We start from the raw sequence: 72,089 nt of genomic DNA on the forward strand, positions 1-72,089 counted from the left end.
TTGTGTAATAGTGTAATAGTGTAATAGTGTGTAATAGTGTAATAGTGTGTAATAGTGTGTAATAGTGTAATAGTGTGTAATAGTGTAATAGTGTGTAATAGTGTGTAATAGTGTAATAGTGTAATAGTGTGTAATAGTGTAATAGTGTGTAATAGTGTAATAGTGTAATAGTGTGTAATAGTGTAATAGTGTGTAATAGTGTAATAGTGTAATAGTGTAATAGTGTGTAATAGTGTAATAGTGTGTAATAGTGTAATAGTGTGTAATAGTGTGTAATAGTGTAATAGTGTAATAGTGTGTAATAGTGTAATAGTGTAATAGTGTGTAATAGTGTAATAGTGTAATAGTGTGTAATAGTGTAATAGCGTAATAGTGTGTAATAGTGTAATAGTGTAATAGTGTGTAATAGTGTAATAGTGTGTAATAGTGTAATAGTGTGTAATAGTGTGTAATAGTGTAATAGTGTAATAGCGTGTAATAGTGTAATAGTGTAATAGTGTGTAATAGTGTAATAGTGTGTAATAATGTAATAGTGTGTAATAGTGTAATAGTGTAATAGTGTGTAATAGTGTAATAGTGTGTAATAGTGTAATAGTGTAATAGTGTAATAGCGTGTAATAGTGTAATAGTGTGTAATAGTGTAATAGTGTAATAGTGTGTAATAGTGTAATAGTGTAATAGTGTGTAATAGTGTGTAATAGTGTAATAGTGTGTAATAGTGTAATAGTGTAATAGCGTGTAATAGTGTAATAGTGTAATAGTGTGTAATAGTGTGTAATAGTGTAATAGTGTAATAGCGTGTAATAGTGTAATAGTGTAATAGTGTAATAGTGTGTAATAGTGTAATAGTGTGTAATAATGTAATAGTGTGTAATAGTGTAATAGTGTAATAGTGTGTAATAGTGTAATAGTGTGTAATAGTGTAATAGTGTAATAGTGTAATAGCGTGTAATAGTGTAATAGTGTAATAGTGTAATAGTGTAATAGTGTAATAGTGTGTAATAGTGTGTAATAGTGTAATAGTGTGTAATAGTGTAATAGTGTAATAGTGTGTAATAGTGTAATAGTGTAATAGTGTGTAATAGTGTAATAGTGTGTAATAGTGTGTAATTGTGTAATATTGTGTAATAGTGTAATAGTGTAATAGTGTAATAGTGTGTAATAGTGTGTAATAGTGTAATAGTGTGTAATAGTGTGTAATAGTGTGTAATAGTGTAATAGTGTGTAATAGTGTAATAGTGTGTAATAGTGTAATAGTGTGTAATAGTGTAATAGTGTGTAATAGTGTAATAGTGTAATAGTGTGTAATAGTGTAATAGTGTGTAATAGTGTAATAGTGTGTAATAGTGTGTAATAGTGTAATAGTGTAATAGCGTGTAATAGTGTAATAGTGTAATAGTGTGTAATAGTGTGTAATAGTGTGTAATAGTGTGTAATAGTGTGTAATAGTGTAATAGTGTAATAGTGTGTAATAGTGTAATAGTGTGTAATAGTGTAATAGTGTGTAATAGTGTAATAGTGTAATAGTGTGTAATAGTTTAATAGTGTGTAATAGTGTAATAGTGTGTAATAGTGTAATAGTGTGTAATAGTGTGTAATAGTGTAATAGTGTAATAGCGTGTAATAGTGTAATAGTGTGTAATAGTGTAATAGTGTGTAATAGTGTAATAGTGTGTAATAGTGTAATAGTGTAATAGTGTGTAATAGTGTAATAGTGTAATAGTGTGTAATAGTGTAATAGTGTGTAATAGTGTAATAGTGTAATAGTGTGTAATAGTGTAATAGTGTAATAGTGTGTAATAGTGTAATAGTGTAATAGTGTGTAATAGTGTAATAGTGTAATAGTGTGTGATAGTGTAATAGTGTAATAGTGTGTAATAGTGTAATAGTGTAATAGTGTGTAATAGTGTAATAGTGTGTAATAGTGTAATAGTGCAATAGTGTGTAATAGTGTAATAGTGTTATAGTGTGTAATAGTGTAATAGTGTAATAGTGTGTAATAGTGTAATAGTGTGTAATAGTGTGTAATAGTGTAATAGTGTGTAATAGTGTAATATTGTGTAATAGTGTTGCGGGTTGTGTCATTGCACTCAGTAGGGATATCCTCTTTGATTGGTCTATGTTGACCACTCCCCCGATCCTTAGGCCGCGCCCCCTTTTTGTATCCTTTGAACCGTTTGTCATAGAGACTCGCGAGAGACCCTCTCCCCCGTTGGCCGGCGGTGCACAGGCGTCACCCACACTTTCACAATTTCCCCCGCGCGGAATTGTCTAGTTTATTCTTTATTCTTTATTCCACCGATTTTGCAAACACTTTGCAACACGTAAGCGTTCGCGCCCCATACACGTGAAAGGTATCAAAACGAGCGGCTTGCCTATGGCAACACCGGTCTCCGAACTCGTAAAGTTTCACCGCACCGTCTGGCTACGAATCGACTTTAAACGGTAAAATATCGGTCCCATTGGGAATGCATTGCATTTTAGAGTGTAGCAGCTGAAATAATCTTTTTCCCCCTACCTTGGGTGAATTGCGAGTGTGATCTCAATTTTGGACGTAGAAATAAAACAAACACATCAAAACGATGACACGGCTGTCAACCCGCTCACAAAAGAAAAATAAATGGAATTGGACATTTCTATCTCAACTGACGACCATTTGTTTGAAGGTTCTCCTCCCCATTGACCGCCATGCAATCGCCCTCTAGAAATCACATTTTTCACACTATTTTTTAGCCTTCTGTTCCGATCGCCGAAGAAGTGCCACAATATCGCACGAATGTCACAATATCGCGCACAACCCTTCGCCTACTCGTTGTAGTGCTCATGTGCGCGTCACAACGCTTCATCTCTTATAGTTTTCTTTTAATCAATGTGACAATGCAGTCATGCATCTGCCTCCATAGAAATCCATTGGATAGAAAATATGCAAGTCATAGTGATTGCTTCACCTGTGTGGCTCATGGCTCACTCATGATTGGTTCAGCTGTGTGGCTCGTGGCTGAGCTGCCAATGACATCATCCACTTAACCCATCATTGGCCATCACTGTGTTGCAGTACTGAATTGCTGACAGCGCCCTCTGTCTTGTGGGTTGTGTCATTGTACTCAGTAGGGATATCCTCTTTCATTTTTCATTGGTCCATGTTGACCACCTTTCATTGGTCGATGTTGACCACTCCCCCGATCCTTAGACCACGCCCCCTTAGGCCACACCCCCTCAGTGTATCTCTTGAACCGTTTGTCGTAGAGACTTGCGGATTGTGCCATTGGTCGATCTTGACCACCTTTCATTGGTCGATGTTGACCACTCCCCCGATCCTTAGACCACGCCCCCTTAGGCCACACCCCCTCAGTGTATCTCTTGAACCGTTTGTCGTAGAGACTTGCGGATTGTGCCATTGTACTCGGTTTAATAGTGTAATAGTGTGTAATAGTGTAATAGTGTAATAGTGTGTAATAGTGTAATAGTGTGTAATAGTGTAATAGTGTAATAGTGTGTAATAGTGTAATAGTGTAATAGTGTGTAATAGTGTAATAGTGTAATAGTGTGTAATAGTGTAATAGTGTGTAATAGTGTAATAGTGTGTAATAGTGTAATATTGTGTAATAGTGTAATAGTGTAATAGTGTGTAATAGTGTAATAGTGTAATAGTGTGTAATAGTGTAATAGTGTATAATAGTGTGTAATAGTGTAATAGTGTGTAATAGTGTAATAGTGTAAGTGTGTAATAGTGTGTAATAGTGTAATAGTGTGTAATAGTGTAATAGTGTGTAATAGTGTAATAGTGTGTAATAGTGTAATAGTGTAATAGTGTGTAATAGTGTAATAGTGTAATAGTGTAATAGTGTGTAATAGTGTAATATTGTGTAATAGTGTAATAGTGTAATAGTGTGTAATAGTGTAATAGTGTGTAATAGTGTGTAATAGTGTAATAGTGTGTAATAGTGTGTAATAGTGTAATAGTGTGTAATAGTGTAATAGTGTGTAATAGTGTAATAGTGTAATAGTGTGTAATAGTGTAATAGTGTGTAATAGTGTAATAGTGTGTAATAGTGTAATAGTGTGTAATAGTGTAATATTGTGTAATAGTGTAATAGTGTAATAGTGTGTAATAGTGTAATAGTGTGTAATAGTGTGTAATAGTGTAATAGTGTGTAATAGTGTAATAGTGTGTAATAGTGTGTAATAGTGTAATAGTGTAATAGTGTGTAATAGTGTAATAGTGTGTAATAGTGTAATAGTGTAATAGTGTGTAATAGTGTAATAGTGTGTAATAGTGTAATAGTGTAATAGTGTAATAGTGTGTAATAGTGTAATAGTGTGTAATAGTGTAATAGTGTGTAATAGTGTGTAATAGTGTAATAGTGTAATAGTGTGTAATAGTGTAATAGTGTAATAGTGTGTAATAGTGTAATAGTGTAATAGTGTGTAATAGTGTAATAGCGTAATAGTGTGTAATAGTGTAATAGTGTAATAGTGTGTAATAGTGTAATAGTGTGTAATAGTGTAATAGTGTGTAATAGTGTGTAATAGTGTAATAGTGTAATAGCGTGTAATAGTGTAATAGTGTAATAGTGTGTAATAGTGTAATAGTGTGTAATAATGTAATAGTGTGTAATAGTGTAATAGTGTAATAGTGTGTAATAGTGTAATAGTGTGTAATAGTGTAATAGTGTAATAGCGTGTAATAGTGTAATAGTGTGTAATAGTGTAATAGTGTAATAGTGTGTAATAGTGTAATAGTGTAATAGTGTGTAATAGTGTGTAATAGTGTAATAGTGTGTAATAGTGTAATAGTGTAATAGCGTGTAATAGTGTAATAGTGTAATAGTGTGTAATAGTGTGTAATAGTGTAATAGTGTAATAGCGTGTAATAGTGTAATAGTGTAATAGTGTAATAGTGTGTAATAGTGTAATAGTGTGTAATAATGTAATAGTGTGTAATAGTGTAATAGTGTAATAGTGTGTAATAGTGTAATAGTGTGTAATAGTGTAATAGTGTAATAGTGTAATAGCGTGTAATAGTGTAATAGTGTAATAGTGTAATAGTGTAATAGTGTGTAATAGTGTGTAATAGTGTAATAGTGTGTAATAGTGTAATAGTGTAATAGTGTGTAATAGTGTAATAGTGTAATAGTGTGTAATAGTGTAATAGTGTGTAATAGTGTGTAATTGTGTAATATTGTGTAATAGTGTAATAGTGTAATAGTGTAATAGTGTGTAATAGTGTGTAATAGTGTAATAGTGTGTAATAGTGTGTAATAGTGTGTAATAGTGTAATAGTGTGTAATAGTGTAATAGTGTGTAATAGTGTAATAGTGTGTAATAGTGTAATAGTGTGTAATAGTGTAATAGTGTAATAGTGTGTAATAGTGTAATAGTGTGTAATAGTGTAATAGTGTGTAATAGTGTGTAATAGTGTAATAGTGTAATAGCGTGTAATAGTGTAATAGTGTAATAGTGTGTAATAGTGTGTAATAGTGTGTAATAGTGTGTAATAGTGTGTAATAGTGTAATAGTGTAATAGTGTGTAATAGTGTAATAGTGTGTAATAGTGTAATAGTGTGTAATAGTGTAATAGTGTAATAGTGTGTAATAGTTTAATAGTGTGTAATAGTGTAATAGTGTGTAATAGTGTAATAGTGTGTAATAGTGTGTAATAGTGTAATAGTGTAATAGCGTGTAATAGTGTAATAGTGTGTAATAGTGTAATAGTGTGTAATAGTGTAATAGTGTGTAATAGTGTAATAGTGTAATAGTGTGTAATAGTGTAATAGTGTAATAGTGTGTAATAGTGTAATAGTGTGTAATAGTGTAATAGTGTAATAGTGTGTAATAGTGTAATAGTGTAATAGTGTGTAATAGTGTAATAGTGTAATAGTGTGTAATAGTGTAATAGTGTAATAGTGTGTGATAGTGTAATAGTGTAATAGTGTGTAATAGTGTAATAGTGTAATAGTGTGTAATAGTGTAATAGTGTGTAATAGTGTAATAGTGCAATAGTGTGTAATAGTGTAATAGTGTTATAGTGTGTAATAGTGTAATAGTGTAATAGTGTGTAATAGTGTAATAGTGTGTAATAGTGTGTAATAGTGTAATAGTGTGTAATAGTGTAATATTGTGTAATAGTGTTGCGGGTTGTGTCATTGCACTCAGTAGGGATATCCTCTTTGATTGGTCTATGTTGACCACTCCCCCGATCCTTAGGCCGCGCCCCCTTTTTGTATCCTTTGAACCGTTTGTCATAGAGACTCGCGAGAGACCCTCTCCCCCGTTGGCCGGCGGTGCACAGGCGTCACCCACACTTTCACAATTTCCCCCGCGCGGAATTGTCTAGTTTATTCTTTATTCTTTATTCCACCGATTTTGCAAACACTTTGCAACACGTAAGCGTTCGCGCCCCATACACGTGAAAGGTATCAAAACGAGCGGCTTGCCTATGGCAACACCGGTCTCGAACCCGTAAAAGTTTCACCGCACCGTCTGGCTACGAATCGACTTTAAACGGTAAAATTTCGGTCCCATTGGGAATGCATTGCATTTTAGAGTGTAGCAGCTGAAATAATCTTTTTCCCCCTACCTTGGGTGAATTGCGAGTGTGATCTCAATTTTGGACGTAGAAATAAAACAAACACATCAAAACGATGACACGGCTGTCAACCCGCTCACAAAAGAAAAATAAATGGAATTGGACATTTCTATCTCAACTGACGACCATTTGTTTGAAGGTTCTCCTCCCCATTGACCGCCATGCAATCGCACTCTAGAAATCACATTTTTCACACTATTTTTTAGCCTTCTGTTCCGATCGCCGAAGGAGTGCCACAATATCGCACGAATGTCACAATATCGCGCACAACCCTTCGCCTACTCGTTGTAGTGCTCATGTGCGCGTCACAACGCTTCATCTCTTATAGTTTTCTTTTAATCAATGTGACAATGCAGTCATGCATCTGCCTCCATAGAAATGCATTAGATAGAAAATATGCAAGTCATAGTGATTGCTTCACCTGTGTGGCTCATGGCTCACTCATGATTGGTTCAGCTGTGTGGCTCGTGGCTGAGCTGCCAATGACATCATCCACTTAACCCATCATTGGCCATCACTGTGTTGCACTACTGAATTGCTGACAGCGCCCTCTGTCTTGTGGGTTGTGTCATTGTACTCAGTAGGGATATCCTCTTTCATTTTTCATTGGTCCATGTTGACCCCCTTTCATTGGTCGATGTTGACCACTCCCCCGATCCTTAGACCACGCCCCCTTAGGCCACACCCCCTCAGTGTATCTCTTGAACCGTTTGTCGTAGAGACTTGCGGATTGTGCCATTAGTCGATGTTGACCACCTTTCATTGGTCGATGTTGACCACTCCCCCTGTTGACCACCTTTCATTGGTCGATGTTGACCACTCCCCCGATCCTTAGACCACGCCCCCTTAGGCCACACCCCCTCAGTGTATCTCTTGAACCGTTTGTCGTAGAGACTTGGGGATTGTGCCATTGGTCGATGTTGACCACCTTTCATTGGTCGATGTTGACCACTCCCCCGATCCTTAGACCACGCCCCCTTAGGCCACACCCCCTCAGTGTATCTCTTGAACCGTTTGTCGTAGAGACTTGCGGATTGTGCCATTGTACTCGGTGTAATAGTGTAATAGTGTGTAATAGTGTAATAGTGTGTAATAGTGTAATAGTGTAATAGTGTGTAATAGTGTAATAGTGTGTGATAGTGTAATAGTGTAATAGTGTGTAATAGTGTGTAATAGTGTAATAGTGTGTAATAGTGTAATATTGTGTAATAGTGTAATAGTGTGTAATAGTGTAATAGTGTGTAATAGTGTAATAGTGTAATAGTGTGTAATAGTGTAATAGTGTGTAATAGTGTAATAGTGTAATAGTGTGTAATAGTGTAATAGTGTCTAATAGTGTAATAGTGTGTAATAGTGTAATAGTGTAATAGTGTGTAATAGTGTAATAGTGTAATAGTGTGTAATAGTGTAATAGTGTAATAGTGTGTAATAGTGTAATAGTGTGTAATAGTGTAATAGTGTAATAGTGTGTAATAGTGTAATAGTGTGTAATAGTGTAATAGTGTGTAATAGTGTAATAGTGTAATAGTGTAATAGTGTGTAATAGTGTAATAGTGTAATAGTGTAATAGTGTAATAGTGTAATAGTGTAATAGTGTGTAATAGTGTAATAGTGTGTAATAGTGTGTAATAGTGTAATAGTGTGTAATAGTGTAATAGTGTGCAATAGTGTAATAGTGTGTAATAGTGTAATAGTGTAATAGTGTGTAATAGTGTGTAATAGTGTAATAGTGTGTAATAGTGTAATAGTGTAATAGTGTGTAATAGTGTAATAGTGTGTAATAGTGTAATAGTGTAATAGTGTGTAATAGTGTACTAGTGTGTAATAGTGTAATAGTGTTATAGTGTGTAATAGTGTAATAGTGTAATAGTGTAATAGTGTGTAATAGTGTAATAGTGTAATAGTGTGTAATAGTGTAATAGTGTGTAATAGTGTGTAATAGTGTAATGTGTGTAATAGTGTGTAATAGTGTAATAGTGTAATAGTGTGTAATAGTGTAATAGTGTGCAATAGTGTAATAGTGTAATAGTGTGTAATAGTGTAATAGTGTAATAGTGTGTAATAGTGTAATAGTGTAATAGTGTGTAATAGTGTAATAGTGTGTAATAGTGTGTAATAGTGTAATAGTGTGTAATAGTGTGTAATAGTGTGTAATAGTGTAATAGTGTGTAATAGTGTAATAGTGTTATAGTGTGTAATAGTGTAATAGTGTAATAGTGTGTAATAGTGTAATAGTGTGTAATAGTGTAATAGTGTAATAGTGTGTAATAGTGTAATAGTGTGTAATAGTGTAATAGTGTGTAATAGTGTGTAATAGTGTAATAGTGTGTAATAGTGTAATAGTGTAATAGTGTGTAATAGTGTGTAATAGTGTGTAATAGTGTAATAGTGTAATAGTGTGTAATAGTGTAATAGTGCGTAATAGTGTAATAGTTTGTAATAGTGTGTAATAGTGTAATAGTGTAATAGTGTGTAATAGTGTAATAGTGTGTAATAGTGTGTAATAGTGTAATAGTGTGTAATAGTGTAATAGTGTGTAATAGTGTGTAATAGTGTAATAGTGTGTAATAGTGTGTAATAGTGTAATAGTGTAATAATGTGTAATAGTGTGTAATAGTGTAATAGTGTAATAGTGTGTAATAGTGTAATAGTGTGTAATAGTGTAATAGTGTAATAGTGTGTAATAGTGTAATAGTGTAATAGTGTGTAATAGTGTAATAGTGTAATAGTGTGTAATAGTGTAATAGTGTGTAATAGTGTAATAGTGTAATAGTGTGTAATAGTGTGTAATAGTGTAATCGTGTAATAGTGTGTAATAGTGTAATCGTGTAATAGTGTGTAATAGTGTAATAGTGTGTAATAGTGTAATAGTGTAATAGTGTGTAATAGTGTAATAGTGTGTAATAGTGTAATAGTGTGTAATAGTGTGTAATAGTGTAATAGTGTGTAATAGTGTAATAGTGTGTAATAGTGTAATAGTGTAATAGTGTGTAATAGTGTGTAATAGTGTGTAATAGTGTAATAGTGTAATAGTGTGTAATAGTGTAATAGTGTAATAGTGTGTAATAGTGTAATAGTGTGTAATAGTGTGTAATAGTGTAATAGTGTAATAGTGTGTAATAGTGTAATAGTGTGTAATAGTGTAATAGTGTGTAATAGTGTGTAATAGTGTGTAATAGTGTGTAATAGTGTAATAGTGTGTAATAGTGTGTAATAGTGTAATAGTGTGTAATAGTGTGTAATAGTGTAATAGTGTAATAATGTGTAATAGTGTGTAATAGTGTGTAATAGTGTTATAGTGTGTAATAGTGTAATAGTGTAATAGTGTGTAATAGTGTGTAATAGTGTAATAGTGTGTAATAGTGTAATAGTGTGTAATAGTGTGTAATAGTGTGTAATAGTGTAATAGTGTGTAATAGTGTAATAGTGTGTAATAGTGTAATAGTGTGTAATAGTGTGTAATAGTGTGTAATAGTGTGTAATAGTGTAATATTGTGTAATAGTGTAATAGTGTTGCGGGTTGTGTCATTGCACTCAGTAGGGATATCCTCTTTGATTGGTCTATGTTGACCACTCCCCCGATCCTTAGGCCGCGCCCCCTTTTTGTATCCTTTGAACCGTTTGTCATAGAGACTCGCGAGAGACCCTCTCCCCCGTTGGCCGGCGGTGCACAGGCGTCACCCACACTTTCACAATTTCCCCCGCGCGGAATTGTCTAGTTATTCTTTATTCTTTATTCCACCGATTTTGCAAACACTTTGCAACACGTAAGCGTTCGCGCCCCATACACGTGAAAGGTATCAAAACGAGCGGCTTGCCTATGGCAACACCGGTCTCCGAACTCGTAAAGTTTCACCGCACCGTCTGGCTACGAATCGACTTTAAACGGTAAAATATCGGTCCCATTGGGAATGCATTGCATTTTAGAGTGTAGCAGCTGAAATAATCTTTTTCCCCCTACCTTGGGTGAATTGCGAGTGTGATCTCAATTTTGGACGTAGAAATAAAACAAACACATCAAAACGATGACACGGCTGTCATCCCGCTCACAAAAGAAAAATAAATGGAATTGGACATTTCTATCTCAACTGACGACCATTTGTTTGAAGGTTCTCCTCCCCATTGACCGCCATGCAATCGCACTCTAGAAATCACATTTTTCACACTATTTTTTAGCCTTCTGTTCCGATCGCCGAAGGAGTGCCACAATATTGCACGAATGTCACAATATCGCGCACAACCCTTCGCCTACTCGTTGTCGCACAACCCTTCGCCTACTCGTTGTAGTGCTCATGTGCGCGTCACAACGCTTCATCTCTTATAGTTTTCTTTTAATCAATGTGACAATGCAGTCATGCATCTGCCTCCATACAAATGCATTGGATAGAAAATATGCAAGTCATAGTGATTGCTTCACCTGTGTGGCTCATGGCTCACTCATGATTGGTTCAGCTGTGTGGCTCGTGGCTGAGCTGCCAATGACATCATCCACTTAACCCATCATTGGCCATCACTGTGTTGCACTACTGAATCGCTGGACAGCGCCCTCTGTCTTGTGGGTTGTGTCATTGTACTCAGTAGGGATATCCTCTTTCATTATAGTGTAATAGTGTGTAATAGTGTAATAGTGTAATAGTGTGTAATAGTGTAATAGTGTGTAATAGTGTAATAGTGTAATAGTGTGTAATAGTGTAATAGTGTGTAATAGTGTAATATTGTGTAATAGTGTGTAATAGTGTAATAGTGTGTAATAGTGTAATAGTGTGTAATAGTGTAATAGTGTGTAATAGTGTGTAATAGTGTAATAGTGTAATAGTGTGTAATAGTGTCTAATAGTGTAATAGTGTGTAATAGTGTAATAGTGTGTAATAGTGTAATAGTGTAATAGTGTGTAATAGTGTAATAGTGTAATAGTGTGTAATAGTGTGTAATAGTGTAATAGTGTAATAGTGTGTAATAGTGTAATAGTGTGTAATAGTGTAATAGTGTGTAATAGAGTGTAATAGTGTAATAGTGTAAAAGTGTGTAATAGTGTAATAGTGTAATAGTGTGTAATAGTGTAATAGTGTGTAATAGTGTAATAGTGTAATAGTGTGTAATAGTGTGTAATAGTGTAATAGCGTGTAATAGTGTAATAGTGTAATAGTGTGTAATAGTGTAATAGTGTGTAATAGTGTAATAGTGTGTAATAGTGTAATAGTGTGTAATAGTGTAATAGTGTAATAGTGTGTAATAGTGTAATATTGTGTAATCGTGTAATAGTGTAATAGTGTAATAGTGTGTAATAGTGTAATAGTGTGTAATAGTGTAATAGTGTGTAATAGTGTGTAATAGTGTAATAGTGTGTAATAGTGTGTAATAGTGTAATAGTGTGTAATAGTGTAATAGTGTGTAATAGTGTAATAGTGTGTAATAGTGTAATAGTGTAATAGTGTAATAGTGTAATAGTGTGTAATGGTGTAATAGTGTAATAGTGTGTAATAGTGTAATAGTGTAATAGTGTGTAATAGTGTAATAGTGTGTAATAGTGTAATAGTGTAATAGTGTGTAATAGTGTAATAGTGTGTAATAGTGTAATAGTGTGTAATAGTGTAATAGTGTGTAATAGTGTAATAGTGTGTAATAGTGTAATAGTGTAATAGTGTGTAATAGTGTGTAATAGTGTAATAGTGTAATAGTGTGTAATAGTGTAATAGTGTAATAGTGTGTAATAGTGTAATAGTGTAATAGTGTGTAATAGTGTAATAGTGTGTAATAGTGTGTAATAGTGTAATAGTGTGTAATAGTGTAATAGTGTGTAATAGTGTAATAGTGTGTAATAGTGTAATAGTGTAATAGTGTGTAATAGTGTAATAGTGTGTAATAGTGTGTAATAGTGTGTAATAGTGTAATAGTGTGTAATAGTGTAATAGTGTAATAGTGTGTAATAGTGTAATAGTGTAATAGTGTGTAATAGTGTGTAATAGTGTAATAGTGTAATAGTGTGTAATAGTGTGTAATAGTGTAATAGTGTGTAATAGTGTAATAGTGTGTAATAGTGTAATAGTGTAATAGTGTGTAATAGTGTGTAATAGTGTAATAGTGTGTAATAGTGTAATAGTGTGTAATAGTGTGTAATAGTGTGTAATAGTGTAATAGTGTGTAATAGTGTGTAATAGTGTAATAGTGTGTAATAGTGTGTAATAGTGTAATAGTGTGTAATAGTGTAATAGTGTGTAATAGTGTAATAGTGTAATAGTGTAATAGTGTGTAATAGTGTAATAGTGTAATAGTGTGTAATGGTGTAATAGTGTAATAGTGTAATAGTGTAATAGTGTGTAATAGTGTAATAGTGTGTAATAGTGTAATAGTGTAATAGTGTGTAATAGTGTAATAGTGTGTAATAGTGTAATAGTGTGTAATAGTGTAATAGTGTGTAATAGTGTAATAGTGTGTAATAGTGTAATAGTGTAATAGTGTGTAATAGTGTGTAATAGTGTAATAGTGTAATAGTGTGTAATAGTGTAATAGTGTAATAGTGTGTAATAGTGTAATAGTGTAATAGTGTAATAGTGTGTAATAGTGTGTAATAGTGTGTAATAGTGTAATAGTGTGTAATAGTGTAATAGTGTGTAATAGTGTAATAGTGTGTAATAGTGTAATAGTGTGTAATAGTGTAATAGTGTAATAGTGTGTAATAGTGTAATAGTGTGTAATAGTGTGTAATAGTGTAATAGTGTGTAATAGTGTGTAATAGTGTAATAGTGTGTAATAGTGTAATAGTGTGTAATAGTGTAATAGTGTAATAGTGTAATAGTGTGTAATAGTGTAATAGTGTAATAGTGTGTAATGGTGTAATAGTGTAATAGTGTAATAGTGTAATAGTGTGTAATAGTGTAATAGTGTGTAATAGTGTAATAGTGTAATAGTGTGTAATAGTGTAATAGTGTGTAATAGTGTAATAGTGTGTAATAGTGTAATAGTGTGTAATAGTGTAATAGTGTGTAATAGTGTAATAGTGTGTAATAGTGTAATAGTGTAATAGTGTGTAATAGTGTGTAATAGTGTAATAGTGTGTAATAGTGTGTAATAGTGTGTAATAGTGTAATAGTGTGTAATAGTGTAATAGTGTTATAGTGTGTAATAGTGTAATAGTGTAATAGTGTGTAATAGTGTAATAGTGTGTAATAGTGTAATAGTGTAATAGTGTGTAATAGTGTAATAGTGTGTAATAGTGTAATAGTGTGTAATAGTGTGTAATAGTGTAATAGTGTGTAATAGTGTAATAGTGTAATAGTGTGTAATAGTGTGTAATAGTGTGTAATAGTGTAATAGTGTAATAGTGTGTAATAGTGTAATAGTGCGTAATAGTGTAATAGTTTGTAATAGTGTGTAATAGTGTAATAGTGTAATAGTGTGTAATAGTGTAATAGTGTGTAATAGTGTGTAATAGTGTAATAGTGTGTAATAGTGTAATAGTGTGTAATAGTGTGTAATAGTGTAATAGTGTGTAATAGTGTGTAATAGTGTAATAGTGTAATAATGTGTAATAGTGTGTAATAGTGTAATAGTGTAATAGTGTGTAATAGTGTAATAGTGTGTAATAGTGTAATAGTGTAATAGTGTGTAATAGTGTAATAGTGTAATAGTGTGTAATAGTGTAATAGTGTAATAGTGTGTAATAGTGTAATAGTGTGTAATAGTGTAATAGTGTAATAGTGTGTAATAGTGTGTAATAGTGTAATCGTGTAATAGTGTGTAATAGTGTAATCGTGTAATAGTGTGTAATAGTGTAATAGTGTGTAATAGTGTAATAGTGTAATAGTGTGTAATAGTGTAATAGTGTGTAATAGTGTAATAGTGTGTAATAGTGTGTAATAGTGTAATAGTGTGTAATAGTGTAATAGTGTGTAATAGTGTAATAGTGTAATAGTGTGTAATAGTGTGTAATAGTGTGTAATAGTGTAATAGTGTAATAGTGTGTAATAGTGTAATAGTGTAATAGTGTGTAATAGTGTAATAGTGTGTAATAGTGTGTAATAGTGTAATAGTGTAATAGTGTGTAATAGTGTAATAGTGTGTAATAGTGTAATAGTGTGTAATAGTGTGTAATAGTGTGTAATAGTGTGTAATAGTGTAATAGTGTGTAATAGTGTGTAATAGTGTAATAGTGTGTAATAGTGTGTAATAGTGTAATAGTGTAATAGTGTGTAATAGTGTGTAATAGTGTTATAGTGTGTAATAGTGTAATAGTGTAATAGTGTGTAATAGTGTGTAATAGTGTAATAGTGTGTAATAGTGTAATAGTGTGTAATAGTGTGTAATAGTGTGTAATAGTGTAATAGTGTGTAATAGTGTAATAGTGTGTAATAGTGTAATAGTGTGTAATAGTGTGTAATAGTGTGTAATAGTGTGTAATAGTGTAATATTGTGTAATAGTGTAATAGTGTTGCGGGTTGTGTCATTGCACTCAGTAGGGATATCCTCTTTGATTGGTCTATGTTGACCACTCCCCCGATCCTTAGGCCGCGCCCCCTTTTTGTATCCTTTGAACCGTTTGTCATAGAGACTCGCGAGAGACCCTCTCCCCCGTTGGCCGGCGGTGCACAGGCGTCACCCACACTTTCACAATTTCCCCCGCGCGGAATTGTCTAGTTATTCTTTATTCTTTATTCCACCGATTTTGCAAACACTTTGCAACACGTAAGCGTTCGCGCCCCATACACGTGAAAGGTATCAAAACGAGCGGCTTGCCTATGGCAACACCGGTCTCCGAACTCGTAAAGTTTCACCGCACCGTCTGGCTACGAATCGACTTTAAACGGTAAAATATCGGTCCCATTGGGAATGCATTGCATTTTAGAGTGTAGCAGCTGAAATAATCTTTTTCCCCCTACCTTGGGTGAATTGCGAGTGTGATCTCAATTTTGGACGTAGAAATAAAACAAACACATCAAAACGATGACACGGCTGTCATCCCGCTCACAAAAGAAAAATAAATGGAATTGGACATTTCTATCTCAACTGACGACCATTTGTTTGAAGGTTCTCCTCCCCATTGACCGCCATGCAATCGCACTCTAGAAATCACATTTTTCACACTATTTTTTAGCCTTCTGTTCCGATCGCCGAAGGAGTGCCACAATATTGCACGAATGTCACAATATCGCGCACAACCCTTCGCCTACTCGTTGTAGTGCTCATGTGCGCGTCACAACGCTTCATCTCTTATAGTTTTCTTTTAATCAATGTGACAATGCAGTCATGCATCTGCCTCCATACAAATGCATTGGATAGAAAATATGCAAGTCATAGTGATTGCTTCACCTGTGTGGCTCATGGCTCACTCATGATTGGTTCAGCTGTGTGGCTCGTGGCTGAGCTGCCAATGACATCATCCACTTAACCCATCATTGGCCATCACTGTGTTGCACTACTGAATCGCTGGACAGCGCCCTCTGTCTTGTGGGTTGTGTCATTGTACTCAGTAGGGATATCCTCTTTCATTATAGTGTAATAGTGTGTAATAGTGTAATAGTGTAATAGTGTGTAATAGTGTAATAGTGTGTAATAGTGTAATAGTGTAATAGTGTGTAATAGTGTAATAGTGTGTAATAGTGTAATATTGTGTAATAGTGTGTAATAGTGTAATAGTGTGTAATAGTGTAATAGTGTGTAATAGTGTAATAGTGTGTAATAGTGTGTAATAGTGTAATAGTGTAATAGTGTGTAATAGTGTCTAATAGTGTAATAGTGTGTAATAGTGTAATAGTGTGTAATAGTGTAATAGTGTAATAGTGTGTAATAGTGTAATAGTGTAATAGTGTGTAATAGTGTGTAATAGTGTAATAGTGTAATAGTGTGTAATAGTGTAATAGTGTGTAATAGTGTAATAGTGTGTAATAGAGTGTAATAGTGTAATAGTGTAAAAGTGTGTAATAGTGTAATAGTGTAATAGTGTGTAATAGTGTAATAGTGTGTAATAGTGTAATAGTGTAATAGTGTGTAATAGTGTGTAATAGTGTAATAGCGTGTAATAGTGTAATAGTGTAATAGTGTGTAATAGTGTAATAGTGTGTAATAGTGTAATAGTGTGTAATAGTGTAATAGTGTGTAATAGTGTAATAGTGTAATAGTGTGTAATAGTGTAATATTGTGTAATCGTGTAATAGTGTAATAGTGTAATAGTGTGTAATAGTGTAATAGTGTGTAATAGTGTAATAGTGTGTAATAGTGTGTAATAGTGTAATAGTGTGTAATAGTGTGTAATAGTGTAATAGTGTGTAATAGTGTAATAGTGTGTAATAGTGTAATAGTGTGTAATAGTGTAATAGTGTAATAGTGTAATAGTGTAATAGTGTGTAATGGTGTAATAGTGTAATAGTGTGTAATAGTGTAATAGTGTAATAGTGTGTAATAGTGTAATAGTGTGTAATAGTGTAATAGTGTAATAGTGTGTAATAGTGTAATAGTGTGTAATAGTGTAATAGTGTGTAATAGTGTAATAGTGTGTAATAGTGTAATAGTGTGTAATAGTGTAATAGTGTAATAGTGTGTAATAGTGTGTAATAGTGTAATAGTGTAATAGTGTGTAATAGTGTAATAGTGTAATAGTGTGTAATAGTGTAATAGTGTAATAGTGTGTAATAGTGTAATAGTGTGTAATAGTGTGTAATAGTGTAATAGTGTGTAATAGTGTAATAGTGTGTAATAGTGTAATAGTGTGTAATAGTGTAATAGTGTAATAGTGTGTAATAGTGTAATAGTGTGTAATAGTGTGTAATAGTGTGTAATAGTGTAATAGTGTGTAATAGTGTAATAGTGTAATAGTGTGTAATAGTGTAATAGTGTAATAGTGTGTAATAGTGTGTAATAGTGTAATAGTGTAATAGTGTGTAATAGTGTGTAATAGTGTAATAGTGTGTAATAGTGTAATAGTGTGTAATAGTGTAATAGTGTAATAGTGTGTAATAGTGTGTAATAGTGTAATAGTGTGTAATAGTGTAATAGTGTGTAATAGTGTGTAATAGTGTGTAATAGTGTAATAGTGTGTAATAGTGTGTAATAGTGTAATAGTGTGTAATAGTGTGTAATAGTGTAATAGTGTGTAATAGTGTAATAGTGTGTAATAGTGTAATAGTGTAATAGTGTAATAGTGTGTAATAGTGTAATAGTGTAATAGTGTGTAATGGTGTAATAGTGTAATAGTGTAATAGTGTAATAGTGTGTAATAGTGTAATAGTGTGTAATAGTGTAATAGTGTAATAGTGTGTAATAGTGTAATAGTGTGTAATAGTGTAATAGTGTGTAATAGTGTAATAGTGTGTAATAGTGTAATAGTGTGTAATAGTGTAATAGTGTAATAGTGTGTAATAGTGTGTAATAGTGTAATAGTGTAATAGTGTGTAATAGTGTAATAGTGTAATAGTGTGTAATAGTGTAATAGTGTAATAGTGTAATAGTGTGTAATAGTGTGTAATAGTGTGTAATAGTGTAATAGTGTGTAATAGTGTAATAGTGTGTAATAGTGTAATAGTGTGTAATAGTGTAATAGTGTGTAATAGTGTAATAGTGTAATAGTGTGTAATAGTGTAATAGTGTGTAATAGTGTGTAATAGTGTAATAGTGTGTAATAGTGTGTAATAGTGTAATAGTGTGTAATAGTGTAATAGTGTGTAATAGTGTAATAGTGTAATAGTGTAATAGTGTGTAATAGTGTAATAGTGTAATAGTGTGTAATGGTGTAATAGTGTAATAGTGTAATAGTGTAATAGTGTGTAATAGTGTAATAGTGTGTAATAGTGTAATAGTGTAATAGTGTGTAATAGTGTAATAGTGTGTAATAGTGTAATAGTGTGTAATAGTGTAATAGTGTGTAATAGTGTAATAGTGTGTAATAGTGTAATAGTGTGTAATAGTGTAATAGTGTAATAGTGTGTAATAGTGTGTAATAGTGTAATAGTGTAATAGTGTGTAATAGTGTAATAGTGTAATAGTGTGTAATAGTGTAATAGTGTAATAGTGTAATAGTGTGTAATAGTGTGTAATAGTGTGTAATAGTGTAATAGTGTGTAATAGTGTAATAGTGTGTAATAGTGTAATAGTGTGTAATAGTGTAATAGTGTGTAATAGTGTAATAGTGTAATAGTGTGTAATAGTGTAATAGTGTGTAATAGTGTGTAATAGTGTGTAATAGTGTAATAGTGTAATAGTGTGTAATAGTGTAATAGTGTAATAGTGTGTAATAGTGTAATAGTGTAATAGTGTGTAATAGTGTGTAATAGTGTAATAGTGTAATAGTGTGTAATAGTGTAATAGTGTGTAATAGTGTAATAGTGTGTAATAGTGTAATAGTGTGTAATAGTGTAATAGTCTAATAGTGTAATAGTGTGTAATAGTGTGTAATAGTGTAATAGTGTGTAATAGTGTGTAATAGTGTGTAATAGTGTAATAGTGTGTAATAGTGTAATAGTGTTGCGGGTTGTGTCGTTGCACTCAGTAGGGATATCCTCTTTGATTGGTCTATGTTGACCACTCCCCCGATCCTTAGGCCGCGCCCCCTTTTTGTATCCTTTGAACCGTTTGTCATAGAGACTCGCGAGAGACCCTCTCCCCCGTTGGCCGGCGGTGCACAGGCGACACCCACACTTTCACAATTTCCCCCGCGCGGAATTGTCTAGTTATTATTATTATTATTATTATTATTATTATTATTATTATTTATCGCTTTTTTCTACTGGGCAGTCCAGTAGAGAGAGAGAGCAGGAACGGGAGACAGAGTGGGGGGAAGACATTCGGCAAATAACGACGGGTTTGGGAATCGAACCCGGGTCGGTCACGCCGCGACTCAGCGCGTTATGTGGTTCGCCACTGGGGCGCCCCCCGAACACATAACTTACAACATTGGAGTAATACAAAAAAAAACAATAAAAACACAAGAAACACTTTAGCTTAAGTCCATTCTCAATATCTTCAAAATCTCAACAAAAAAGGTTCCAACCACAAATACAATACTAACTAAATAAATCAATAACTCAACTGTATTTCATTATTCATAACAGCGTTTTTCCAACTTTTTCTTAAAAGTTAATTTGTTGCTGATAATCATTATCTTCACACACAGGTATACAATTCCGCTATGCAGCAGATATATACATTACAGTTTGCTTAAGTGCATTTGTTCTTGTTATGATTCATAATTCCATACATTTGGTCCTATCCATCTTCCACTTATACTCATATTTTACAGATAGCTCTTATAAAGCATTACAAACCTGCATAATGGCATTATCCACTGTGTAATATATCTTGCTAAGCCTAACAATTATGCACATCACATTACTTGCTGTGTAGTATATCGTCAGTGGCCATTTATCCATTTCTACACGTCTGCTTAAAACACTAACCGATGTGTTGCCTCCTCAGGTAACGTGACGGCCTGCACGGCCCCCCAGGCGTTGTTTCAGCCCCCCCGCATCTGATGGATTGAAGCACATTTGGCAGATTATCCGCTGTGTGTAATATATCAACAGTTGCATTTGATCCATTTATTCATCCTAAGTCTTGTCCTGATGTACATGTCTCTGCTTAAAACCCCCCGGAAAATACAGCCCCAAGAAAAACAGAATTAAATGCATCAGTGTTTATGTGTGTGTGTGTGCGTGCGTGCGTGCGTGCGTGCGTGCGTGCGTGCGTGCGTGCGTGCGTGCGTGCGTGCGTGCGTGCGTGCGTGTGTGTGTGGCAAATGATTTCAGGCAATGCACGGCCTAAACTACTGGTTTAGTGCACATACAGTCACTCAAAGAAGTACTCACCCCCTCGACTTATGTCCACATTCAATTAAAGTTTGTAAAAGGGTTTGTCCTGGTTCTTTTTGCAACAGGGGTCAGGGGTCATGGGTCATGAATGAATGAACTGCGATGGCTGAAGAAGTCTGCTGCAGGCATGATGATCTCGAGGTTCCTCTCATCCCACAGACACTGCAGAACGTAAACATCTCTCCCCCCCCCTCCATGTTCTCCTTACTCCCTGCTCCTATATATATGTCATGGCTAGATGTACTGAACCCAAATGCAGAACAGACAAGCAGACAGGTCTTGGTATATAACCCAAATAACGGGTGAGTTTATTTTAAGAAATGGTCGAGTATACAGGCAGCAGGTGTAGGTCCTCAGAGGGGGTCCTCAGACAGTCCAGGGCTCACGTGGCGCAGGGTAGTCAGACAAGCGAGGGGTCGTAGAGGGAACCAGGTCCTCAGACAGTCCAGGGCTCACGTGGCGCAGGGTAGTCAGACAAGCGAGGGGTCGTAGAGGGAACCAGGTCCTCAGAAAGTCCAGGAAGTAGGCGAGGAGGAGAAGAGGCGTGATTTTTTTCGTAGCCTCTGTTTGCGACGACGCTCTCTGATTGGCTAGGCCGCGTACAGCGAAGAAGAAAAGACCCTCTCTGATTGGTTTAGCTCCGAAGGGTCTCTTCCGCCTTGTACATATATTATCTGCTTCGCAGTGGTTATGCTTAGGCATTCTTTCGAAGTGGTTATGCTTAGAGTTAGGGTTAGGGTTGGCCAATCGGAGAGCGTCTTTTTCTTCTTCGCTGCAATCAAAGAGCGTCTTCGCTCACAGAGGCTACGTTTAAAAATCACGAGTAATCAGGCAGGCGGAGGTCAAACACAGAATCCAGGGCACGAGGACGGGGAGATGAGTCAGGTACGTAGAAGACAGTGGGTACGGAGGACAAGACGAGGTTAAACACGGCTAGACGGGTAAGCAGGGATAACAAGGACGAGCGCTAATAACTATGATGACTGAAAGCTGAACGCTTTTATCCAAAGCGACTTACAAGTTTAGTATGACAAGTCATCAGGGCACAACTCTATCAGCTGAGTAACAATGTTCATCAAAGTGTTGAGTGCTACAGTGTAGGTTAGTTTATTAGGACAAGTGCATGACAGTAAGGTTAGTTAGGATGATTATTTTTATTTATTTATTATTATAAATTTTTTCAGATATTCAGCATAATCAATTCTATATGAATTGAAAATGGGGGACCCTGATGGAAACAAGACAAACGTCTTTCTCAGGTCTGCATCCCCTTAACAATTGTATGTATTGAGCCGTACTGTATTGTACCCATTCTGCAATCTGTTAAATAAAGTTTTCATTCATTCATCAAAATAAGCTGTATAATCCTAGTACGCCTCATAAACAACCCAGGGGGGGGGGTTACATTTTTTAAGGACATACAGTAGGATAAGAAACGAAGAAATAAATAGACAAATTAATTTAGCAAAAGGAAAGAAAATTATTTAACAAAATAAAAAAAATATCAGATATTGATTGAAGAAGTGTGTCTTTAGTCAACGGCGAAAGATTGGTCGGGTTTCGGCTGTCCTAACTGGGGTGGGAAGTTCGTTCCACCATTGTGGGACAAGGACCGAGAATAGGCGGCTTCTCTTTGATGAGCCTCCCGGAGCTCGGATAGGGGTGGGTCTGAGGCGGCCAGAAGATGCAGCGCGTAGGGGTCTTGAGGGTGTGTAGTTAGAGACCATTGACCGGAGGTAGGCGGGAGCCGGTCCCTTTGCCACATGATATGCCAGGTCGAGGGCCTTGAAGCGGATTCGTACGGCAATGGGGAGTTGAAGAGGCTTGGTGGCAGTGGTCGGAAGGCCAGCAAGCAGTGCATTGCAGTAGTCGAGGCGGGAGGCATCTGAGCCAGGTCTATATAGGTGAAGTAATCAGCAAGCAGATGAACATTGCTGAGATAATGAAATGGCAAGTTAGGTAGCTAACTATTTTAACAAAGATTCTGTCCAATTATATTCATTGATTTTCCATCGTAGAAGATGTTAGCAACGATCACACTGGCTAGCATAATGTTAGCATCTAGCTAACAGCTTGAACAGAGTGAAGAGCGTCTCAGTCAACCTAATGCTACCACAATCGGCTGAAGCTAGCTAACGTTAGCTTACAACTGGACACTAGGCCACGTTCACAGAGCAACATCAAAGGCCTCTGTAGTTTGGGGCGTAAACACAATATTACATGTTTGATTGAATGAATAACAAGCCACAAATGTCTTACCTCAATGTGGAAACAAAGGAATCCCACCCTGAGCATTACATAAGAAAGGGTGTAGTTACAGTATATAGCCTAGACAAGCTGAATACCCTCCAGTTAGCTTAGCTGGCCAATGCTACCACAATCAGCTAGCAAACGTTAGCTTCTGTGATACAAGAACGCTAGGCCACGTTAGCGTTCCCATGCCACAATGCAAGCAGGCGTTTTACCACGCTGTAATGTTAGTTTGACTGAATAACAAGCCACAATCATTTTACCTTGGTGTGCAAATCTGGAGAGGATAATTTCCAAACAAACAATTGAGACTGAGAGTAATATTTCCTAAATATCTGAGTCAAATTGCCAATGTAACCAAGTGGATTTGAACAAGAGACCATATGATCCACAGGTGGCCGCATTAACCAGCTGAGCTAATTAGTCAGACCCATCAGCAGGTGCTGGTTGACTGCGAACGACTCATCTGTAGTTTACAGACTGGCAGCATTTTAAGTCATTGTTGTCGCCCTCTTGTGTTAAAAAGGTGAACCGTCCATAAACACTATATGAGGCCAATAGACAAGCTGGAAATGAATTCCAAAGAAATACTTTCCATAGTTTAGATTAGATTAAAATGTATTGTCATCATACAGCACAAGTACAGTACATTGAAAATAAGTTGGCATCCAACCAGAGTGCAAATGTAACAGTAAAGTGCAACAGTAATATACAATATACATGTGATTAAACTGGGTATAAAATATAGATTAGTACTACTGAGTAATAGTGCTAATCAGATGTATGTTGTACAGAGTTGTAGTATTAATATGTACAGTGATATAGGGATATGTATAGATATAGTATCTACAGATATGTAAAAAGGATTATATACAGGTATGCACAGACAGATGTGGATATATATATATAATTATATATGGTATAAATATATACGGTATATACAGAATTATTGTACATGCTAGCATAGCATACAGAGTTATAGGTGTTATATACAGGTGTATAAGTAGGTATATAGAAGGATTATATGCATATGTATATTCAGACAGATAAAGATACAGCCTCATAGTATGCAAGATATTGTGATTAATAATTCAGTGTCAGGCAGAAATGAACCATAACTAATGGTTACCGGCAGCCATGATGGAAGAAGAACAGAGTTTCATAGACGTGAAGTGCATTTGGTAAATGATAAATGGTGCATTCATATAGTGCATTTATCCAAAGTGCTTTACAACTTGTTCCTCACATTCACCCATTCACTCACACATTCACACACCGACGGCAGAGGCGACCATGCAAGTGTAGCCGGTACTACTCTGAACATGCCATGAGTGGGAGTCGAACCCCGGGCGTCCGCACCGCGGGCGACATCACAGACCTCTGTACCAAGAGGTGAATTCACTTCTAAGCACTCAGTCTGGATGCCTCAGGGGAGTGAGTTTTACTTCCTGGTACCGCTACCGTGCCACAGTCACTTCACAACGTCCGAAGTTCATCGTGACTGGGCTTCGCGGTACCATCCGTTACACAAGGTGCCAACCTGCTCATCGGGAGCAATTAGGGGTTAAAGGCCAACCTTCACGTTGTATTTTTGTTCAATAAACAATGTGGACTAGGCCAACGGTGACTTTCATGAAGAAGGAAAAAAAAGTATTGAAATTGACCCCGTTTTAGCGTTTTTATCAAACATTTTGTCTGCCCAACACAATCACCACGCACGTGGATATTTTAATCAATGGTTCATAACGTGCGTGTGTAATCGAAATGATCTCGTCACAACAGGTGCAGGGCACCAGGGGGCTCACCAGGGGGCGCTGAGAGTCACACACAGCTAGTGGCAGGCACTGCAGGCAGAGAGCCTTGCTACCATAGATATATGCTTGCTACTACTAGCCGAATGAAAATGTATCTGTTTCACCTAACACTATTGCTCCGTGATTATAGCCATCCATCTCTAAAGCTAACCACTATTTGTAAAAGCCACAACCACGTTACCAATGATGTAAATCATTGTGTCGTTGTACATATTGTGTTTATAACGTTAGTAGCTAACATAGCTTAGCTTGGTAGCTATTGTGCTAACAACATATCCCGACATCCGGCTCGCTGGCCGGCATGAACGGCCGACCCAAAATGGTTCTCTCCTCTCTGTACACCCCGTCCCCACGGGTACCCTGCCGGGGGGCCCATGGACGCGACAACGGCGGCAGCCGTAGGGTGCTCGAGCCCGTAAAGGCTAGTGGTACACGATAGCTATGAGCTAACTAACGCTACAGGCTCAAACACCCTACGGCCGCCGCTGTTGTCGCGTCCACAAGCTCCTCCGCAGGACACCCGCGAGGACGGGGGCACACAAAGAGGAGAGAACCACCCGCAGGGACGGCGGAGCTATAGGCTAACGTCAGTGTAGTGGTCCCGACTGTAGCAGGGACGGCGGAGCTATAGGCTAACGTCAGTGTAGTGGTCCCGACTGTAGCAGGGACGGCGGAGCTATAGGCTAACTGTGATGCACCGAGTGGGCCACCATTGATCTACATGCCCCGATCTCAAATGGTTCACGACAGTAGACATAATGCTAACGTTAGCCAGCGCCATATATCGAGTAGTACTATGACCCGGACGGGCAAGGCATACGTTTCCTGAAGTGACGTCACGGCCGTGCTAGCGTCTGATAAGCTTTTAGATTCAGCTCATTAATATGCACCTGTAGAGTGACGTCGGCGTTTGATAAGCTTTTTTGATTGGCGCGTGCATGTTATTCGTGCGTGGACCTTTTTAACTCTTTCGGAGTGGCATTTCCGGCGTCAAATGGAAAAAAATAAATAATGAAATTATATACCAATGATGTAAACTACCCATAATTGATCAGTAGGGTTTAACCTGGAGGTTGGGCTTTAAGTGCCTTGCTCAGGGACACTTCGACATGCTGCCCCGGGAGGAGCCGGAATCGAACCGGGAACCTTCTAATTACCAGGCGACTAAATGGTAAAATGGTAAATGGTGCATATAACAGCTTTTACCCAAAGTGCTTTACAATATCGTTCCTCACATTCACCCGTTCACTCACACATTCACACACCGACGGCAGAGGCCACCTGCAAGGTGCCAACCTGCTCATCGGGAGCAATTAGGGGGTTAAGTGTCTCGCTCAAGGCAGGAGCCGTATTCGAACCGGGTACCTTCCGATTACCAGACCTATATTATCGAGGCGACTGTGGCCTGGGAGGTGGTAGAGCAATCGTCTGGTAATCCGGAGGTTCCCCGTTCGATTCCTGCTCCTCCCGGCACCTTGCATGGTCGCCTCCGCCTTCTGTGTGTGAATGTGTGTGAGCGAATGGGTCAAATGTGAGGAACAAATGATAAAGCGCTTTGTATAAAATTGTAAAAGCGCTGCACCATTTACCATTTACCAGGCGACTACCCATACCTCCTGAGCCATTGTCGCCCCGCAATTCCAGCGAGTCGCCACTAGGAGCAGAGCCGCTATAATCTTTAACGAGTGAGCGAGCGAGCGAGTGACGCTGCCAACCGCAGGGATGCGTTCCGCATCTAAAAAGGAAAACTACACAAACTATTCCGCGCGCAGGGCCTCTATTGGCCGCCTCCATCTTTCCTCTCATTATATAATTGCTCCTCTGTGGAATCATTGTGTTAGTGATCCCTAGTCTCGGTCCGACCGGGGAGCAGCTGGGCCGCGCGGTGCCGTGTACCTTGGCACTAGTGTCCGCAGCGTCTTGGTATAATACTGTATTACACATGGCAGAGGATCTGGGGCCCTTCCTGGAACCAACAGCAGCTGGAGATGAACGCTGACTCCGCAGTCACTTCGAAAAATGGGACCGCCACCCTCCTCCTCCTCCTCCTCCTCCTCCTCCTCCTCCTCCTGCCTTTTGCTTAACATGCACTCTTCACCGCTCCACTCGACCCTGTCCAGAGTCGTGCTTTTTTAAAACATTTTATTGTGTTTTATTGAAACAACGGCGGCCGAAAGCAAGTGTTCCATTACTCGCAGTGTCTCGAGCTCTCAGATAAATCACACCCGCCCGCCGAATAATGATATCCTAAACGCTGTGCGAGAGGAACAGCCGAGGGCGCGCTTTCCGCTCTCAAATTATACACCTTCGAAGGCGATACACACATCTGTCATCGCGATCGGAGAGGCGCGGTGCGTAACGCTCGTAAAAAAAAAAGACAAACAGATCATCAACAAACAACACATCAGAGCTACAGTGATAAAGGCGTCAGACGTGTCCTAAGTGTTCAGGGGTGATGTTCAACACGCAGCAGAAGGGGCGGGCAGATCAAATATTGTTCTTAGTGATTCATTTCTGTCACCGGAGGCAATTTCCTGTGAGAGAGAGAGAGAGAGAGAGAGAGAGAGAGAGAGAGAGAGAGAGAGAGAGAGAGAGAGAGAGGGGGGGGGGGCTGTGTTGTGTGTGTAGAGTGAGAGAGAGAAAGTGTCAGAGAGGGTGTGTCTGTGTAAGAGTGAGAGCGAGAAAGTGAGTGAGAGAGAGAGAGAGGGGGCTGTGTTGTGTGTGTAAGAGTGAGAGCGAAAGTGAGAGAGAGAGAGACAGAGAGAGAGAGTGAGAGAGAGGGGGGGGGCTGTGTTGTGTGTGTAAGAGTGAGAGAGAGAAAGTGAGAGAGAGGGTGTGTCTGTGTAAGAGTGAGAGAGAGAAAGTGAGAGAGAGAGAGAAAGTGAGAGAGAATGTGTGTGTGTGTGTGTGTGTGTGTGTGTGTGTGTGTGTGTGTGTGTGTGTGTGTGTGTGTGTGTGTGTAAGAGTGAGAGAGAAAGTGAGAGAGATATAGATATTGGGAGAGAGAAAGAGTGGGAGAGAGAGACAGAGAGAGATAGAGACAGAGAAAGTGAGAGAGAGAGAGAGATGGGGGGGGCTGTGAGAGAGAGAATTTGTGTGTGTGTGTGTGTAAGAGTGAGAGTGAGAAAGAGAGAGTGTGGGAGAGAGAGTGATCAGTTTACATAATGCCTGTACTGAGAAAGTTAAATCACCTTAGTGCTGCTATGATGCTGCTCACCAATCACCCTACTCCACCATCTCAACCCCCCCCCCCCCCCCCCCCCTGGGTGCACGGTTTCCTTGGTAGCTGTAACCAAGCTACTACATCACCACTACATCACCTAGTATCATCACCGGAGTCCCCCAGGGGCTGTGTTCTGAGCCCCTTCCTGTGTACACCCTCTACAGTCTATGACGCCAATGACTGCCTCTGCCCCTCCTCCACCACACAGTACTTGACACAGCCATACTTGCACTCCCCCAATCCGGCCAATCAGCATCTCCATCTCCCAGGTCACAGAGAACCGCCCACTCCTGAATGTCACTAAGGAACCCCCCTCACTCTACTCACTGTAGCACATGACCCCATCCACCCCCTGACCTCATGCTTCACTCTACTCCCTGTAGCACATGACCCCAGTCACCCCCTGACCTCATGCTTCACTCTACTCACTGTAGCACATGACCCCAGCCACCCCCTGACCTCATGCTTCACTCTACTCCCTGTAGCACACGACCCCAGCCACCCCCTGACCTCATGCTTCACTCTACTCCCTGTAGCACACGACCCCAGCCACCCCCTGACCTCATGCTTCACTCTACTCCCTGTAGCACACGACCCCAGCCACCCCCTGACCTCATGCTTCACTCTACTCACCGTAGCACACGACCCCAGCCACCCCCTGACCTCATGCTTCACTCTACTCCCCGTAGCACATGACCCCAGTCACCCCCTGACCTCATGCTTCACTCTACTCCCCGTAGCACATGACCCCAGCCACCCCCTGACCTCATGCTTCACTCTACTCCCCGTAGCACACGACCCCAGCCACCCCCTGACCTCATGCTTCACTCTACTCCCTGTAGCACACGACCCCAGTCACCCCCTGACCTCATGCTTTACTCTACTCCCCGTAGCACATGACCCCAGCCACCCCCTGACCTCATGCTTCACTCTACTCCCCGTAGCACACGACCCCAGTCACCCCCTGACCTCATGCTTCACTCTACTCCCCGTAGCACACGACCCCAGTCACCCCCTGACCTCATGCTTCACTCTACTCCCTGTAGCACACGACCCCAGTCACCCCCTGACCTCATGCTTCACTCTACTCCCCGTAGCACACGACCCCAGTCACCCCCTGACCTCATGCTTCACTCTACTCCCTGTAGCACACGACCCCAGTCACCCCCTGACCTCATGCTTCACTCTACTCCCCGTAGCACACGACCCCAGCCACCCCCTGACCTCATGCTTCACTCTACTCACCGTAGCACACGACCCCAGCCACCCCCTGACCTCATGCTTCACTCTACTCACCGTAGCACACGACCCCAGCCACCCCCTGACCTCATGCTTCACTCTACTCCCTGTAGCACACGACCCCAGTCACCCCCTGACCTCATGCTTCACTCTACTCCCCGTAGCACACGACCCCAGCCACCCCCTGACCTCATGCTTCACTCTACTCCCTGTAGCACATGACCCCAGCCACCCCCTGACCTCATGCTTCACTCTACTCCCTGTAGCACATGACCCCAGCCACCCCCTGACCTCATGCTTCACTCTACTCCCTGTAGCACATGACCCCAGCCACCCCCTGACCTCATGCTTCACTCTACTCCCTGTAGCACATGACCCCAGCCACCCCCTGACCTCATGCTTCACTCTACTCCCTGTAGCACATGACCCCAGCCACCCCCTGACCTCATGCTTCACTCTACTCCCTGTAGCACATGACCCCAGCCACCCCCTGACCTCATGCTTCACTCTACTCCCTGTAGCACATGACCCCAGCCACCCCCTGACCTCATGCTTCACTCTACGCCCTGTAGCACATGACCCCAGCCACCCCCTGACCTCATGCTTCACTCTACTCCCTGTAGCACATGACCCCAGCCACCCCCTGACCTCATGCTTCACTCTACTCCCTGTAGCACATGACCCCAGCCACCCCCTGACCTCATGCTTCACTCTACTCCCTGTAGCACATGACCCCAGCCACCCCCTGACCTCATGCTTCACTCTACTCCCTGTAGCACACGACCCCAGCCACCCCCTGACCTCATGCTTCACTCTACTCCCTGTAGCACATGACCCCAGCCACCCCCTGACCTCATGCTTCACTCTACTCCCTGTAGCACACGACCCCAGTCACCCCCTGACCTCATGCTTCACTCTACTCACCGTAGCACATGACCCCAGTCACCCCCTGACCTCATGCTTCACTCTACTCACCGTAGCACATGACCCCAGTCACCCCAAATATCACACTACAGTAATAGCCGTGTTCCATCACTGCCTCAACAAACAGCAGCAATAACATGTAATGTTCCTGTGTATCATGTTCCTTGTGGTTTATGTTCTCATGTTGGTCTGATTGACCGATGTTCCTTACTTCCTTGTGCGTGTGTGTGTGTGTGTGTGTGTGTGTGTGTGTGTGTGTGTGTGTGTGTGTGTAGGTGTGTGTGTAGGTGTGTGTGTGTGTGTGTGTGTGTGTGTGTGTGTAGGTGTGTGTGTGTGTGTGTGTGTGTGGTGTGTGTGTGTAGGTGTGTGTGTGTGTGTGTGTGTGTGTGTGTGGTGTGTGTGTGTAGGTGTGTGTGTGTGTGTACAGGCTGAGGATGATAATCCATCTCTCTCTCTCTCTCTCTCTCTCTCTCTCTCTCTCTCTCTCTCTCTCTCTCTCTCTCTCTCTCTCTCTCTCTCTCTCTGTGGACATCCCTGTAGGAGGAAGCAGAGGGAGAAGCCGAGGAGGGAGAGGACAGCAGGGCTCGTACGTCAGATGCCCTCGCAGGGGCTCGACTTGGCCCCGTTAACTTTCCCCCCCGCCCGCCACATATGTCAAGCGGGCTTGTTTGCAAAAGGCTAGTGTTTAAGTGTGGATCTGCTCAGCTTGTCCTGCCCTGGCTGCTCCCCGCTCACTGCCTGGAAGGATCCCCTGATGAAGGTATTTCCCTCTGCCTTCACTCCCGCAGGTCTCCCTGCTCTGCACGCTGCTCACGTTCTTACATTCGGCTTTATTAACCACCACTATATGCACCTGGTTCTGTGTTAAAGATGTGCAATTTTAGATTGTAATTTTATATTGCAATTTCTTCTTCTTCTTCTTTTTTTTTACTTAACACTGTGCAATAGTGCTCACTATTTATTTATTTATTTATTCATTGGAACTTTTTTAAACTTCAGCGCTGACTTTCATTGTTTGTTTGTTGTATTGGTTGTCCTTTTTATCGCTTTTTATCTATCTATCTATCTATCTATCTATCTATCTATCTATCTATCTATCTATCTATCTATCTATCTATCTATCTATCTATCTATCTATCTATCTATCTATCTATCTATCTATCTATCTATCTATCTATCTATATATATATTGATATTGTATTGCCTGTGGTGCACTGCTGATTGCAGGGACTGATAATCGAACACACCGAACAATGGTTTTGAGGAAAGAAAAGGAACTGAATGAACGTGTGACTGAATGGATTAAGTTGTGTTTGGGGTTAAAGGGCCTCTCTCTCTTCTCTCTTCTTCAACAAAGAGCCTCTTTACTAGTTCAGCCTTCAGACTATGTCAACGAACTACATTGCTCTTGACTTTTTGTTTATCATTTCTTTTTTCATTCTGATGATTCTGTTTTGACAAAGCTTGATATTATGATTTATTTAGAGAAATGTAAAGAATACATGTTCAAAAATAAACTTTTCATTCATTCATTCATACTAGTTCAGCCTTTTGTCTCACATGTGTTCTGTTTCATTGTAATGACTGTAATAGTTATGGTTGAAAGCCATATATATTTCCTTATTGCATTTTATGGTGGTTTTCAACGGTCAATATGACCCTGCAGGCTGTGTGATTACATTTACATTTACATTTAGTCATTTAGCTGAACGCTTTTATCCAAAGCGACTTACAAGTTCTGTACGACAAGCCATCAGGAAGAGCACAACTCTATCAGCTGAGTAACAATGTTCATCAAAGTGTTGAGTGCTACAGTGTAGGTTAGTTTATTAGGACAAGTGCATGACAGTATGGTTAGTTAGGGTTAGATTTTTTTTATTTTTTTTTATTAAAAACAGCGGCCCGTGAGGCGATTCAAAACAGGGCAGCGGCACATCCTCAGTCACAATGTTTGGCAACAGAAGATGGGCCGATAGTTTACTAGAATGATGAACATGAACATGACTAATACAAGTGGTGCGCTGAGGTGTTGGAAGAACGCTGTGACTAAAGGGAAACGGGTCTAAATAGAGAAGGGTTTGTGATATGGGTAAGCTGTCCCTGTGCCTTTAAACTATAGGGTTGGAGGATGAGAGGAAGGGAGCCTTTTGGCTCTATACTCTCACTTGTGTGTGGATCCTGTTAACAGCTATGCCTTACTAAACAAACAGCCACAGGAGAACATGCCTCTCTCTCTCTTATCTTATCTTGGTTTAAAGATTCAGATTTGAGCATTACCAGCATTTATTTTACCATCATGCTAGTCGAAAGAGAGGATGCAGATATGTCTGTAAAACTTAAATGACACCCCCACCCCCTACTTAATCAACTCATTAACATGTAATTGATTGACTCGTCGAATGCCAGTAGATCAAGCGTGAATCATCTATATAATTTACACACACGTTTACACATTTGAAGATTTTATTTGCCTCCTTTTGTATCACGAATTACATTGTGAACACATCACAATCCATGTAAGTCATAAATAATGATTGCAATTATATGTCATTATAATAATTGTCTACAGGCTCAACCTGTTACATTTGACCTACTTACTTGCACCGAGGCAATCGATTACATGGTAATTAACTAATTAAATTACATTTTATTTATAAAACTAGCTCAGTTAGCCACCTCGATGCCAAAATAAATGCAATTATTCCTGCTTGATTATTCTCACTGTATTATCATTTACTTTGATGTTGTCAAGTTATAATGGTTAAAAACCACAGGATTGAACACAGACATGTTCAAATGCATCTCTATTCCTCTGACTGACACATGAGTTTTTTTCCCCCTCTCTCTGAATGCCTTCCAAATTCCAACTCTCTCATTCCTCCCAGAAGTTTGGCAGTCCCTGGTGCAGCACCAACCAATTGGGTGCTGCGTGTGTCCAGCTGCTCCTCACTGCCATCTTGTGGACGACACCCTACATGACCACGGCCGCCGTGCTGTCCAGCCACACAGACCTGCTCCACCACGCCGAGGCTGCTGGCCTGGAGACGGACGCGGACTTCAGGAACGTCACCGGCGGCGGCGGCGGTGGTGGAGGAGTCCATGCGCCTCGCAGCAGCAGGCGGAGGAGAGCCATCTCGTCCAGGGAGATGAACGCCTTGCTGGATTATCACAACAGAGTCCGCTCCCAGGTCTTACCCCCCGCGGCCAACATGGAGTACATGGTGAGCTGAGCCCCCCCCCCCCCCGCCCCTACTCTAAACACTGTACTCTCTATCAACTCTGGGAAGAGAAGCCTTCAAAGTCAAAGTCAAAGTCAACTTTATTGTCAATGTTCTATTGTGCAAGACACGTTTCCCAAGACACGTTTACGTTTCCCTCATTTCCATGGTTGTATGTAAAAAAAAAAAACATAGACAATATAAACAACAAAGGTAAAAATGTAAGACACAATACACAAACACACAATATACAGGACTGCAAGATATGTACAATATATACAATATTCACTCTTACACTAACGTCTTGAACTCACAAATGTTTACAGTATCTGCTGCATGCATCCAACCAAATGTGGGAATAACTCTCTTTTAGATTAGATTAGATTAAAATGTATTGTCATCATACAGCACAAGTATACAGTACAACGGACATTTGTTTGGCATCCAACCAGAGTGCAATTGTAACAGTAAAGTGCAATAGTAATATACAATGTACAGGTGATTAAACTGGGTATAAAATATATAAATGAGTACTACTGAGTAATAGGGCTAATCAGATGTATTTACAGAGTTGTAGTATTAATATGTACAGTGATACAGGTATAAAGACACTATGGTAGTCAGTCATACTGGCAATATATATATATATTCTTTTTTATATACTAGACTTCGTATTATTGATACTCTCATTGATACTATGTTTGTTTCTGACTCAAAGTGTGTGTGTGTGTGTGTTTGTGTGTGAGAGAGGGAGTAAGAGAGAGAGAGGGGGGGGTGAGAGAGATGAGGAAGGGGCAAGAGAGAAAGAGAGCTGGGAGTGTGTGTGTGTGTGTGTGTGTGCATGTGTGTGTGTGTGTGTGTGTGTGTGACGTTGTTTTTGTTGACACCAGCCACAGGGAGGTGCTGGTCATAGAAGTAGGCTGTACCTTTGATCTGTACATGGACCAGGCCTTCCGGGACAAGTATATCAAATAGCAACCACTGCTCAGTGTGATGGCTGACCTTGGGTATAGGTGTAGATATAGTGTACTTGTATTCGGAAGTATTATTATTATTTCATGCACACTTTATTCATTGTTTTAAATTATTCTTTTCTTTTAACCGTTTAACCTGCAATGGGTTACCCTAGCCATTTTAGTTTTTGAGGACTGCATACTTTTTTTGCAAACCAAAACAACATACTTTATACTTATAGCACATGCATGAGCCTGGTCTCTTTTGAAAGACGACATTCTGAAGTTTCTGATTCCATAAAGAACATTTTATTTTAGTGCTAACGTAATAGAGTAACATAGGTCTGAACTTGAGTTGTAGAAAAAACTTGTTACTCAAGTGTTTCTGTAGTAGTTAGTAGTCCAGAGGTAGTATTTCCCCAGAAGGTGGTATGGCTTACAAATCCATACGGACCCATAGCCTGAAGCCTTATGTAGTACATGTCCAAATTTCATAAAGATCCATTCAGAAATGAGTGATTAGGAGTGATTTTGGTAAACTGTGTACAAAAGAAAAACTGAGTTTTCTCATAGACTTCAATTCATTCGGCTGTTTTTCTCTTCCTGTTTTCGCTCATTAGTTTTTCACCAGCTCCCTGATTCATACATCCCCTGGTGGGGTATCATTGGAAAGCCACACTCATTGGCTACAACCCTCCACAATAATTTTCGAGATCGGATCTAGATTGACGGAACTAGAGCCCCAAGAGTCGGGAGTGGTATTTTGCGCAATACCGTGTACTTTGCACAAGCCTCAAATACCGGCATGTAACTCGAGAACCGCTGAACGGATTTTGTCGGATTTTGTTGCTATCGACAGGCAACAAATAAGCCTTCAATTCGATATATATAGTGTCTTACAAAATATGCACATCCGAGCCACTAGGGGTCGCCAAAGTGCCGGTGGGCAAATCGTCCTAAAAAGGGCCCACATGTGGGTCGTTGCATGTTAAGAGTAAGTTATTTTGTGCATCACTCTGTTTTGAATTTGATGCAAATTTGCAATGCATGAGGGTCATCCTTTTGTGTTAAATGGCTGCATAAAGCAAGCATTTGTTGACTCTCATGTTGATAAGAGTATTAAAATTTGAAAAATATCCATTTAAGGTAGATTTAGAACAGATACAACATATGCGATTAATCACGATTAACTATGGACAATCATGCGATTAATCAGATTCAATATTTTAATAGATTGACAGCCTTAATATATATATATATATATATATACACGGTATATACAGCATTATTGCACATCATACAGAGTTACATTTACATTTAGCTGATGCTTTTATCCAAAGTGACTTACACGTCATCAGGAAGGGTACAACTCTATCAGCTGAGTAACATCGTTCATCAGAGTGCTACAGTGTAGGTTAGTATATTAGGACAAGTGCATGACAGTAAGGTTAGTTGTATGGTTATATGGCTTATATGCAGATGTATAAGTATGTGGATATATATAAATGCGGTAAATATACATTATATATATATATCTAAATGTATATATATATGGTATATATTAGGGGTGGGACGATACATCGATCCAGATCGATACATCGATGTAATTATCAACAATCGAATCGGATCGATGCGATGTAATAAGATCGATTCATATCGATACTCTTATTTTGAAAATCCTGTGGCGAGTCTCATATCCGCCCAAGAACAACAGCAGTAGCTCCGTGTGTGTAGACGTTACAGCATAGCATTCTCCCTTTCTGTGTGTGTGTGTGTGCGCGCGTCTTTGGAAAGACCAGATGAGGTCAGAGGAGTTTGATGTTTAAATGTTATTTAAACATAAACAATATAATACATAATAAATGTAGGCCTATACATGATCATGCAACATCAACAAATTGTTGTAGGAACGGTTTGGGAGAGGGAGGTTGTGAGTTTTGAGTTCCAAAAAATGTAGCTTAAAGTTTAAAGCTCAATATATAAAAACGTGGCACTTTACAGTGAACAGGAGGTCTATTTGTATTAAAAACAATAGATTGATTTTCCTTTAAATGTCTGGAAGAGCTCAAAAATACAAATGTCAAATGATATTTTCATTACCTTTTTTTTGTTGATCTAAATGTTACTGATTGTGTTAAATGGGCATATGATATCATCTCATATCGATCGCAGGCACCTGAATCTAATCGTATCGTATTGTATCGTGAGAGACTTTGTGATATCGGCAAATATCGTATCGTTGTCCAAAGAATCGATATCGTATCGTATCATGATGAAACTGGTGATTCCCACCCCTAGTATATATACAGCACTATTGTACACGCTATCATACAGAGTTATATGGGTTATATATATATGCAGTAAATATATATATAATTATATATGTATGTATATGCGGTAAATATAAATATATATATGCTGTAAATATAAATATATACAGAATATGCAGCACTATTATACATGCTATCATGCAGAGAGATGTATGGGTTATATGCAGGTGTATAAGTAGGTATATAGAAGTATTTTGCATACCATTTTAACAATAAATAATGTTGCTGAAACCCTGTATGAAGGTGTGTGTGTGTGTGTGTGTGTGTGAGGTTCCTCTGGCCTGGGTCTCTCTCCCATACATGCAGAGAGGGAGGGAGGAAGGTTTATGGTTTTCCCCCTCACTGACAGAACAGCTCCTCTGGCTCTCTCTCTCCTCTAGGTATGGGACGAGAGTATAGCCAGATCAGCAGAAGCCTGGGCGTCACGCTGCATATGGGACCACGGACCAACGCAGACAATGAGATACATGGGGCAAAACCTGTCAATCAACACTGGAAGGTACAGCAGAGAGAGAGAGCAGTCTCACCTCAGACTGAGACTCAGTTATCCTGCGGTCCCATGGGTCAGGCCTAACAAAAATAATGGTTGGTTTCAGGTTGCCGACCGACCCTGCCGATTTAGGTGCGACCCAATATATTTTATGAGTTTAAAAAAAAAATTATATATTAAAAAAAAAAAAAATCCGTTTTTTTTTTTTTTTTTTTAAGAATAAAGTTTCATAGAAATCTTAGTCAAACATTTAGTATTATGGATATTAAACATGCTGGCAGAGTACATGCATCCATGTTGTTGTGAACATTTTAACCCTTTCACTGCCACACGACAGCCGGTTAACCCTTTCACTGTGACAATACAGAAGGTTAGCCCTTTACTATCACACAACCGACGGCGATGCTCCATCATTAGCATCATTAGCTCCGCATCCGCGGAGCTAATGATGCTAATGATGGAGCATCGCCGTCGGTTGTGTGATAGTAAAGGGCTAACCTTCTGTCGTGTGGCAGTGAAAGGGTTAATTAAATAAAGAAATTCCCTATCCATAGTCGCCGTGGGAAAGAATTAAAAAAAAAAAAAAAAAAAAAAAAAAACCCTACCTACCCATGGCCAAACTGACAACCAACCTGAAACCAACTATTATTTTTGTTAGGCCCGGGTCATATACGTCACGCGTGGTGAACTCCAACACCATGTATATACCATATCCCAGTCGGGTGGGCGCTTTTCTCTCGGAATTCTCTCTTGGAAATTGTAAAAAACGCCACAGGTTTCAATGACCGATAGCAATGGTTACATCATCGCTGGAATGTTGGTTTCCAGTGTGGCCGGGGGGAAGAGTTAACTACATGCGATTCAATTACTGATTTAACTACTATGTTGCAGTAGTTAGGTGGTAGTTTAACCACATTCAAATCTCATTTAACTACTTTGGGGCATGTCGTTTAGTATTTAGTCATGTGGTTTAGCATGTATTTCCTTACAAACTACATTATGTGAGATTAGATTAGATTCACAACGAAAAGAAGTATGGCATCCAACCAGAGAGCAAATGTAACAGTAACAAAATTGACATAAAATGAGCACAACATTTTCAAAAAAAGTGCAGACATAAAATAGTCAAGGCAAGGCAAGGCATAGCACACCAAATCACATAATTCTTCACACTAGGATCCAACATCCCAACAGGCCGGATTATCACTGATACACATCCTTTTAATTTTAGATTTTGTGAATTATGATCACAGGGACTCGAACCCATGATGGAAAATTACTCAATTATTGCATAACAAGAAGATCCCTATGTACTAGGGGTGTAACGATGCATTGATTAATCTAAATGCATCCATTAAAATTAGGGATGTCCGATATTATTGGCCTACCGATATTATCGGCCGATATCGGCATTAAAATGTGATATCGGAAAATATCGGTATCGGTTTTCAGTTTTTTATTTTATTTTTTACATTTCTATAACCTTTATTTACCCAGGCAAGCAAGTAAGAACAAATTCTGATTTTATTTATTGTCAAAAGTATGCATAATGTTGTGTTCATTCCACAACAAGAGATATGTAATGTTAATTACCTGAAATTATTCCATTTTTGGGGGGGGGGGGGGGGGGGGGGGGACCCTGCATATATCGGTATCGGTTGATATCGGTATCGGAAATTAAGAGTTGGACAATATCGGTATATCGGTATCGGTAAAAAAGCCAATATCAAGCATCCCTAATTCTAATGTGACGATTCAACTGCATCGATTTGAATATGTTAGAATCGATTATAATCTAAATTAATCGAAATAAAATGTATATATATTTTTTTTACATGTTTTATTTTTTGTGTGTATTGTTTTTATTGACCTATAGTCCATTCATGCTGAGTGAATCAGTTGCCCCAGCCACATTTGTGTATTCAACATTTTTTGGGGAATTAACTGATAGAAAATTAATAGAAAATTAATAGAAAATTAATAGAATCGTGGTCAAATGAAGAGATTTCATGATGCATTGAATCGTTGCCTGAATAATCGTAATCGAAATTAATCGTTGTGAGGTCACATCGTTAAACCCCTACTATGGACACATAGTATAGCTGTAGATTGTATAGTAAAGCATGTATAGTAGTGTACATAAGACCCAATGCCCCATCCGTAGCTAACAGTGTATTGCACTATCACAGGACCTATAGCATGTCTTACCATGCTTTTGAAAAACTCATGTACATATACCTATGTCTTTACTCTTACGACTGTCGCAAATGTCACATTCTCATCCCTTGAATTCTTATTATTGTATTATTGTATTATGCACAATCGTTGCGGGCAAGACCCCCCGCATTTCACTGTATACTTGTATGCCGTGACAAATAAAACTCTTGACTTGACTTGTACTGTATATAATGCAGTGATGTCATGTCTTCCTGACAGGTACCGGTCCATCATTGAGCTGGTGAGGTCATGGCACGATGAGAGACACAGCTTCTCCTATCCCACCCGCTGCAGTGGGTCCGTGTGCTCTCACTACACGCAGGTAACCTAGCAACCCAGGAGCCATCACAACAACCCTTAAAGGGGTCGACAACACTTGGGGTTAGACAGCGGCTCAGGAGGTAGAGCGGTCGTCTGGTAATCGGAAGGTTCCCGGTTCGATTCCCGCTCCTCCTGGGTCAGCGTGTCGAAGTGTCCTCGAGCAAGACACTTGCTAACTAACCCCTAACTGCTCCCGATGAGCAGGTCTGCACCTCGCATGGTCGCCTCCGCCGTCACTGTGTGAATGTGTGAGTGAACGGGTGAATGTGAGGAACAAATGTAAAGCGATTTGGATAAAAGAGATATATAAATGCACCATTTACTATTTTTACCCTTACTTCACCAAAAAACAAACAAATAAAAAGCGGATTTATTTTGCACAGAACCTCACACGTATCCCAAAACTGTAAACCTTTCTGCACATACATTTTGTTTGATGTTATTAGATAGCATTTGAAAGTAAGTCAGTAACATTTGAAAGTAAGAAATGATAATATCCACAGAGCTTTTTAGAAAGATGCGTAATAAAAGTATTGCTTTCCCCCCAAAAAAGGTTATCGATTAATGAATTTATAATACAATTTATTTTGGCGGGTCCAAAATGAATGTTGTAGTTTACATGTTGCATGTATCCCCTCCCTACTTCATATTTCCCCCACGTGGAATGCACCTGATTGGATAAATGACATGCTGGTGCTCTAGTGCGACATCTAATTGCGGAATGTTATCTAAAGCACCTTTAAGTGTGAATTATGTCCTCTAGTGATGTCATCAGAGGACACTAAATCCTTGTGTTGTGTTTGTTAACTACAGCTCAGTGAAATGACGTAATGAAAAGATAGCAATCGTCATTTCAGCTACATCATTTCACAAGGGTCACTGAGGACATAATATTCAAACTCATTATCTCTCAATAACTTCCAAACTAAATGAATGTGTGCAAAAAACGGTTTATTTGATATACTAAATAAATCTGCATTTTTTTTATGACGTGTCTCATTAAAACTTAATAGAAACAGTTTTTCTGACAGAAAATACAGACTTTTTGGGCATGTGGGTTTAATGCTGGGAATATTTTACTTTATGGTATAACTTCTTAAATGACGATCATTAATACAATAGCACTCAACAATCTTTAGACTGCTGGAATAATGACCAAACCTACTCTTTCTTCTTCTTACTCTGTGGGTTTGCACATGTAATAATGCTGGAACGAACTTCCCACCACAGTCAGGACAGACAGCTGAAACCATCACAGTCAGAACAGACAGCTGAAACCACCACAGCCAGGACAGCTGAAACCACCACAGTCAGGACAGCTGAAACCACCACAGCCAGGACAGCTGAAACCATCACAGTCAGGACAGACAGCTGAAACCATCACAGTCAGGACAGACAGCTGAAACCATCACAGTCAGGACAGACAGCTGAAACCACCACAGCCAGGACAGCTGAAACCACCACAGTCAGGACAGCTGACACCACCACAGCCAGGACAGACAGCTGAAACCACCACAGCCAGGACAGCTGAAACCACCACAGCCAGGACAGCTGAAACCATCACAGTCAGGACAGCTGAAACCATCACAGTCAGGACAGCTGAAACCACCACAGCCAGGACAGCTGAAACCACCACAGCCAGGACAGCTGAAACCATCACAGTCAGGACAGCTGAAACCACCACAGTCAGGACAGACAGCTGAAACCACCACAGCCAGGACAGACAGCTGAAACCACCACAGTCAGGACAGACAGCTGAAACCATCACAGTCAGGACAGCTGAAACCATCACAGTCAGGACAGACAGCTGAAACCATCACAGTCAGGACAGACAGCTGAAACCATCACAGTCAGGACAGCTGAAACCATCACAGTCAGGACAGCTGAAACCATCACAGTCAGGACAGCTGAAACCATCACAGTCAGGACAGCTGAAACCATCACAGTCAGGACAGCTGAAACCATCACAGTCAGGACAGCTGAAACCATCACAGTCAGGACAGACAGCTGAAACCATCACAGTCAGGACAGCTGAAACCATCAGTCAGGACAGCTGAAACCATCACAGTCAGGACAGCTGAAACCATCACAGTCAGGACAGCTTAGACCAGGGGTTCCCAAACTTTTTAGGCCGGGACCCAGAAAATAAGGCGTCAGAGAGCCGCGGCCCAATGCACATCGTCAGGCTTTTTTTTTTTTTGTCATGCGACCAATTTTTTAAGCCAAATATCACTTCAATCCTATTAAGTTAGTTCAAGTTAGTTATTCATTTATATGTGCTATTTATGAGAGGGCTAACTTGTTGCAAAATAATAATGATAATAATAATAGCCTCATTAAAAATACTATTGTTGCTTCGGTTGTTTTCAGCGTTTTCTGTGCATAATCTGTTATTTAGTTTGAAATGTTCGTTGAAATAAGTAGATTTTTCGTTTTTGTTTATTTATTAAGTTAATATAAAACCATATAGTCACATTTTAGAATACAATAGAATAGAATTTTAGAATACAACTAGAAACACTGTCCTGGCCTGCTTCTAAGTTCAGTGGCCTGAAAAAAAAAAAAAAATTATTTTCTTTTTTCTTTTTTTGGAAATCATCTCACGGCCCTCCTGTGGCTGCTCGCGGCCCACCTTTGGGTCGCGACCCAGACTTTGGGAACCACTGGCTTAGACCACCACAGTCAGGACAGACAGCTTAGACCACCACAGTCAGGACAGACAGCTGAAACCACCACAGTCAGGACAGACAGCTGAAACCATCACAGTCAGGACAGACAGCTGAAACCATCACAGTCAGGACAGACAGCTGAAACCATCACAGTCAGGACAGACAGCTGAAACCATCAGTCAGGACAGACAGCTGAAACCATCACAGTCAGGACAGACAGCTGAAACCATCACAGTCAGGACAGCTGAAACCACCACAGTCAGGACAGACAGCTGAAACCATCACAGTCAGGACAGACAGCTGAAACCATCACAGTCAGGACAGCTGAAACCATCACAGTCAGGACAGCTGAAACCATCACAGTCAGGACAGACAGCTGAAACCATCACAGTCAGGACAGCTGAAACCATCACAGTCAGGACAGACAGCTGAAACCATCACAGTCAGGACAGACAGCTGAAACCATCACAGTCAGGACAGACAGCTGAAACCACCACAGTCAGGACAGACAGCTGAAACCATCACAGTCAGGACAGACAGCTGAAACCATCACAGTCAGGACAGACAGCTGAAACCATCACAGTCAGGACAGCTGAAACCATCACAGTCAGGACAGCTGAAACCATCACAGTCAGGACAGACAGCTGAAACCATCACAGTCAGGACAGACAGCTGAAACCATCACAGTCAGGACAGACAGCTGAAACCATCACAGTCAGGACAGCTGAAACCATCAGTCAGGACAGCTGAAACCATCAGTCAGGACAGCTGAAACCATCAGTCAGGACAGCCGCCGACTAAAAACACTACTAACCTACTTCTTTTACTATTATGCACTTTGCTACAAAGTATTCTACCTTGCCTATATTACTACCTAGTACCTACTATGCTAATATGTTTATACTACTATGCACTCAAGACTGTAGCACTCAAGTTCAACACTGTTTGATGAACAATCTTATTTACCCTGAGCTGCCAGAGTTACCCTTCCTGCTGACTTGTCATACAGAACTCGTAAGTCGCTTTGGATAAAAGCGCAGCAAAAAATGAAAGTGTAATACGTGTACGATAATAGGTTTCATGAAAAGGACTCTTAACATAACCTAAACGTGAAAATGTCCAAGCCTCTCCCCGTCTCTGTGTTGTGTTCCAGATGGTGTGGGCCAGTACCAACAGGATGGGATGCGCCGTCAAAAAGTGTTCAAACATGTATGTGTTTGGAAGCACGTGGAGAGAGGCCACTCTTCTGGTCTGCAACTACTCCATCAAGTATGTAGTACTGTATATATGACTGTATATAGTATATATGAATAGTATATACAATGTGGTCTTAGGCCATAAAGGGGCACACATGTTCACACGGATGGTTTTATGCAAAGCACCTGTGTTGTGCGGTTATTCAGACATCTGTTCTAGCGTCAATGAACCCTTAAAGCCTGACGGTGGGAACCTCTACCTTACTTGATGTGGCTCAGGAGGTACTGTAGATGGGTCGTCTGGTAATCTGAAGGTTCCCGGTTCGATTCCGGCTCCTCCTGGCAGCGCGTCCGTCGAACTGTCCTTGACACTCACTTAAAGGAACACGGCATCATTTTGGGAAATTAGCTTATCGTCTTCTCCAGAGAGAGAGAGAGACAAGAAGATAGATACCAGTTTCCTCTCTGTGCGTTCAGTAGAAAGCTATCTGGCTGCACGTTAGCCTAGCTTAGCACAATGAATGGAAGCGGACAGTGCCGGTTAGCCTTCGGGAGAGGTGTTAGTTGGACAATGCCTAGGCTAACCGACACTTACCGCTTTAAGTGTGTGAGTGAATGGGTGAATGTGAGGCATATGTTGTAAAGAGCTTTGGATAAAAGTCCATTTACTTGCTCACTCACTCACTCACTCACTCACTCACTCACTCACTCACTCACTCACTCACTCACTCACTCACTAGGGGCAACAGTAGCAGTGAGGAGGTAGAACAGTCTTCTGGGAATCGTAAGGTTCCCTGTTTGATTCCAGAGTGCTGAGTGCATGGTCGTCTCCGCCGTCGGTGTGTGAATGTGTGAGTGAGTGGGTGAGTGAGTGAGTGGGTGAGGCATAAGTCATAAAGCGCTTTGGATAAGAGAGATACATGAATGCAGTCCATTTACCATTTTACTTGAATCCACTGATCAAATATCACGACTAGTCGACTACACTGGATTCCGACACTTACAGGGGTTTGATATTTTCATGGAAGTTTAAGGATGCACATGGTCAAATCATCTTGGTTGATACAAATGTATTTGTTAAAACATGGTAAATCGAATACAAATGACTTTAGGAGGGAGTTGTCAAAAGGACTAGAATGAGGATCCAAGATGGGGGAAGGGTGAGGGTTATCAAAAGGACTAGAATGAGGGTCCAGGATGGGGGAAGGGTGAGGGTTATCAAAAGGACTAGAATGAGGGTCCAGGATGGGGGAAGGGGGTTGTCAACAAAAGGACTAGAATGAGGGTCCAGGATGGGGGAAGGGGGTTGTCAACAAAAGGTCATGAAAGGAATCTTCCACAATATGCCTCCGCGGACGTCTCATGCGTACAGAGACGATAACAGCATGTCGTTTGTTTGTCTTTCAGAGGTAACTGGGTGGGAGAAGCTCCCTATAAGAGCGGCACACCGTGCTCCGCCTGTCCGTCGAGCTACGGCGGCAGCTGCCGGAGGAACCAGTGCTCGGGAGGAGACGCAAAGACCAAACGCAAGAGATACTAGAGACAAAGACGAGGTTTTATAGTTTCACATAGTTTCATGTTTTAATGGAAGATAGAACATTATACAAATCCACAATCTGTGTTCAGATTGATCTAAAACAAGAGAAGCACAATTTCACTTTCTTTTCTTTCTTTTTTTTACAATTTCAAAACGATTTCGCTGTTCATTATTACCACTATCGTCATCTTAAAGGACCAGACTGCTGTATTTTTTTGACATGTTGTGGGTTTAAAGTTATTTTCGCCTCGATACAAAAATCACTGTACTGCTTTTTTCTCATAATCTTTCTCATAACCGTTACCGAAAAATTTGGTGGTAATCGGCTCCCGGTGTATGGCTCCTTTCACTACCACACTACAAAGGGTTAATGCTTACACTACCACACTACAGTTAATGTAGTGCGGTAGTGAAAGGGTTAACCTTCTATAGTGTGGTAGTGAAAGGGTTAACTTTTTTCTTATCTAATATATTTAATATTTTTTATTTTATACATAAAACAAGGCAACACAATACAGTAGTAATCATAATAATAATAATAATAAGACCACACAGTACCACAACAATAATAATAACAACAATAATGACATTAGCAATAATACAAATAATAAATATAGAACATAAAAACTAACTTATACTATTACAGACACCATCGCGGCACGTTGGTGTAGTGGTTAACTCACAGCAAGAAGGTCCAGGGTTCGATTCCCGCTTGGGGACCAGGTTTCCATGATGCCAGGTACCCAGGTGGGGTATCCCCCAGGCCCCTCTGTGTGGAGTTTGCATGTTCTCCCCGTGCTCACAAGGGTTTCCCCCCCGATAAGATAAACCCAATGGAAAAACATGCACAACAACAGATCGCTAACGCTGTGGCATCCTTGGCGAAGACGGGCAGGAGCACTTGGATTGGTCCCCGGGGGGCGCGGCTCACGTTGACGCCCTATCTGTTCCCGGCTGCCCATGGGGGGAAGGACGACGGGATGGGTTAGGCGCAGAGACTCAATCGCATCGGCGACTGAGACAATGCATGTGTGTGTGTGCCGCTCCAATTGCATGTCCAGTTCGTTGCATGCCAAATAAAGACCCCTAAAGAGGTCCTGCATTAAAAAAAATTATAATAAATTTAAATGAAAAAAGACACCACAAAAGACATTTCCTCCCCCACTCCCACCCCAGGACCCCCCCAGGACCAACATGAAAGGGTTAACCTTCTATAGTGTGGTAGTTCAACGTAAACCCACGAAAGTCACCGTGTTCGGCTGAGATGGAAAATAAACGCACCTCGGATGACAGAGCGGCAGGTCACCTGGTGGTCAGGAGTTCATGTTGGTGTTTATTTTATGTACGTGGTGAATCGGCAGAAAATAACCTTTTGGTATCGAGGCAAGAATGACTTGAAACCCACGTGTCAAAAAGACTGGTAACGTTTTTCATTTGAATTGTTTTATTTGTATGAATCCGACCAATCCGAATGGATCTAGTGAAATGAATGTATGGGACAAAGAAAGAAATCTCACTCATTATTATGATGTTGCCAGTCCCTCTATTTTCATGGAGAAAATAATGGTAACGTTATCTAAAATCAAGCCAACTCCTTATCATCTCCGTAGCTTTCAGACGGTCGTCTCCCCTCCAGAGGACGCCCGCTCCGTGGACATTTTGTTTGCACTGTTTTTTAATTGGCCTCATTTGTTGGCTTGAGTGACTTCTGTGAGGCATTATGTTAAATGAACACGCCAACGTTATGGGAAATGCGCTCATCGTCTTCCCCAGAGTCAGACAAGCAGATGGATACCAATTTCCTCTCTGTGCGCTCAGTAGAAAGCCATCCGGCTGCAAGCTAGCCTAGCTTAGCACAAATGAATGGAGGCGGATAGGGACCACTAGCCTAGCTTAAAACTCCGGGAGAGGTGTTTTTAAGATAAGATAAGATATTCCTTTATTGATCCCTTTGGGGAACCTCTGGCCTCATAGCAGCATGGGGGAGGGGGGAGGGGAGGTACAGGTATGGGCAGGGTAATAGTAGAAAGACAAAAATATAGGCAGCAATAAAATTGTATCTGAATATAAAGTTATGAGAGTGTAAGATAATAAGGGTCTGTATGCCCTATCACTTATATTATACGTTATACAATAAATATAGGCAATAAATAATTTGAATCTGAATGTATTCAAATGTTTTGGTCAAAAGCTAGGCTAGCTGGTCCGTATCCGCTTCCATTAATCTGTGCTAAGCTATAGGCTAGCCTGCAGCCGGATAGCTTTCTACTGAAAACACAGAGAGGAAAGCGGTATCTATCTTGTCTCGTCTTTTCTGAGAAGACGGTATAAGAGCATTTCCCATACTGTTGCCGTGCGCCTTTAAGAGATGAAGCACTTTCATTGTTCTTTTTTTATTGTACAGATGATACTTTGCTTGCACCGCTGCTTTTTAGAGGTGATTTTGATTGATATCTTGCATTATTCTTTTTATAACATGTTTTGTTGTTCCTCCATATTAAAAGGGATAGTTGTGATTTCTAGAACCCCTGCGCTATTTCCTACTTAGCACTGATGTTGTTGATCGGTAGAGTCCGTTCTTAGTAATAATAATCATGCTAGTTCCCGGCTAAAGATAAGATAAGATCATATAAGATATTCCTTTATTGATCCCCTTGGGGGAAATTCAGGCATCATAGCAGCATGGGGGAGGGGAGGTACAGGTATAGGTATGGGCAGGGTAATAGTAGAACACATAATACAGGCAATAAATTATAGTACAGTAGAAAAGTAAAAATAGGCAGTGTAAACAATATAATTAACTCTGAATATACGCACCTGAGCAAGTAGGCAAGTAGTGTGATCAAAGGTGCAGATGGGCGTCTGTATGCCCTATCAGTTATATTATACATTACAATAAATATGGTTACAATAAACACTAGAATCTAAATATATACTATGAGTAAGTAAGTATACAGTATACACAGGTGCAGTATACGTGATATACGCCATACGTTATACGTTGTAGTCCGTGCAGGTTAGGTGGGAGTCAGACACACTCAGTGATCAGACATTCCTAGTAGTTCTCGAGTTCTGCTGCCGTTATTTCTCCGGCTGATGGCAGTGGTCCCGGCCCACTGTTGTGGAGCCTGATGGCCGCCTGCCGGTACGAAGGACTGGTACAAAGTCAATGGGGTCAAGCTCTTCGTCTGTACAAGCTGACCGAAATTCGCCTGGATCTACTCCACAGTGCACACAAAGTAGATTTCATTTCAGTGAGCTTCGGTCAGCTTGGCCCCATTGACCGTGCATTATTTTAACTAGCCGGGAGCTAGTACGAGGAACAGCACGGAAGCTGCTGAGGAAGGACTCTCACCGATCCAACGACATCATTGGAAACAGGCCTATAGGGTTCCAAAACTCTGAACTAACCCTTTAAATGTTTGGTCTGGAAAATCTTTTGGTTCATTCCTTAAATAAAACACGTTTAACGAATGGATATCCAGGTGCTTGAGTGGACATTTATTAAGTTATAACTAACAAAGACCACTGTTGTATCTTCCCCTAAACAGCCGACTGTGCAGTATACTGGTGTTTATGGACTTGGAAGCTGCAGGGAATTATTCCGCCTCTCTTTTCAGCTCATTGCACGTCTCTATTTGTCCTCAGAGACCGTGTCTCCACTGACTCTAATGCATTCATTATGAGGAAGTCATCTGTGCATCTCAACCAATTCAGACACGCACACACACACACACACACACACACATGCTTACGCTTGTACACACAACACAAACACATGATTACGCTTGTACACACAAACACACACACATATGCATGCACACACGCATATACACACACATGCTTACACTTGTACACACAAACACACATACAAAACACATGCTTACGTTTGTTCACACAAACACACACACAGACACACATGCACACGCACACACACACACATTGTTTTAATATACTTGTGACGACATGTATATTCCCCAGCCTAAACCCTTGCCTGACCTAACCATACACAATGTACACGTATGCCTAATCCTAACCCTAACTCTAATTCTAAGGTAGTACTGTATATGTACCTTACCACTATGTACTATGTTTCTATCCTTATACTACTACCTATCATACAAATCAAATCAAATGTATTTGTAAAGCCCGAAATCACAAAGGTAATGTCCCCATGGGCCGGACAAGTCTTCTTTAAACAAGTCAAGAAGAAACATCACAATAAATCAAGAACAAAATCCACCATAAATACTAACATGTCTACTATGTCTACATGTCCAACATGTCTACTATACTAACATGTCTCTACTACTATGCACTCAGAGTGTAACACTCAAGTTCAACACTGTTTGACGAACAATGCCACTTACCCTTAGCTACACGGTTAGATTAGATTAGATTCCATTCTATTGTATTGTCATCATGCAGCACAAGTACAGTACAAACGGAAAGTGGTTTGGCATCCAACCAGAGTGCAAATGTAACAGTAAAGTGTAACAGTAATATACAATGTACACGTGATTAAATGTGATATATATAACAAGCTACTGGGTAATATATGCTAAACTGATGTATGTACAGTATAACTATGTACAGTGATACAGGTATAAAATGTATATACTATGGTAGTAAGCCATACTGGCCAGTGGTATAGCTAGTAAGAGTAGGTATGGGATATGTACAGATATAATATATACAGGTATGTGAACAAGGATATATGCAGATATTCAGAGAGACTTCTTCCCCCAGGCCATCAGAACATTGAACACTGATCTCTCCACACACATGAACACATGAACACACACACACACACACACACACACACACACACACACACACACACACACACACACACACACACACACACACACACACACACACACACACACACACACACACACACACACACACATTATGCACTCTCTCACACACTAACACACCACAGGTCACTTTAATCACATGAGAAGAGGTAACTTTAAAGGAAAGAAAAAAGGTAACTTTAAAGGAAAAAAACAAAACATAACTGGATGTTTTTGTATATGTAGCAGGGTGGATTATCCCTACTTTATGAGAGTAGATGTACACTGTCACCAGGTAGTGGGAACGCAGCAGATCTGAGTCCGGCTGAGTCCCCGACTGTAGTGCAGGAGTATTAGAGTGGAGCCTTGGCAGAGGGAGTGGATGGGGCCTAGGATTTACTAACCTAGGGGTGGTGCGCTGGTCCTTCTTGCCCTCCAGGGCGACTTGCAGTAATTCCCCACACACCCACACTTCTCCTAATACTTCCTGCACCCTCCCACACCCGGTGGCAATAGTGATAGCTGATATACTTTCTCCCCAAAGCAGTACCTTTCCTTGCTGAGGAGCAGAGACCTGTCCCAATGATGTATAGGCCGTGGGTAAGAAGGGGTTAAACAAGACCCGAAAGGAAGGGGTTAAACAAGACAACACATTAACAGACACGCACACAGTGATCCCATTTAGTTCTCTTTACTGAAGCTACTATCCTATTATTCACACAAGGCACAATGAGTAAAGCTCTTCCCACTTACACGAGGCACAATGAATAAAGCTCTTCCCGCTTACGCAACACAATGAATAAAGCTCTTCCCGCTTACACAACACAATGAATAAAGCGCTTCCCGCTTACACAACACAATGAATAAAGCTCTTCCTGCTTACACAACACAATGAATAAAGCGCTTCCCGCTGTAATGGGAAATATTAAAGAGACAAACAATGAGCCGTTTACATTAATGATTATGAGTCACGACACATTTAACCAAAAGACAGTGGGCCCACAGTTGAAACAAAAAGCCTGTCTAAGCCGGCAATCCCCAAAATAACAAACGTCGGGGCGCCCCTAATAAATGGTACACGTGCCAGTTCAAAGTACTGATTCTCTTCGCCTCTGAAAGGGCACGCGTCGCACGAAGAGAATGTTTACCCCAGGCTCCAGCACTCGGAGTGCTCACTATAACTGGCCCGTGTGTACTTAACCAAGGGTTGGCCCGCTCCCGCAACGAATGTCCGTGTTGCGAGATGGCCGTCGAACGGTCCCGTGCTTGTCACCTGTGACAGGCAGGGGCGGGCTGGGTTGACGTTAGGCAGGCGACGGCTGGAGGTGGGTGTAGTCCGGCGACGTCCGTCGAGGGGTCCGCTGCTGCGACACGCGAGCTAAACTGTGGTGCTAGGCCTAACTGAAGCTAAACTGTGGATCGGGACGATCCCCTGTCCTGTCGCCTATACTTTAACTAAAACGCAACGTGTGCAATATCTACCACACTCTTCGGCAGTAACGCGTCTGCTTCTTTGTTCACAATGTCTCTTTAGCATTAACTGGAAGCTAAGCTATCGCATACGACATTACTAACCCGCCCCGTGACGGGGGTCATATCTCGCGTGTCCTTAGTGTCTAGAGCTCCGGCTCTACGCGTCCGCTTGCTTCTGCGTAGAAACGATGAAGAGGCTGTCCCGCTGTCTGAGTTCTGCCTTCAGCCAGCCCTTCTTCTTCTGTTGTCACTCCTGCCCAACGTCACACCAGCTCCCCCTGGCGGCAGTCCAGTGCATGCTCCACTATTAAATGTCAATGTTAGGTAGGGGAGTTTACACAACGTTATCCTGAACACAGTAGAGTACAAGGAATTAGGTTAGACACATTGAATTATTGTTAGACATATTCAGGTGTCTACATATAGTATAGTTAGGATAGCATAGTGACATAGGGTATAACTGTATATTGTATAGTAGTGTACATAGGACTCAATCCTTTTGTATTTTATCATGTCTATTTTATTCTATTATTATCATCTGTATTTTTTGCACAATCGAAGCAGGCATGGCCACCTTTATTTCACTATATGTCTTGTGTATGTATGTGATGAATAAACCTCTTGAATCTTGAACAGTTGTAGATAAAAATACATACAATATATAGTCTTATATATTGGTCTTGTTGTAGCTAGAAAACGTGTTTGAATATGAGTTTGAATATGGCCACCAGTGATGTCATCGGGGACATTGAATCCTTATGTTGTGTTAATTACAGCTCAATGAAATTATGTAGGTGAAAAAATGTATGAATGAATTAATGATCATTACATTTATATAGCGCTTTTCTAGACACTCAAAGTTCTCCCCACAAAATTACCACTGGTATCACCCAACCTTGGGCTATACGCAGGCTCAATGGCTGCCATACACTGGCACCAGGCACACATCACACAAAATAGCAATACCTTGTCTTATAGGGGCTGCTACCTTTGGGCACAGGCCTGGCACGTTTAAATGAAAAATAAGATTCACAACAGTATATATTGCTCTGGCACATTCTCTACATACTACAATAATACCATAAGACTGTATATGTTAACTGTTTGAATATATCTGCATATATCCCATACCTACTCTTACTACTGGCCACTATGGCTTACTACCATAGTATATTTATACATGTTATCACTGTACATAATTAGACTGCACACACGTCAGTTTAGCATATATTTCTCAGTAGCTTGTTATATATCACGTTTAATCACTTGTACATTGTATATTATTTACCATTTATTGTTAATGCACTTTACTGTTTTACATTTGCACTCTGGTTAGAGATATTTATACCTGTATCACTGTACATAATTAGACTGCAGATACATCAGTTTAGTATATATTACCCAGTAGCTTATATATATATCACATTTAATCACTTGTACATTGTGTATTTACCATTTATTGTTAATGCACTTTATTGTTACATTTGCACTCTGGTTAGAGTTTTTGGGATGTGTGTGTGTGAGATTGCAAAATCAGCAATGTTTTTTTCTTCTTTTGGGTGACGTGCCCCTTTAATGTTCTCATATCCACAGGTGTATCATGGGTAATCTCCTGTCGTGTGACAGGGCCGGACCAAAAACAAAACTGAAAACGTCACTTACTCACAGCTCAGCCAGTCGCCTCCCTCGGTACATTTTCCACACCTTCCTGTGACGTCACTCCTTTCTCTCCCCTCCGTCTCCTTTTGTACAGAACCGCCACTTCTTTATTCACTGTGTCTGCGCGTTCTGAAAAATGTCTTTTGGAGATGGAACAGAGAGAGAGAGGGGGGGGGGGGGGGGGGAGAAACACACGCACACACAATAACTTCCATGTCTATTTGAGTTTCTATCATCTTGTTGCTATGGCTACAGCTGCCATATAGATTGGTGTCCATACGAGCCTGGTTACTGTTTAACCTCTCCACCCACATTTGCCCAGATTAGGAAAATCAATAAGATAACAGCAGTAACACCAGGCCTTACCTTGCGCCAACAACACCCTGGTCTCACACTAGCTAACGCCACACAGCCCTGCAGCCTAACTTCCACATTTAACACCTTCTGGTTTTGGGGGACATTACCAGGGAGGTAAGAGGGACGTAGAGAGTTGCATGGTTCTGAAGGAGACGAGACCAGGAAGAGCAGAAGACATGGTCAATGTAAACACACAAGTCAGGTCAAACATGGAACTTCCATTCGGTGAGTACACAACATTTCCTTTGTAGCTTTTCAGACTCTTTCGGTGAGAAAAAGTGTGTAGAGCGACCAGCTGTTTGCTTTCTCTCCGTTCGCTCGGCAAGGCGGCTCGCCACGCCGCGCTTTCCCCCCCTCCCAGTAGGAGATATTATCGCCGTTTGTGAGCTGTCTAAGGTTCTTTTCACACGGTTGCAATCTAGAAGGTGTGTCGGGAGATACGAGGGTCGTTAAAACGAGGCCTTAAAAGCTTAAAGGCTGGCGGTGATGATGAGGCAATGGGTCTGAGATGTCAGAGGAGCTGGATGTGCAAAACGGAATATGACTCTGATATTTTGAGCTCCGACCCTTGACATTTAGCCTTTATCCTATTTTCATGCTAGCTCTCGTTTCCCTATGCTTTCTCTTTTGTTGTTGTTGTTCTTAGCTCTACTTTCAAAAAAATTCGTATGTACCCCAGTTGCTATTGCATACTGTACATATTTGTGTTTTATTACACGTGCATGTACATACATACCAACTATTTCGCCTGTTTTATTCTCCACCCATCGATCATCCATAGCAACACTACTATCACCGACATCCAAGAAGGGGGATCCCCCCTTGAACGGCCTTTGTAAGGTTTCTCTCCTTCACATTGCCTGTGGTGCTTTTTTCCTATTGCTAGGTTTTTAGTGAGTTTTTCCTTACCTTCGCTGGGGTATGTCTGGGAGTGTTGTTGTGGATTTCATGATGGGTTTTTTGTTCTTGATTTTTTATTGTGATGTTTCTTCATGACTTGTTTAAAGAAGACTTGTCCGGCCCATGGGGACATTACCTTGTGATTGCGGGCTTTACAAAAAAATACATTTGATTTGATTTGATTACATGCAGACACAAAGGCTGTCGATGCAGATACGTCTTTCGCCCAGAGAGCAAGGCGGTTGTTTTTATTCGTACGTTCGTCAGATGCTTTCATTACGCTACCAGCCGTGAATTTCACAATAGTCTGGTTGTTTATATCACAAAGTAGAGTCTATACTCTAGTAGACAAACCTTATTATTAATAATAATAATAATAATAATAATAATAATAATAATAATAATAATAATAATAATAATAATAATAATAATAATAACAACCTTACCATAATAGAGGCCTTGTACAGCATGTGTGTGTAGTTCTCTTCCAGTAGGGCTGCCTGTAACCATTGGTAACCAAATTATTATGTTTTTGTTGATATATTTGTTATATTTGTTGATATATTTCTCATAGGCCTATATCTCATATATTTCTCACATATCACATTTAGACCCAAATTAGATAATAAAAAACGAGATACTACAGAAATGTAACCGGGACCCTGTTGTAGGATTCAGTACCTCTCTATACTATGGCCTGTTGTCTGGATTTACATGGATAGATTATGCTGTACATCATACACATTGAATGCTGTGAACACTTGTTAAAACCCCACATATCTTTTCATTGTCAAATCTTAATATCTAGGCTATACACAATTCACGTTCTAACCTTCTTACTGTCTTCTACTATCGTGCACTCTTCCACTAAATAATCTTCTATATGGTCTATATTACTATACACTAATATGTCTTTACTACTATGCACTCAACACCGCAGCACCCACGTTTCAACACTGTTTGATAAACATTGTTACTCAGCTGAAGAGTTGTCCCCTTCCTGCTGACTTGTACTGTAAGTCGCTTTGGATAAAAGCGTTCAGCTAAATGACTAAATGTAAATGTAAATGTTATTGCCACTGGTTCAGCCTGACTGTGGAATACGGGTATGTTTAGATGTTCTTCTTCTGAATTATGTCCAGGAAAGCCCTGACCAATTTTAGCGGAAACACTGTTGTTGAGGATAACGGTGTCTTACAGCAGTGAAGGTGAACGTGCAGGTGGCATGGTTTTTGCTTTCGTGTCGTTGATCATTCATAGTAGGATTTGCATCTGACAGCAGACATGATGCAAAGCTACTGGTGACAACGTCCTCATCGCAGAGGAAACACTAGAGCTAGAGAAACACTGTGTGTGGAAGATGCCATAATATTGGGCCAATATAAGATAAGATAAAATAAGATAAGATAAGATAAGATAAGATAAGATATTCCTTTATTGATCCTTTTAGGGGAAATTCGGGCATCATAGGAGCATGGGAATTCTTTTTATAATATTTTTTTTTTAAATAAACAGTGTAAACAAAATAATTGACCCTGAATACAAAAATATGAGAAAAATAAACAGTGTAAACAAAGGTGCAGATGAGAGCCGGTTTATGCCCTATTGGTTATATTATACGCTACAATAAATATACAGTAGGCAATAAAGGATTTTAATCTTAATGTATTCAAATGTTTTGGCCAACAGCTAGGCTAGAGGTCCGTATCCGCTTCCATTCATTTGTGCTAAGCTAGGCTAGCCTGCAGCCAGATAGCTCTCTGATGAGGGATATCTGCAGATATCATGGTGGATATTAGACTACAGTAGGATGATGGTAATGTAGACTTTCCCAAATGCTAAAATGCAACACCAAGAGCACAGGGTAACATGTCAGAAACCAAAGCAAAATTTACTTTCTGCATGTATATAAAAAGTATATACATTTGGGGAGCTCCAGTAGCTCACCACGTACCGCGAGTGCTATTTCAGCGCCGTGGACAACCGCGCTCGCGCGGATCTGGGGCTGAGTGCGTTCGAATCCCGGACGGCAACCGTGCCTTTCCCAGAGTGTCTTCCCCCCCATCTGAACCCTTTCAGCCTGCTTCTGTCGGTCGAACTTGACCAAGTATGAATGCGAAGAAAAGCGATAAACGCTAAAAAGAACCAGGTGGTAAAAGTTTAAAAAAAAAAAAGTATATACATTTGACGTAGAAACTGTACATTGGATTGGGTAGGTGGGGGGGGGGGGGGGGGCTGTACATTGGAGGTGGTTGGGTGGGTGGGGGGGGGGGGGGGGAGGTTGGGTAGGAGTGGGGTGGGTGGGGTACACTGTACAACTGTACAAGCAAAACTGTACATTGGAATATTGACAAAACCATACTTGGTCATTTACTGTACATTGGAGGGGGTTGTGTTAGGACATTTACAGGGGCCAGTTTCGAATTGCAGTCTCCCGTAGGTGTTCTTTGAGAGTGTTTTTGAAAGTGGGTAGTGATTCACATTCCTTTACAGCTTTGGGTAGGGCGTTCCACATTGATGTGGCATAATTGCGAAACGTATTTAGTCCCTTGTTTGAGCCGAATCTGGGTTTAACATGATTTGTGGAGCTCCCTCTGGTGTTGTGATCGTGGTATTCACTGACCTTTGGGAAGTATTTTGACATGTACATGGGTTCCTTGGTCGCGTAGTGTATCTTGTAGACCAGGCCCATTGCAAGTTGCTGTACTCTGTCGTCTACTCTAAGCCATCCTAGGTTGTCAAAGTGGGCAGGGGTGAGGTGGGTTCTAGGAGTAAGGTCAAGCATTAGTCTGACCAGTTTGTTTTGAGATGTTTGTAATTTTGTTTTTAGCGCCTTTCAGGTGCTTTGGTACCATGAGGTGCAAGCATAGTCGTAGTACCCTTGAATGAGTGCTCCTGCCAGAGTCTTCAGGGTATTCTTGTTTACCAGTGAGGAGATCCGGTACAAGAATCGAGTTCTTTGTTTGACTTTTTTTTATTACATTGGATGCCATTTTGTCACAGGAAAGATTTGCCTCTAGGATGGAACCCAGGTAGGTAATTTCTTCTTTCCTTGTGACAATATTGTCACCCACTGTAACTGAGAAGCCGTCGGTCTTGCTGAGTTTGTTATTTGAACCGAAGAGAATGGACTCTGTTTTGCCCATGTGTAATGATAGTTTGTTATCAGCGAGCCATATGCAGATTCTGCCTAGTTCTGAGCTGAGGGCTTTTTCAACCTGTAACTTGTTCTTGTCAGAGACCAGCAGGGCTGAGTCGTCCGCAAACAGGAACAAGTTGCAGTCACAAGCTGATGACATGTAATTTGCATAAATTAGGAACAGTAGCGGTCCTAGTATGCTTCCTTGTGGAACACCACAGCTCACTGTGGAGGGGGGGGGATAGGGTACCGTTTACCTCCACCATCTGTTCTCTCCCCTCCAGGTAGGATTGCATCCAGCTCACTGATAGACTATCAAAACCAATTGCTTTTAGCTTGTCAATCAGAATGGTGTGATTGACAGTGTTGAAGGCCTTTTGTAGGTCCAGCATGACCATGCCGCAGTATTTGCCCGCGTCCACCTCTTGTTTGATGTGGTCGTTTAAATAGAGAAGGCATGTGTCAGTGGAGTGGGATGTTCTGAAGCCAGATTGGAATTCGTAGATTAGATTTTTTTCCGCAAGGTATTTTTCGACCTGTTCGTATAAATAAATGTCCATGACTTTCGAGATGGAGGTAAGGATAGAAACAGGGCGGTAGTTGCCTGGGTCTAATTTACTGCCTTTTTTGTGCAGGGGTGTTACTCTCGCAATTTTGAAGTCCTTGGGGACGTGTCCCTGTTTTATGGAGAGGTTTATTATGTGTGTGATGATGACTGGGGTGATGGCGGCTGCTGAGTCTCTGAGGAATTTGGAGGGGATGTTGTCATGGCCAGTGGCCTTGTTAGGTTGGAGGGCTAAGGTTGAACCAAGGTTGAATAACAGTAATAAACTCCACCAGACTGGTATTTAGTGTTGGCTGATTTGTAAGGCCCAGTACCTGGAGAGTGTATTGTATTCATAAACCCAGTTTATTAGTAAGAAGAACACTCTCTGAATATATAGCACTAAGCTTTGTTATCCTGCAAGACTATGCAAGGACGTTTAAATGATGGATATACAGTTGGCTGAGGCATACATATTAAATACATATACAATACATATACATATGTATATATTCTCATAGTTTTATGTCTATATTCAGTTAATTATATTTTTTACACTGTTTATTATTTTCTCTTGTTTTTATATTCCGATTTTTATATTGTCTTTCTTCTATTACCCTGCCCATACCTGTACCTCCCCTCCCCCCTGCTGCTATAACGCCCCTCAAGGGGATCAATAAAGGAATATCTTATATTATTTGATCAACAAACACTGTTTGATGAACATTGTTACTCAGCTGAAAGAGGTGTACCCTTCCTGCTGACTTGCCGTACAGAACTTGTAAGTCGCATCTGGATAAAAGTGTTCAGCTAAAATGACAAAATGTAAAGAATTTAAATGTTATCTTATCTTAAAGGAACACGCCAACATTTTGGGAAATTAGCTTAGCATCTTCTCCAGAGAGAGACAAGAAGATAGATACCAGTTTCCTCTCTGTGCGTTCAGTAGAAAGCTATCTGGCTGCATGTTAGCCTAGCTTAGCACAATGAATGGAAGAGGACAGTGCCGGTTAGCCTTCGGGAGAGGTGTTAGTTGGACAATGCCTAGGCTAACCGGCACTGTCTGCTTCCATTCATTGTGCTAAGCTAGGCTAACATGCAGCCAGATAGCTTTCTACTGAAAGCACAGAGAGGAAGCTGGTATCTATCTTCTTTTCTCTCCCTGGAGAAGACGGTAAGCTAATTTCCCAAAATGTTGGCATGTTCCTTTAACACACATAACGGAGGGCAGCCCTCCAGTGTGATTTTGGACGAGGGTCTGAACCTGTCACTCTCTTCCAACATGGCGACGAATAACAGTAAGTAGGAGCCCCGAGCAGCGAGCCTGTGAGGTTTGTGTGAGGATTACTTTCCTCTGCTTGAAGCATGTGCAGATCATAAACCCTGAGTCCCAGAGCCACGTTAGGCAGGTGGGCTAACTCTACGGCCCCCCCTCTACTCAGACAAGGCCGCGCACCCGGCCAGACACCATAATAGCAAGTCCTACAATAACTAATCTTAAAGGGCAATAAATTCCCACACCTCAGGTCACACTGGGCCACCCATGTCTGCTGCACTGAATTGCAGCCATTTTGCGTTTTATGCAAAACATCAACACAAATCTTTTGTTGTCCTATCAACGCCAAATTTGTCAGCAAGAGAGCATAAGGAGCGTGAGATACACAATCAGAAATATATTATTAAATATATTCATAAACTGGCGGCTACGTGGCGTAGTGGGCAAGGCGCTCGCCACGAAATCTGGAGACGCTGGGCTCGCCTGTTCGAGCCCAGCGCTCCACATTTGCTTTCAGTTTAGCTGGTCGTCAGTACTAATACACATTGGCCGTATTAGGGGGTGGGAAACTGATGGGTGGGGATCGGGCGTTGTGGACAGCGACTCCTACAGGTCGGTTGGTGCGCCTGCGCAGTAGAATCAGGAAGTGTCGGGGGCAGCGCGAGCCTCCCACGCGTTACTCCTCGCCACTGAGAGATCGAGCTGCGCAGGTGAAAAGATGCGACTGCTGTTACCTCAAGTACCGGAGGGGACTTGTGCTATGTATGACTTAGTCCACATTGCAGCCGGCTTGTGGGAGGCAAGAAACAGCGTTCGTGACAGGGGAGGGTTGAATTGGATGATACGAAATTGGGATGGGAGAAAATATAGAAAATGGGAGAAAAAGTGGATAAAAAAAAATATATATTCATAAACTGTATGGCTGCTGCCAACCAAAAAAGTTCTTGAACATCGATGAACAAAATTGGCCACAAGTCGTTAATATTAGATACAATCATCATGGTATTCAGTAGATATATTGGGGGAAGGTATTATGATCATGAGGACAAAACCATTTTAAAATCTCCCCATAGGGGGCGCAATAGTGCCAAGTAATGTGTACTTCAGCCTTCCTATACATGGACATTTAGTCAATGGAGACAATAGTCCTGATGGTTGCGCTATAGCAGCATCCTAAAGGTCAAATCTTTCATTAAAAATGAATAGAATGTGGTTAGAGGTCTGTAATCTTCTGAGGTTGTCCACCAGAATGAGATGAAACGTTCATACACTGGTACCTGTGGTCAGTGTGCGAACCATAGCATGGTCTTTGGGTGAGCCAGATAATATTTTTTTGCTGGGGGGGGGGCGCGGACTGTTTGAGGATACTGTGATCGCAGCCTGTAGCCTGTAGGCCTTGTGTATGTATGTATGTGACAAATAAACCTCTTGAATCCTGTCATATATTCAATCAGTTTCAGTAACTACAGAACACATAATACTAGACAACTCACTTGTTGAGGTCCGGCCGTCTGGACGGTCTGGGCTTCCACGGCACGGTCACCGGGCGTTGTAATACTAATAATAGTCCCCACCGGAGCAGCACCAAGCAGGTGTAATTGTAACAGCGTCGCCTGTATGATCCCGCGGCCCGCCTCCTGCTGCTCTGTCAGCTTCACTGTCTTCGTGAAACCAAAATTGGTTAGGCTTACTTGTTTTCGTTTAGACATTATGCATTCCTGAGTGACCTTATTTACTGGCTGTCAAAACGATCACTGTGTCAACAAGTCAGGTTACAAAGTGGGTCAAGTTTGATTTGTGCCATGCGTGCAAGCAGGCTGCAGCGCCGCCGCGCTCCGAATGGTAATTGCAAGAATAGCATGCATGTTGCCATATTACGTGTGAATTAGTGCGCAAATCATTAATCATACATCCAAAATAGCATACGTTTATTATTATACACGGTGATGATACAGAAAATGACAGAAAAATTAGAAATGCATGGCAAAAGTAGCATTTATTTTCAGTAATTTAGAGACCCCCAGGGGAGCTTTAGAGACCCCCAGGGGAGCTGATGTCTGATCTAGGGGAGCTATAGCGGACCGAGCTCCCCCCGTGGATCGCACCCTGCCTGTGGTCAATTATGAAGTCCATCACTGTTTTTATTTTTTTCAAACTGTGCGGGTTTCCAGAGAGAGTGGAGATTGCTAAGGTTTGGGTGGTATTCCCCTTCGAATGTATACATATATTTTTTTATAATCTCTTTTTCTTAAACAGTACTGTATATTTGTATGTCTTGTATGTCATAAATGTCTTGATGAATTGAAAATGGAGGACCCTGATGTAAACAAGATGAAAGTCTTTCTCTGGTCTGCATCCTCGTAGCAGTTGTTTGTATTGAGCTGTACTGTATTGTACCCATTTTTTTCCCCAGGAGACTGTCAGGGAACGTACTGTTTTCCAGGAGACTGTCAGGGAACGTACTGTTTTCCAGGAGACTGTCAGGGAACGTACTGTTTTCCAGGAGACTGTCAGGGAACGTACTGTTTTTCAGGAGACTGTCAGGGAACGTGAGCCCTGTATCCCAAGAGAACGCACAGGGAACGCACAGGAGACTGTCAGGGAACGCACAGGAGACTGTCAGGGAACGTGTCCCAGGAGACTGTCGGGGAACGGGAGCCCTGTGGGAACGTACGGGCCCTGTTTCCTCTGATTGACTGGAAGGACAACAGATATCATTTGATCCTTTGTGTGATTGCAGTGACCAGTAGTTGTCATTGGAGGCAGTTTTTGGTTGGATGATATTTCCAGAAGTTCTTAACATGCATAAGGAGCCTTGTATAATAATGTCTTGGAGCTCCTCATAGTAAATGGTAAATGGTGCATTTTATATAACAGCTTTTATCCAAAGTGCCTTATAATATTAGTTCCTAAATGTTTTTACCCATTCCTCACATTCACACACAGACAGTGGAGGCGACCATGCAAGGTGCCAACCTGCTCATCGGGAGCAATTAGGGGGTTAAGTGTTTTATTCAAGGTCACTTCGACACGCTACAGGAATCGAACCAGGAACCTTCCGATTACCAGTCGGCCGCTCTACATTTACATTTAGTCATTTAGCTGACGCTTTTATCCAAATCGACTTACAGCACAAGTTCTGTACGACAAGTCAGCAGGAAGGGTACAACTCTATCAGCTGAGTAACAATGTTCATCAAACGGTTGAGTGCTACAGTGTAGGTTAGCATATTAGGACAAGTGCAGGTAATTTTTATTTTTTTATATTGAAATGAGCCACTGTAGCCCCCAATTGATTAGGGGTCCAAGCTGAGACAACGCTGGAAACCTGTAGTTTAGACCTTTTTCATGCCGTGAAAGCAGGACAAAAAAACAGGTTCATTTATCGGTCATTGTTTATTCGGATCCCCATTAGCTGTCGCCTAGGCAACAGCTATTCTTCCTGGGGTCCACATAGAACAAAACAAAAACATACATACCCCATTCATATACCTATATGACCAAACATTTTACAAAAGAGAAAAATTTATAAAAAATTAAAAGTAACACTTTAAAAATCCTACATTTTTACACACACACACACACACACACACACACACACACACACACACACACACACACACACACACACACACACACACACACACACACACACACACACACTAGTTGACAGGTGCAACAAATAACATGAATACATGAATCACAGGCTGCTTGGTTTAGCTGAAGCCAGTGAGTCAGCCTTGACAACACTATTGACCATCGTCACTGCTGACTATATCAAATGGAGGCACAGGGATGGGTACCTTTCACATTTGAACCGATACGGTACAGGTACCGGTACCTGTGAATCGATACCGGTACCCAACGGTACCTTTTTTCGGTGCTTTAGTCTCAAGAAATGTAATTTACCTACATCAGTAGTTAAAAAAAATCCAAACTTCAAATAACTACAATTTCGACCGTTTTCGGCTTGCCATTGCTCCGACTGCTTTGTTGTTGAATCAAGTCAAATCCTAGGTAAGCGTATATTGTGCGTGTGAATCGATACTCGGTAGTACCGACGTGTTTCGGTTCGGTACCTCAAAAGTACCGAATTCGGTACCCATCCCTACGCACAACTAATGTTGGCTGCACCTCTTTGCCCTGCTTTTGACACGTGAGAGGGGTCTCAGTATTCCAGACTGAGAGGTAATTATAATAATACACTTTATTTGTATAGCACCTTTCATACGAGAAGAATTGCAGCTCAAAGTGCTTCACAGCAGCAAAAAAAAGAGGTGTGGACTTCAGTTCATCAGTAACCTCAGCTCATCAGTGACTTCAGTTCATCAGTAACTTCAGTTCATCAGTAACCTCAGTTCATCAGTAACCTCAGTTCATCAGTAACTGCAGCTCATCAGTGACTTCAGTTCATCAGTAACTTCAGCTCATCAGTAACTTCAGCTCATCAGTAACCTCAGTTCATCAGTAACTTCAGCTCATCAGTAACTTCAGTTCATCAGTAACCTCAGCTCATCAGTAACTTCAGCTCATCAGTAACTTCAGTTCATCAGTAACCTCAGTTCATCAGTAACCTCAGTTCATCAGTAACTTCAGCTCATCAGTAACTTCAGTTCATCAGTAACCTCAGCTCATCAGTAACCTCAGTTCATCAGTAACCTCAGTTCATCAGTAACTTCAGTTCATCAGTGACTTCAGTTCATCAGTAACTTCAGTTCATCAGTAACCTCAGTTCATCAGTAACCTCAGTTCATCAGTGACTTCAGTTCATCAGTAACCTCAGTTCATCAGTAACTTCAGTTCATCAGTGACTTCAGTTCATCAGTAACTTCAGTTCATCAGTAACTTCAGTTCATCAGTAACTTCAGTTCATCAGTAACCTCAGTTCATCAGTAACTTCAGTTCATCAGTAACTTCAGTTCATCAGTAACTTCAGTTCATCAGTAACTTCAGTTCATCAGTGGGGGTGCAGGGTGTTGAATGAGGTGTGGACTTCAGTTCATCAGTGGGGGTGCAGGGTGTTGAATGAGGTGTGGACTTCAGTTCATCAGTGGGGGTGCAGGGTGTTGAATGAGGTGTGGACTTCAGTTCATCAGTGGGGGTGCAGGGTGTTGAATGAGGTGTGGACTTCAGTTCATCAGTGGGGGTGCAGGGTGTTGAATGAGGTGTGGACTTCAGTTCATCAGTGGAGGTGCAGGGTGTTGAATGAAGTATAGACTTCAGTTCATCAGTGGAGGTGCAGGGTGTTGAATGAAGTATAGACTTCAGTTCATCAGTGGGGGTGCAGGGTGTTGAATGAGGTGTGGACTTCAGTTCATCAGTGGGGGTGCAGGGTGTTGAATGAGGTATAGACACACGCAATCAGGTTTAAAAAAATAATAATAATAAGTGCATCGTAAACAGGAAGTGATATGTTACTTTGTCCGATTTGCCCCAAACTTGACACATTTTGTATCAGTAATGTGTGCAAAGCTTTGTGTCATTCGGTCACATGGTGGCGCTATTCACAAAAATCATGATAGAAAGATGAAATTGAAAGCGAGTTTAGCTACAAACCCCGCCCCGACTGCCGTGGCCTCTGATATCACTCTGTGATTGGCTGAGACGCTCTCCATGCTGGCTTCCCCCTCTCTACTGTTCGTCAGCATCAAGCTGTTAGCTAGAAGCTAACACTATGCTAGTCAGTGATGCCGGTAACGCGTTACTAAGTAACGCGTTATTGTAATCTGATTACTTTTCCCCGAAAATAGTAATCTAACGCGTTAATCTTTAAAAGCCAGTAATCTGATTGCAGTTACTTGTCCAAGTGGCTGTGCATTACTATTTCGTTACTATCTCATCATAAATTCATAATGCAGGCGGAATGCAGTATTTTATTTCGTTTTCGACAGTCAAAAATACATTTTTGAGCTGTTTTTCTTATTTGGGAGTGACGTGGTGTGGCAGTGAAAGGGTTACACAAGAATGTGGCCCGCGGCGTGACTGGACTCTCTGTCTGTGAGTGACTCTGCTTTGGCCCAATCACATTCCCCATCCACAGTCTGCGAATCAGAGGCAGAGTAGGGCGGGTCTTCACAGCACGTCATGTGACATATGCGCCAATCGTGTGACAGCAGGGCTCCGTTGCATTCGTCTGAGAATTCCACCCCAAAACGCTTACAGGAAGAAAAAACGCTTATTATTATTACCGAGGCGCGCGGCTTATTATATTATTAAAACAGCTACTTGTGGGCACTCATAAAAACACCGTGGTCTACAAGTTGTTTAGCGAGAGGATGGTGGTAATGTGCTTCAATAGAACAATGGATCAATGCCATGTCAAAACTCGGCTCCGCTGATCTGACACAGACAGCTGATCTCCGCAGTACACACACAGACACACACACACGCGCGCGCGCACACACGGGATCGCAGCAGCCACACACACATTTCCACTGTCCAATAGACAAGCGCCCTTTTCGACCGCGTGACATTGTTCAGAAGGTCTCGGTCCGCCTCTGTGTGAAAGCAGGCGAACCAAATGAAGAATGCAACAATGTTGCAACTTCACCCCCAGAACCGCACCGAGTCCTCCAAAACTATATGTGAAAGCGACCTAAACGTAAATACTGTCTACCGCTAAAAACAGCACATCCAATCGCATTGAAAGCATCTGGAATCACAACACTACAACGCTTCGACTAGGTACAGGAGGACTCGGAGGCCAGCCAAACAGCAAAAGAGAGAGATTGTTTCTTTCCCTATTGATTAATGTATATTTGATGGTGGCAGAGCAAAAGCTCTTATTTGCCAGATTTACAGTTAATTTACATGTTAAAGAGAGACTGATTGTATGTTTATAGAGAGACATTTATAAAAACAATTTAATAGTTACAGTTGATATAATTGAATAGTTCAGCCTGCATTTGTTAGATGTGAATGGATACACTGGTTTTGTAAAACCACTGGCTGGCTGCTCTAATGCTGTGAGCATCATAGACTGTTGCTTTACCATACTTGATGGTACAGAAGCTGAAGCACTAGTTTAACAATTTACGTTATGTGCAGAGAAACAAGTTAAAAACAATTTATGCACTTTCAATAAAGCGTTTTAAAAAAAACTGTTGGGGGAACGACGACAACTTCGTAACCTAGTTACTTTCAAAGTAACTAAGTCACTCTGATAATCAAGTAATCAGTAAAGTAACTTGGATTACTTTTTAAAGGAGTAATCAGTAATCAGTAATCGGATTACTTTTACAAGTAATCTGTGGCATCACTGATGCTAGTATGCTAGTAAATACAGCCTTCGAAGGCTACAACCCCTGAATTGAGACACAGCTATATTTACAAGAAACCCGTCTATGATGTAGCTAACAGGGCAACAACGCTAGCTCTACAGTCAGCCAGGGCTTGACAACCAGTAAAAGCACAAAAACCCAAATTATGGATGTAAGTCCTGATTATTAGGCTGAGGCTCCTCAAATATCGTTGTTCATTCCAAGTTTCAAGTTTTGTTTTATTTGTCACATATAAGGTACATATACATTACAGTGAAATGCTTGGTTCTGTATGAGCCCCCTACGATTGTGCTGCATACAGTAAAAAAAGTCAAAGGAATAAAGACCAAACACTATACAAAATATACAAAACTAAAGTACAAAATGCAAACTAAATGCAAAGAAACGAGGTAGAGAGTGCAAATCTTTTAGTAATACATAGATAAAATATAGTGTTAAAGGTCCCCTGTCTTATAAATGGCCTTTTCCAGTGTTTATCATTGTTTTCTAGCAATGGGGGTTTGTATCAATGGGGTCTGTGTCTCTAATTCGCATTTTGGCTAATCAGTCTAGTCTCGAGTTCACGAGATCCTCCCTCACTCAACTAAGCCATTCTGATTTGACTGTTTTGGTGACGTGAGTAAGGCACTGGTTGTAGTCACCGCACACAATAAAAAATGTGCTCAACAACAGAGAGAGTGGAATTACTTCCTCAAACGGGTTGACGTGCGCGGGTGCCGACAGAGACAGCAGAGAACGAGCGAGCGAGAGAGAGGGAGAGAGATAGAGGGGGAGAGAGAGAGGGAGAGAGAGAGAGAGGGACACGAGCATTTACACACAACCTCCCGACCGCGCGCGGGAGTGTGTGTGTAAATGTGTGTGCGCACGGGGCTGGAGCTTCTCCACTCGCATATCACTGTCAAAATATCGTTGCGCACGCTCCCACGCGCGCACCCGTATTCCGATCCATGCAATAATATTCACAGGGGTATATATCGTCATTTGAAACAAGTTACCAATGCATTGTCCCGTGGGATTATGCTCCCCGCGGCGAAATTAATTAGTATCCCCCTCAATCTCTCTATATCTCTCTCTGTCTGCTAGTGCAGACTGTGGGTGACTGTCACTCAAAGCGCGTATGGGCGGAGCCCAGCCCAAAACAGCTTGAAATCTTGAAGTGGAAAAATGCTGCTTTAGAGTACTTGATTAGAAATACAAAACAATGAATTTTTTGAAAAAAACTTTACAGATGTGTTCCATAGACTCACAGGAATTGTGTAAAGTTGCCCAAATAGTGAAAGGAATAGCAAGACATGTCCCCTTTAAAAAGTGTTTAAAGTGAATGTTAAAGAGGATGCTGCTGCATATTTATGCTCTGTCACTTTTGAGATGATGAAATCCACAGTTGCCACTGTGAGGTCATGACATGTGAGCCAATGAAAACAATGTGGGCGGGGCTTTAGAGCTAATTTCACTTTAGAATAATTAGGACGCGATGCACAGTGTACTATAAGTGTGTCCATGCTTCACAACAGACATCACACAAACTAAGGTCAAAGGTCAAAACGTACACATTTACAGCGACAGTATCTTTGGTTTACAACTTTGCCACTAGATACTGTAACTGCATAAAGATTAGGGACGCCCCCATACCAATACTATTTAACCTTTATGTAACCAGGCAGGTGAATTAAGATTATTTAATTATAAAAAAAAAGATATAATAATAATAATAATAATAATAATAATAATAATAATAATAATAATAATAATAATAATAATAATAATAATAATAATAATAATAATAATAATAATAATAATAATAATAATAATAATAATAATAATAATAAAAAGAAAAGATGATACATTACATCCCATATGTAAGGGAAATAATTAAAACTCACATCAAGCAAACAACCAAATAAAATGACACGTCATGTAATACATGAAGCAGAGTCCTTAAAAGTAGTGAGGGGGATCAACTTGTCCATTTTCTCTTCCTCGTCTTTTGCTTCGTCTTTTGCATCTCGTTCCAACTGCTGGGAGCAGCGAATTGGAAGGAGGATTGACCAAAGGAAGCGTTTAAACTTTAAACACAGGGAACATCTAGCGCGACTAATGTAATGGTATTATTAAGTACTCATATTGGTGCTCTGTATTGGCAAGTGCCGAGACGTCAGTACTTGTAAAAAGTGGCATGGTGACATAATAAAGACAGTGGCTACAGGGCTCTGGGTGGAGTCACATGTCAAGACAGCAGGTAGCGGTCAGAACGGGGGGGTTTCCTGTAGCCGGGCTGCTCACAGCTTCAGCACAAACAACATGCTCCTTACGGTTTGTTCCACATCCAGCCCCTTCGCTTTGCTTCTAGTGCAGATTGTGGCTGTTCATACTGTACAGTAGGGCTGTCCCCGACTAAGGATTTGGATGGTCGACTATGATAGGCAAAAATTTGCAGTTAGTCGACTATTGGTAAAAAAAAAAAAAAGTATAATATATTTAAAATAAAAGAAAAATTATAATTTTTTTTTTTATCATTCCATTTGGGCTGTGGGGGGTGCTTAATGTCTGAAGGAGTCGACTGAAGGCTTCTTGTCCTCTGAAAAAGCATGCAATTGGTCCACTGATGGATACATCTTGACGTGTGTTCATTAGAGGTGAAATCCTCTTTCAGTGCCTCTGTGCCTGTTTTCATAGGCAGTTAGCCTCTGGTATGTGTGCCATTAGCGTTAGCCACGCTTCTAGGCCTCTTTTCTTTTGGATGAATGATAAAAAAGAAAAAAAATTATAAAAAAAAAATTCTTTTGTATTCGACTAAGAGGTTGGCAGTCGACTACGGCTCCTTTCGACCGATTAGTCGACTAATAAACTAATAGGGGTCAGCCCTACTGTACAGTATGTGCTTAATTATGATTAACCCTTTCACTACCACACTACAGAAGGTTAACCCTAATCTGTACAAGCTATACAATACAAGGTATATGTTTTTTTATTAATTTTTTTTTACAGTGGATACATTTAAAAGAAAAAGATAAATGATTCTACTGTGTAAGTAGCAGCAGTGTTTGTGTAATACATGTGCTTGTCACTTAAGGTGCTTTTGAAAATGCTGAATGAATCTAGAGAAAATACTCTATATTCTTATAACAGCGACAGTCAGAAGGCCCCCCCCCCATCATACAGATATAGGGCCCAGAAAGATTGTCACTGAAAATGGCAGCATGGTCTAGACTAGAGGCAGACACTGAGCAGCGACCATAAGGCTTGAAGAACACTCACCTTTAACACTTTAATTTTTTTTAACACTACACCATATTTTATCTATTTATTACTCAAATATTTGCACTACATCCCTACCTTTTTTCTACTTTAGTTGTATATTGTATAATTTGTATAGTGTTTGGTCTTTATTCTTTTAACTTTTTTACTGTATGAAGAACAATCTCAGGGGGCTCATACAGAACCAAGCATTTCACTGTAATGTACCTGTAGCTTATATGTGACAAATAAAACTAAACTAAAAACACATGCAGGCTCTGTACTGACTCCATACTGACCAAGGCGCTGGTGTTAGAACCAGAGTTGGTCCCCGGGGCGCCAGACTGTGGCTGCCTGCCCACTGCTCCTACTAGTCAGGATGGGTTTAAAGCGGAGGACAGATGCCTGCGGTATCTACATTATCTACTTGGCAAGAGATTCTAATCATTATTATTATTCTAATTAAATTCCCAGCACTGACAGGAGGGTGTTGTCCAGCTGTGAGCTAGCAACTGGGGGGTGGCTGGTCAATTGTAAATGGACTGCATTTATATAGCAGCTTTTATCCAAAGCACTCACACATTCACACCCAGCAGAGGGCGACCGTGCGAGGTGCCGACCTGCTCATCGGGAGCAGTTAGGGGGTTAAGTGTCTTCCTCAAGAACACTTCAACACGCTGCCTGCCCGGGAGGAGCGGGAATCGAACCGGGAACCTTCGGATGACATCCACGGTGTTCACCACCTCTGCCAAAGGGCCCTTGAGCAAGGCACTAAAACCCCAAAACCCCCCTCTAACTGTGCTCTGACATCAGAAAAAAATGCACATGTCTACACCCTAGGCTCTGTCACCCATACTGTACAACTTTGAACTCTGTTGCCTATTCTCAATTTATACCTACCTAATGCTTTCACTGTCTACAACTGCCTGTATATGCAGCATATATATATATATATATATATATATATATATATATATATATATATATATATATATATATATATATATATATATCTGGCTGAATATACCTGCATATAACCCATATAACAAACTCTCTATGATAACATGTACAATAATGCTGTATATACAGAGTGGCTGGGTAGCGCAGCGGACTAAGCGCCTGCCTACCACCGCAGAGACACTGGTATGGAATCCAGCTGTCAGCGGTACCTCCGGCTTGGTCGGTCGTCCATACTAACATGATTGGCAGTGTTAGCGGGTGGGAAGCCGGTGGGGTGTGTATCCTGGTCGTTGTAAAACAGCGACTCCTACAGGTCGGTCGGGGCGCCTGTTCAGCGAGGAAGGGAACTGGGGGAAGTAGTGTGAGCCTCCCACGCGTTACGCTCCCCCAGTGAGAGTCCTCGCTGTCAGGTGAAAAGAAGCGGCTGGCTGACTCCACATGTATCGGAGGGGACATGTGATAGTATCTATCAACCCTGTGTATAAACAAAGTCTCAAACGCGCCCCTGTAGTAACGCAAGATGTGCAGCGTTGGTCTGGGGAATCAGAGGAGGCGCTCCAAGCTGCACTTGAATGTACAGACTGGAGTGGAGTGTGTTCCATGATAACACAGACAATATTAATGACTACACTGAAACAGTGCTTGACTTTGTCTGTACTCTGGTAGAAGAAACAATCCCCTCTACCACAATTAGAGTTTACCCAAACAAAAAGCCCTGGGTAGATAACGAGGCTGTGAATAACAACACCAGCCTACAAACCACTGCAATGGAGGGGGGGGGGGCACTGCCGATGGAGACTCAGTGTTAAGAAAGTGAATATAAGGAAGGCAGCATGACCGGACGGCATCCCCAGCCGTGTCCTAAAAGTCTGTGCCGACCAACTGGCCCCGGTATTCACTGACATATTTAACCTGTCCTTAGAACAGGCTGTCATCCCCACCTGTCTGAAGAAGAAGTCCACCATTATCCCTGTACCCAAAAAATCTACGCCTGCTTGCCTCAACGACTACCGCCCTGTAGCTCTCACCTCCATAGCCATGAAGTGCTTTGAGAAGCTAGTGTAGGGCTACATCTGTACCTCCCTCCCCATCAACCTGGACCCCCTGAAATTTGCATATCGCCCCAACAGATCCACGGAGGACGCCATAGCCCATGTGCTGCACACAGCAGCATCACACCTGGACAAGAGGCAGGGTAACTATGTGAGAATGCTGTTCATCGACTACAGCTCAGCATTCAATACCATAGTCCCCTCCAAACTCATAGCCAAGCTCAGGGACCTAGGTTTGAACTATTACCTCTGGGTCATGGACTTCCTGATGGGTAGACCCCAGGTGGTGAGAGCAGGCAACTGCACCTCCTCATCCATCACGCTCAACATAGGGGCCCCCCAGGGCTGTGTTCTGAGTCCCATCCTCTACTCGCTGTACACAGACAACTGTGTGGCTCAGCGGAGTAGCAACACAATCATCAAATTTGCTGACGACACAGTAGTGGTGGGCCTGATCTCTGCCAACGATGAGAGGGCCTACCTGGAAAAGGTAAAGAATCTGTCGCGGTGGTGTCAGGAGAACTGCCTCTCCCTGAACGTCAGCAAAACAAAAGAGATGATTGTGGACTTTAGGAGGTCGGGGGTCAGGGACTACAGCCCCCTCAGCATCGACGGGGCACCGGTTGAGAGAGTGAACAGTTTTAAGTA

At 40.8% G+C, this 72,089-nt stretch overlaps 1 protein-coding gene across 1 annotated transcript; it reads left to right on the forward strand.

Moving 5' to 3' along the window:
* Nucleotides 1–32,810: 32,810 nt before the first annotated feature.
* Nucleotides 32,811–44,769, forward strand: r3hdml (R3H domain containing-like; the record flags this gene model as incomplete). The annotated part of the gene is made up of 5 exons (XM_084332696.1): nt 32,811–33,056; nt 36,717–36,835; nt 39,263–39,365; nt 43,187–43,302; nt 44,637–44,769. 5 exons carry the CDS (start codon nt 32,811–32,813, stop codon nt 44,767–44,769), a joined length of 717 nt encoding a protein of 238 aa, XP_084188822.1.
* Nucleotides 44,770–72,089: the final 27,320 nt, after the last annotated feature.

This window comes from Notolepis coatsorum, assembly GCF_963971535.1.
Source record: "Notolepis coatsorum genome assembly, chromosome: 17".
NCBI classification, from domain to species: Eukaryota; Metazoa; Chordata; class Actinopteri; order Aulopiformes; family Paralepididae; genus Notolepis; species Notolepis coatsorum.